Source organism: Cyrtonyx montezumae, unplaced genomic scaffold, assembly GCF_038088225.1.
Source record: "Cyrtonyx montezumae isolate F1298 unplaced genomic scaffold, pur_monq_1.0 scaffold_10, whole genome shotgun sequence".
NCBI classification, from domain to species: Eukaryota; Metazoa; Chordata; class Aves; order Galliformes; family Odontophoridae; genus Cyrtonyx; species Cyrtonyx montezumae.
In genome coordinates, this window is record NW_027071826.1 from 20,149,101 (window position 1) to 20,220,587 (window position 71,487).

Consider the following 71,487-nt stretch of genomic DNA (forward strand, 5'->3'; position numbering starts at 1 on the left):
TGTTGCTGTCAGCACTGCTGAAAGGCACCACTCACTGCCTCACAGTGCTCATGTCCCCTGTTTGATCTCAATAAAAGTTCAGCAAGCATCAGTGAATGTCAATGGGTGCAATTTTATTTTTTTTCCTTCTTGGAGGAATTCAGATACACACCTTTACTTCATAAGCACTTCCATGTCAGACACCATTTTGTCAGACTACACCTCAGCTGCCATCTGTCACACAGCAACAACATGTAATAGTGCTGGCGGGAAGATTCAACCTCTCTGTCGTGGGCCAATATAATAAAGCAGAATGCATTACTTTTGGAGCAGCCCTTGGAAGTGAAAAAAAGGAAGACATACAGAAAAGAAAAAATAGCATACAGGATGAGTGTAACTTTCATGTGTGTAACAGCACATGATTAATTGCTCTTAAGTGTCAGATCTAGCATTCTTTTTAGACACAAGAAGACTTCTCCTAGTTTTGCTTTGTTTAAAGTGCCACTTTTCTGGTCACTAGCCCACAGAGTGTTGTGCAAACTGGGGATCGTTGTGGCTGCCTGCATTGAACCAAAAGACAGCAAACAAACAGAAGAAAAATAGAGAAGCCCAGAAAATAATTTGTTGGAAAGCTAGGAGCACCAATGCTTTGGGGAAGAAAATAGTAGGAATCTGAAGTTCATATTCCAGATGTTAAAGATTCAACTAGATGTGGTTGAACAGATATCACACAGTGCCGTATCCTCACTCAACCACTTGTGTAGGCTTTTCAGAGACAACAAAATAAGCCTAAAGGAGAGACAATAGATGTTAAACTGGGTGGGAGAAGAGGGGCAGGAAGGCATAGCAACTCTTATGATGAAACTTGTTCCGTTCTCTGTTTCTTGAGTTGTTCAGTCGGACAATCTTCCGGTCTACAAACCTAAGAACATTGCCAAATAGCTGCAGAAAAAAAATTTCCAGAAAAGGGTGGCATCTGATTTATTTCCTACATCCTACCCTGACTTGCTGTGGTTTTGGCTGCAAGACTACAAGTCTAAAACTGAGAGAAGTGTCATCGGCCCCTAGAGACAATGTCCAAACAATTGAACATGTTTGGAGGAAAGGTTTATTCTTTGGCTCTCTCAATACTTGTGGCTGCCAATTATTGAGCAGTTATGGCCAGACACAGATGCTGTGTTGTTCATGGCTGGCTTTTGGGTTCAGAAGTATCTGGAATTGTTCAAGGAAGGCTAAGGAGGTGTCCAAACATTTCCTCAAGGTTCCTTTGATATTTTGTTCTGCTGACGGTCTTTAGGCATGATGGTTTCCCTGAGGAGAAATTATTGACTCATATCTCAGGGGCTGGACTAGTATAGGAACTCAAATAGAGAGACTGGAATTCCTTTTCTGGTCATCTGAGAAACCGGACTCACTGAGGTCTCATCAGCTCAAGGCAGACAAGGTTTTGGAGGAGCTGAAAGCCACAGAGTTCACAGGCAGTTTCCAGGGCTGGAATAAAACTCTGTTCTTGCAAGAACTCTTTGCAGTGCTGTAAGTGACACCAGTAGTAATCCTTTTTTAAGAATTGGCTACTTACAATGATCAGAAAAATCTGACAGTCTTCATCAAAGAAGAATGCAGAAAACATGTTTTTCTCCTTCAAAAATAAATCCAAATTATCAAGCCATTCAATAGTTTCTTCAAAAAGAAAACAAAATTGCACCTGAAATCCAAAATTAAAACCGAAGTTGAATCTAGAAATCAGTCATGAATATGGCTGAGAGATCTAAAGCCAAAGTGGAGATGCTTTTCTTTCTCTACTTGCCTTTTCTTTAGATCATAGGGTTCAAAAGAGTGGTGATTATTACGAGAAACATAACCAAAATCTCTAAGTTGTGTTCCCTTCTGTTCCAGTTATCTTGCTCATGAAAAAACTGTTGAAGGATATTACTTGGCCATGGAAAAGTGTAAATGATAGAAGATATTATCAGGAGGAAGAGGTTCAATTTCACACAGGCACTCACACTACTTTGTGGTTTTTGGTCTTGGCTATTTGGACAAGTACCTCAGAAAAAGGAAATTCTACATGCTTTGCTTGGAGACAGTAATCAATCTTTTCAACATTTGGGATGGATTTAGGTCTCTAGCCCTTTGGATTATTTCCATATAGATCTCAGTAAGACAAGAAAGTACATCATGTTCTTGGTTGGCTGTGACGATTGCCTTTCAAGTTGTTATCCTTCAGATTTTCAGTAGTCCTTAGGCTATCATTAAATGCTTGGCAATGGTTGTATCTTTTCTTTGTTGCTTATGTCTGCAGGTGCCTCAGTTATCTAGAGAACATACCCATTAGAGACCATTTTTACAGCACAGTAGTCCACCCCTTCTGAGAAATTCACTACTCTAAGAAGAGTACTCTGTCAAAATAGGACTTTCTTTTGCACAGTTTCAGGTTCTTTCCATGACAGAGACCACCTGGTATCTCAAATGGGATCTAGTCTTGGAAGAGTTTCTAGGATTTAATGTAGGCAGATGACCAAGTTACATCCATGACAGAATACCTGAGTTATATTATTTTGTTAATTTTATATAAAAGAGTTTTGATATGATCTTTAAAGTATAAAATATGCACCTGGAGCTTGGACTGGATGCATTTTCCATCATCACATGAAAGATTTGATCAAATATCAACCAAATACACTTTGGCAGAGGTGCCCTCTTAGTCTGCTCCAGAAATCATGATTGGTGATGAGTCTCCAATCAAAACAACAGAGCAATCCTTAAATGTTTCTTTGGAGGCAAATGCAAACACAGGGAACATTTTGCAGTCAGTACACTACAGTCTACCATTTACTTTTACTGGTTCTCTATTCTGGCAGCCATGCTATAATGCTCTTTTGTGCACGTGTCAAAGCTTCTTTACCGTATCAGTTTCAAAGTGAAATGTGCTCATTCTCACAAGGAGTTTTAACTTTAAAGAAGAGAATCTGTGATACATCCAATTCTGTCCATTAGGAATCAAGCATCATCAGAATAAGCTTATCCAGAACAGATCATGGTTCCAAAGCAGTCCACTTGCCAGATTCACCCTTAAGAAGAGCTCCTAGAAGTTGTGAGATCCACAGCACCTTTTCCAGCAGAGATAGGAGGAGGGTCCTACCTTAGGTCTGGTTTGTCAACAAAAGTAATGTATTTCTTCTGAATCTGAGGTAAATATTCCCATTAACAGAGCTTTCACATTCCTTGCCAAAAGCAAAAAAAAAAAAAAAAAAAGAAGTTCATCTTCTGCTTGCAAAACAGAGCAGGCTGAGCTTATTCTTCAAGAACAACCAACCAAGACCTGTCACCACTTTCTGAGGTTATAAAGAGTGAAACAAACTCGCTTGTGGAGAACAAAATTTGGGGGTAGTGCCTTACTTCTGCATGGCTGCATTCTTACTCTGCTCATCTGAACCTCCATCCTTGTCTTTCAGCGGCTGTGTCTGAGCTTCTTTGTACAGAAATCTCTCAGGATACACCAAGTTGCCTTACATTGTCAATCTTCCCATCAGCCCTCTTTTTCTCAAAGTATTGTGGAGTACTGTAGGGAAAAGGAGATGCATCTTCACTAAATCATTAGTCTCACAGGCAAAGCTTCAGAAAAAGCTATTAAATTTGCTAAAGTCACAGTTACGTGGTAATACTCATACGAATTAGACATTGATTAAAAGGCAGAGCTGTCAGATTTTCCACATGACAAAAGGTTAATTGTGGGGTGCCACAAGGTCCAGTACTATCATCTACTACTGAGTGTAATATATTGAGCAGTTATCTAAAAAAAATAGGTGAACAATCAAATGACAAATTTTGCAGATGACATGAAAGCAAATAAGTGTCTGGAATTCAGACCCGTACTCTGTGAAATCCCCCTGATGTGTTGCATTTCCTATCACAGCAAATTCTATTAGTCCTTTTCACTGTATTCATGAATGTAACTTGCACAATACAATATCCCAGCAACCTTATGTTTTGCATTCTGCTGAGTGAGGTTTATAGCTTTTCATTTTCAGCTCTGGGCTGACTTGAAAGACTGAATCCATGTCCCAGCCTGCAGACTGGAAATACTTCATTAGTATGCAGAGCAGGTACTGAGGGAGACTGTCTCTATGCGACAGCTCTCAATCCACTCTGATTATTACGGCTCGAGGAAGAGAGCGTCCAGGGGAACCTGAAGAGAGTGACATTAAAAAAATGTTTTACAGACTTCTCAAATTTAAAAAAATGTATTGGTATATAGTATCCGGAAACTTCAGCAAACATAATGTATTGGTGTCTGTATTAGCTGCCAGTCGTTCTATCAGTAAATTTAAAAGCAACTATCTCTAAAAGATTATGAGAAGGAAAGAAGCCAAGCTGCAAATACTAATTACCTGTTGAATTTATTATTTCTGGACTCTTTTGAGGACGAATTTATGACTTTAACACGAAAAGCATCACAGCATCAAGTAAGAATCCATTCTGCTACTAATTTTCTTGCTTTTTGCTTGGGCAGATGGCTCCCTATCAAGATCGTGAAGCTATGCCCATTGTAAATGTGTGCACTTGCTTTCAGGGGAAAGGACAAGGAAGACATTGAAATGTATGATATCATGATTTATCTGCTTTGTTTTAGTAAGGTATAAAACTCTCAGAAAAAATACTGTCTTTGTCTGTTGTTGTTCATCCCGAACGACTGAAAAATATTACATAGATCATCAGATCCTCTCCCTTTTTACAATTATATATATCCCAAGTGACTGCTCATTCATGGGTAAATAGCTAAATACAGCCACTTCTGTGTAGGAATATAGCAACTGCTTAGCAATGGATTGTTATACTACACAGAAGTTCGAGAACACAGAAAAAGCATATGGAAGCTTAAATATTTTTTTTCTTAAAATGAGAATATGGGTTTAGTTTCATTGAGGAGGTTCACTATGCCATTTTCTTCCTCCCTAGGAGGCTGTCCTAACAGTTAGCAAACTGGTTGAGGTAGGGGCAGCATTTTTCTTCCTGTTGGCTCTGTGCCTCTTAGCTGAAAGGAGCACAAGATTTATGGTTCCGGAAGAACAGCAGACAAGAAGGGGCACGATTTGCCAGCCTGGTACTCAGCAGTTCTCACCATGAAGATGGGATTCATGGGTTCAACAGTATATTTCAGTATATAACAGTCATATTTCTCTCCCTTTGTGCGTCTTTGCACAGCTCACCACTCATCTGCTTCAATTATGTGACTGGAGTATCTCATTTTCTTCTGACATGGCATAGAATGCAAAGGTGCCAATATTCTGTGGGGTCAGGCAACTAAAGTGAGCTGTTACAGCACCTACATATTTTATCAGCTGCCTGTGGTTTATTTCAAAGATTGCTCATTTTATCAGAAGCAGAACCCAGGGCTTTTATTTTGGAAAATTAACTGGGATATTCAGTGAACCACTAGTTCTTTTCCATAGAGTTAGATGAAAAGAACACTGAAGAAATGATGGAGTACAATTTCAAATGACCAATTAAGGATCAATGGTAATGTCACTAACAGAAAATTGCCAAAGTTCTGGAGGTGCTGGGTTTTCCTATTTGTTAGCCATATACAATCAAATATTATAAATTTAATTATTTGCATATGGACTTATGTGAAATCGTAGTCACTGCTGTAATTGAAAACTATAATTCCATCAAGAGATCTGACACCAAGAATGGTTGAAATGAAGCCCAGGTCGCTACACGTTGGAGCTGGGATTTCCTGGGATTAAGTTGCTCTTATTTATAACCCAGAATCTGTATTCTGTTCCATTGCAGATTTATAGTTTATTTCACAGTCGTTCTGGCTGAGGAGGGAGTTGATTATTTACATAATGCAGTAATTACGTATAACTCATTACTAACTTTGATGGGGTGAACCACACCTAGACACATAACCTTGTTTTCCATCTCTTTGAGATAGACACAGATAAGAAAGAGGCCTCTACTCTCCCACCACAAAGCACCTTTGGTGATGAGAAGATTTGAAACTTGAAACTAGGCTTATTTTTCCACATATTTACACAGTACATGAATGGCAGGTAAAATATAATTAATAAAACCTTATTGTCATTGTCCTCATTTTAGTCTGTAGGGTCTTCTTCAGCACAACAAGTATGAGCTCTCTGCTAAGCACAGGGTAATGCAGCTGATTTCCTGGGATCTGTTCACACCCACAGTTTTAACCATCTTGCTCATCATGTGTGCTGCAAGAAAAGAATGTACAAGAAAAGAATGAATTCAGGTTTCAGGACAATGTAAATGTTAGTATTTTAAATTTTGGAATGTTTGACTTTGCAACCGTAGTATTCTTTTAACGTAATCTCTTTATGTGTAAATTTCTGTGTTAATTCCATCATGTGGAACCACATTAACTCTCACGTGGATCATTAGTGGAGCTGGAACTTTGATATGCTTGTACAGACCTGTACTGTTTGAGCTGAGAGACCTTAACAACAGGCTGTTATCCTTTACGTGAACCAGCCTCTGAAGGCAAAATGAGACAAACACTTTGTGAAGGGATTTCACGGCTATATGCTGACAGTAGAGGAATGAGGGGGCTCAGGAAGCCTTGTCCTGGTACTGTACATGCAGTAATGACTAAAGATCTTTTGCTCTCACTCGCTTAAGTCTACCTTTTTCTGTATTTATAGAAAGAAACTCCCTGTCAGTTCAGCTCAGCCTGTAGTAGGATGTGCCCAATATGGGTAAAATAATAAACACATTTACCTACTAGCCTCTTATATGATGGAAGTGTACAAGCTAGCCATTGTAGACTTCGTAATTTCAGGTTGTTTTCCTCCTTACCACCATGAATTATGTATGGAATGAAAAAAAAACAAGTTTTTCTCTGCAGCCAGGGCTGCCCTGGCATTCTGTCTGCTGTGGTCCTGAAGCATTAGGTACTGAGCCTTCTGAAAATAAATGTAAGAATAGTATAGTTTTCTGTAAGTTAATCATCGGAAAAGACAGAGACGTTTATGCTGACCCTGTACAAAGAAAGTATCAGCCTTGGGCCCACAGCATAGAAAATTTCGATTCTAATGACTAAAGTTTGGCAGTTAGGAGTACCTAAAGCAAGGCATTCTAACGGAGAGTGCTATTTAACTTCCTTGTACTGTCTTGAGGAATGTAAAACTTTGCCAGCAGGATCTGAAACCATAGTATGGGGAGAACATGTAGATACATGGGACTCAGAAGGTGCAGCTGATTAGAAACAACACCAAAACAAGTCAGATTTGTTTACTTGCCAACATTTAGGGAAATCAATAAACAAACAAAACAGCCTAGTTGTTGAAAAGGGCTGTTGGATTCAGTATCATAGATTTTGTTAGGGAGATTCAAAACATGCAAAAAAAATTATATTGATCTTCTCCATTCAGCATTTTTAGTTAGTAAAAACTGTGAGAGTTATGAAGCCTTTGGTGTGAAGTATACTGCCATAACAAAACAATTTGCTTATTTGGGTTGTTGGCTGAAAGCAAAACCACATAGGCCAAATATAAAATTGAGCAATTTTATCTTGCCATTTCCATCAGTTTCTGTCTTCTGTCATTTAATAGTATTTGTGCAGTGCTTGAAATGATTTACTATCAGTGTATTTGAGGACATTTTATTATCTGAATTTAAAAATAGACACATTCTCAGCCCTTTTTTCTGTAAATAGCTAATTGGAATCACTGTTGCAATGCACAGTATTATTACCCATATTAGGTGGGATTTTAAAATATTCTAATTTGTTACCAGAAGAACTAACTTGTTTTGTTCTATCTTAGAACAGAAGTTCTAACTGTATGTAATTAGCTGACATTCCCACTAATATTAGGATTATGATACTTGATTTTCTGGTTGTATTATCTCTAGACTACTTTGATCTGAAATAGATGATCTGCCAATTAATGTGATAGTAGTCTGAAAAGGCAAATTTGGACATCTCTCAATATTTTTAAGGAGTACTGGGCTTAAACTGAGATCTTTCCATATAATTAGTGTGATTCACATAATAGCGTGGTTTACCTGACCTGTGCTAAACCAGAGCTGCCCCGCTCTGCTTTTTGTGTATCTGTACCATGCACCTGTTTCACATCAGGGTCCCCATTCCTCAGCTGTCTATGCAGAACACGGTCTTGATTTGTGCCTAGGCTTCACTAAAAGGGCAAACTAAACAGGTCTTAAGGTAGGAATAAAAGGGGTAGTCCATCCTCCCTTTGCAGAACATGAAGCAATCCTCCTGATGAATGCTTATCTCCCTCCCTCTGCCTACATTTGTTGAGGATTTCTGTTTCATAGACTCTGCTGTAGGAGTAAGCATAGGTGATGAGTGGCAAAATAACAACAATCACAGTTCTAGACAAAATAGTCTCACTTTATCTAGTGTTAAAGGAGAAGCTGGCAATCCAAGACTATCTCCTGGTCACTGAGAAGCATTGTGTTCCCATCTCATAGTGTCCAAATTAGTTCTTCAAAGTCAGATGACATTCCAAGACAGTAGCAGCAGCAGCAGCAGCTGAAACCACCTGTCCATGGACAAAGTTGCAAAGCAGAGGCTGCCAGATAGTGTCTCTCCAAAGCCCTGCTCACAGAGTCACAAGCTCTCTGGGACCCAGGAGTCAAAGTAGAATATATGCTGCAGGGATTTATGTTATTGGGGGACAGAAACACAGGCAAGCTCTTGGTCTGCTCTTCTCCCATGCTCAGTCAGTATGTGCTCAGGGAGGATGGGCACAGCCTGACTCTTCAAATGGTCCTCAGGTTTCATTAGTGAATGTAGCCCACATCACGTGAGCTAGTTAAAATACACTCTGACAGACCTACTAAAGATTTAATTAAATGTGTTTTTCCCAGTGTGGTCACTGGCAATGGAAGCAGAGATCAACAATTTCTAAGTTAAAGTAGTCTCTGTGAGGTATACATTTCTATTTCCTATTTCAAGGTGATACAGACACATAATTACAAGTGATGGAAATGTATTACTGCATATGTGCAACTCTGTGTGTGTTTGCTTGAGAGACAAACTGAAGCATATTCATCACCCAATTACTCAAATTCATTAATTTCATAGTAAGGTACAGCAATTTGTGTGAATTGAGCAAAAGGAAGAGCATGTTCTAAGGCTGTAGGATGTAATCTTGGCTGAGATGGATTAGGTGGCATTTTTTTCTCCCCTGGTCTGTGCTCGAGGCTTCATGCTGATCAAGGGAGATTTTCAGGGGAGGTCTTCCTTTATCTTAGCTGGTCACCTCTAATGCGTAGAATTGAAAACCATGTGGCAAAAAATACAAGAGCGAAAAGTATAGCCAAACAAAAAGCCAGCAATAAAAGCACACGTTTTACACATCTCAAATGCATTTCAGTAGGATAAGGGAGGAATTAATGTAGAATATTAATGAAGCTATTATAAAATATAATTTGTTTTTTATTTTATATGGTATGCACAAAAATTTGGAATGCATAATTTCAGGAAACTCCTTTTATCTCCAAAGACAGGCTTATTTTGGCTCAGATTCAGCAAAACATTTAAATACAGACTTGAAATTATTTATAAGATAACTGACCAGGATTTGATTGGGTCATAAAAGACCAAAATGGTCACCATACTGTTTATGGCGAGGACTTGTGAAACCATTACTTCCTGTATTGCATAAAATTCCTAATTAAAAAAAAAATCCTAGAAGCTGACAGGTTTGGCTCATATTCCTCCAGTATGCAAGCTCTGTTAATGCAGAGCAACTGGCAGTCAAATGGAGATGCACTATGGGGCCATTGTAACTGCTTCTGATATGAGTGCAGCAGGTAGGCGGATCCTGGAAGCAGGGTCTGCTCTGCTGGGGCTCCTGCAGCACAGGGGCAGCCTGAGGCTGGCCAGCCACGATTGTCTGAGCAGCGAGTGTTGGTTTGGCTGAAAAAACAGACATCCACATTCTGGAAAGTTCCCTCCCTACTGTTCTGTGAGCTCTGTGTAGCTTTGCCAGCAGGAGCTGTGCAGACTCAGAAATTCCTCCCCTTATTCTTTTGTTTAAATACAGGAAGGACTGAAGTAGATTCAAAAGGGACCAACCTGCAAAACTGTGAAATCAAAGTGCAACCTGCATCCTGGCAAACAACTGGCCATAGCTGTAGTTTCAGCAGATCCCACGGTGTGCTGTTTGAAGGCAAGTTATTAATTCTCACCATTTTGGCCAAAATCCAACCAACTTATTATTTTCTACCTCCTTGAAGCTCTTCTCTGCACTTTCAATAACATGTAGTTCTGTTCATCTACTAACATAGGCTTGTGCAGTGTTGCATGTGAGATGCCCCAGGAGATGATAAACTGATAGCAAGCAGTGTGAGTCAAATGTGCATACCTGTGGGTAAAACTTACACCCCTGAGTTCCTGCTCTGGGCGTAAATACAACTGCTGTGCTTCTACTCTGGGGAAGCAGAAGGAGGTGAATGAGATTGAAGCTGAAACAGTGTTACTCTCTGTACAAAAAAATAGGAAAAAAAGGATACTGTGCAAGCAGAAATTTCTTCTAACTCAGCCTATGGGTCTGGCACACCAACAAGCACATATTGCAGCATTTTAAGAAGTATGGCAAGACCCGCCACTGCATGCTTGGGCCCTTCTGCTAGGTCCAAAGGGCAAACTTGCTTCAGCATATCCTGTTGTTTGCTTTGGAATCTCAAAGATTAAAGGTGTCTATAAGTGTCAGTAATTCTCTTGCTTATTGTTAAATATTTCCTTTTATTACCTATGAGGAGCTAGAGATTAGAAAAAACAAGGTGAGCTCTCAAGTGCGCCCTCACGGTTTCCTGTCTGTGAGCACAAGAATGTTTTGTGCGTGAGGAGACTCCAACTCACACGTCCCAGGGGGGAGGCCTGACCACCAGACTACAGGCTGTTTTGAAGGCAGGCATTCCCCACCCTTCCTATTGAAGCCGTGCCATGTTGCAGAAAATAATTTAAGTTCATTGGGCCAGAGAAAGAGAGAATGGGAGACACAGAGCGCAGAGACAACGTAAGAGAAAGCATGACTGTACTAGTTAAGGCATCCATCTGGCAGAGAGATTCTTAGATTCCCTTCCCAGCTTTCACGACTGTTTCTTAAATATTTCATATAAATAGTCACTTGATAAAATACAGAAACAGATGTTTTGGATGCCATATTCAGAGGTGCTTAATTTTTCCCATGTTCTATATAAGAAATCTAGAAACAGAATGAGAGGTTCTGAATCTCCTTCTAGGAACCCAATACTTTTCACTTTGGCTCTGTGAGTCCTAAGTTCTGGATAACTGAGCCTTTCTTTGGACCTGATGCTCATGATGTCACCTAACAAACCTCTTAGAGACATACATTCTCCATCACATTTCCCTCCCCACTGTATTTGGTATAGACTTTTTTGTATCCCTTCTTATAAATGTTCCATTATTCCTTTGGCTCTTACAGGTACCTTTAAAATTAAAAGCTCCAAAAATCAGGTCTGATTCTATCTTTAACTGATTTTTCTATTTAATATTTTATTTACCCGAGAATACAGCCATTTTCCCACTACAAAAGCTTGACTGACTGAACTTATTCTCAGATAACTTGAACAAGCTAGATTGAAGTTGTTTTTCAGTCATTAAACAGGGATGTTTAATGGTGTATTTCCAGTACAAAATTTAAATTTAATTCAGTGTTCCTGATTTTCTCAGAGAGCGTTAGGGTGAGCTTTTGTTATGTTTCAGACATATCATGCCTGATATGGCTGAGTGTGTCCTGCCAGCCTGGAGCAGAGGCACTCTTCACTGACACGGAACTGTGGGGTGCCTGATGCCACTGTTGGACTGAATGGTTCCGATGCTGGTGACCGTATCTGGGGCTGGTGTCTCAAGGAGCATTTTTGGAGTTTTCTGTTTTCTGTACGAGTGTTCTGTTTTCTGTGGGGCACAAAGCGGGATCTCTTTTGGCCAGCCCACAGCTTCTCATCTGGCCTCCAGCCTTTCCAGGACACAGAGGAAAGAATTTGACTGCAGCAGCTCAGAAGTTGCATAGGTGCCAGTATGTTCTTTCCAGTTGCTGTTCTGGAAGCAGCTCCTCCATCTCCAGTTACATAGGAGCACTGTAACATGCTTTATTACTTTCTCAAGCTGCAGCTTATTTCCCAGGTTCATTTGTATCATTCTCCTGGATGAAAGGTGGTTCCAAACATAACAGTATGCTGGCTGTAACCCTGGTTAATTCAGCTTGAGAAGAAATTACAGGCACGGGCAGTAGAAGAGGACAAGATAGGACCCTGATCCAGGCAAACAACTGAGCAGTTTTCTAAATATTTGATCAATAAGAACTATGACAAGGCAACTCACAATAGGTGTGATTTTGGAGTTCTGAGATCCTGTTGTTGGGAAAGAGAGGAGAGAGATGTTTCCAGGTGCATTTTAAATCCTCAATTATCACACGTGTGATGAAACTTTCATTGGAGAGTTTAACATGCTTGGGGTCGCGAATAGCTATGTTTATTTTTCACTGTGTATAGGAATGCTGGAGAAGCAATATTTTTTACCAGGCAAACTTTTATGTTGTTTAATTCCAAAATGTTAAAAGAAATCATCATTAAGTAAACACAACTACTCCATAGGAATAAATGGTAGCTGTGCAACTGCACAACAGGCTAACTCCTCAAAACAGGGCAGAAACAGAAAAACTCCCCTTATTTTGTATGAACACAGTTAAAAAATAAAATATAGAATCATAAAATCCTCAGAGTTGGAAGGGGTCTTTAAAGGTCATCTAGTCCAACTACCCTGCCATGAACAGGGATATCCACAGCTAGATTAGGTTGCTCAGATCCTGATCCACCTTCACCTCAAAAGTCTCAGGGATGGGGCATTCACCATGTCTCTGGGCAACCTGTTTCAGTGCATCATTACCTTCAATGTAAGACTTTTTCCTTATATTCAACCTAAATCTACCCTCTTTAAGTTTGAAACCATTTCCCCTTGTTCTGTCACCACAGACACTGCTTAAGAGTCTGTGCCCTTCTTTCCTGTAGCTTCCCTTTAGATACTGAAAGGCAGCTCTCCGGTCACCTCGGAGCCTTCTCTTCTCCATGCTAAACAGCCCCAGCTCTTTCTGCCTGTCCTCATAGGAGGGGTGTTCCATTCCATGGATCATTTTTGTGGCCCTCCTCTGAATGAGCTCCAACAGCTCCGTGTCTCTCCTGTACTGAGGACTTCACATCTGGATGCAGTACTCTAGCTGAAGCCTCACCAGCACAGAGATCCAGGGGCAGGATCACCTCTCTCAGCTTGCTGGCAACACTTCTTTTGACGCAGCACAGGATACAGTTGGCTTTCTGGGCTGTGAGGACACATTGCTGGCTCATGTCCAGCTTCCCATCCACCAGTATTCCCAGGTCCTTTTCAGCAGGGCTGTGCTCAATCATTTCATCTCCTGGCTCATATTGGTAGTGGAGGTTGCCTCAATCCAGGTGCAAAGACCTTGTGCTTGGATTTACTGAATTTTGTGAGGTTCTCCTGGGCCCGCTGCTCAAGCCTGTCTAGGTCTCTCTGGATGGCATCCCATCCCTCTGTTGTGTTGACTGCACCCCACAGCTTGGTGTCATCAGCAAACTTGCTGAGAGTGCACTCGACCCCACTGTTGGTGTCACTGATGAAGATATTAAAGTGTATCAGTCCCAATGCTGACCCCTGTGGGACATCACTTGTCACTGATCTCTATCCAGACATGGAGCCATTGACAGCCATTCTCTGGACTCTATCCTACAGCCAGTTATTTGTCTATTGAAAAGTCCACCCATCAAATTCATACCTTTCCAATTTGGAGAGAAAGATGTTGTGGGGTACTGTGTCAAAGGCTTCATGAAGTCCAGATAGATGACATCAGTGGCTCTTCCTTTGTCCATTGATGCAGTGACACCATCACAGAAGGCCATTAGGTTGGTCAAGCAGGATTTGTCCTTGGTGGAGCCATGCTGGTTCTCTCCTATCACCTCCCTGTCTTCCATACACCTTAGCCTGGCACAGAGGTGAGACTGACAGGTAGGCAGTTCCTGGGCTCATTCTTCTTACTCTTCTTAAAAATGTGGGTGATGTTGCCTTTTTTCCAGTCACCATGAACTTTACCTAACTGCCATGACCTTTCAGATACCATTGAGAATGCCTTGGTAACTACTTCAGCCAATTTCCTCAGGACTCTCGGATGCATCTCATCACGATCTGTAGATTTAAGAGTGTTCAGGTTCCTCAGGTGGTCATGAACCTGATCTTTGCTCACGGTGGAGGGGACATTGCTTCGTCCAAACCAATTGTTTGGGGCTGTGTGACAAGCAGTTATCAAAGAAGACCAAAGCAAAAAATGGCTGAGCACCCCAGTCTTCCCCTTGTCTGTTTGTTACCAGCCTGCCTATGTCACTTGGTGGTGGGGGGGCTATGCCCTCCTGGACTTTCCTTTTCTGGTTGAGGTACCTGTATTCTTTCTTATTCTTCCGGGCACCCTTTGCCAAGTTTACTTCAGGTTTGCCCTTGGCTTTCTTGACCCCCTCCCTACACAGCCTGGCAGCTTCCTTATACTTTTCCCATGGTACCTGACCATTTCCACCGCCTGTGCATTTTCTTCTTGCTCTTCAGTTTGATCAGCAGGTCCTGGTTCAGCCATGCCAAGCTCTTGCTTTCCTTTCCTGATTTGCTACACCTGGGGATGGAGAGCTCTTGTGCCCTGAGGATCTACCTGCTCTGCTCTGCACCCTTGCCTATGAGGGCAGTTTCCCAGGGTTATTTTGTTGACTAATTCCCTGAAGAGCTGGAGGTTAGCTTTCCTAAAATTTGATGCCCTAATTTTACTCATTGACAGTCTTAATATAACTTCTGTATTTGTTGGAAATGCTGCGGGAACGCTAAGAAGGTCAGATATCCAAATCGTTACGTTTGTTTCTCATTCATAGGTGTCCACATGTAACAGCACAGGTCCAACTTTTAAGATTTTCATTGGAAGGGATGAATCTTAACAAGCCTATTGTACCCCAAGTTTTCCTTACTCTTTTATCAAGGAGCTGACCAGAGTTTATGCTACTTAGCCTGTGAACCATAATAATAATAATAAATGGGGAAGATAGTCAGGATTTATATAGTTTTATATTTAATATTTGGAGTTTCTGGAAAGAGTCTGTAAGTAGGGCGTGCTGCCCAGACCCCAGGCTTTGGCCAAGCAGTTCTTGGCAGGCCTCAAAGAGGGTGGTGAAAGTGCAGCTTTAAGCCGTCCTTGCATCATCCCAGGGCTGTCTCCCCGCCAGCATGGTCCCCAGTGTGAGCTCAACACTGTCAGCGCTACTGTACATTGCACAGGCTACCAGTGGGCTCAAGAAACTAGGCTGGTAGCTGGGGATCCATGAGAAATAGTTTCCTTTTAACCATTTCCAAGCCATATGTCTTTCACTGGTCCTGGGAAATTAAGAGCTGTTGCAGTCCTTACAGTGACCGCAACTAGCTGAGGCTTTTTTGTATCTGCACTGGTTGATCTGCAAGTACCTGGCTGAACTGTCTTGCAGGTTCCATTGCATTGATCATGTGGCAAAAATTAACAACCCAGAACATAGTGTCTGGAGAATCTGGCCTGAATGACGGCGTATGTATATGCAGATGTTTGTGATATCAGTGAATGTCCCCAGTTGCTGCAGAGCGCTTTGCCTGAGACTTTCCACTTGCTTCAGAATAAAGAAATCTGAAGAATATAATGAGGAGAATGAAGTCTGAAATTTGATTCCTAATATCCGTCAACTGCAGCACCAAGCTGGAGGGAAAGCATTCAAATCCCACTGCGCCCTCCTGGATGCGATTCCATTTGCAGCTCTGCAGTAATCAGCAGGCATCAGTGTCTGCTGCAGCTGAATATTTTTGGTATCTAATTGGGACTTAGATGCCAACATGATACCAGCTTTAGAAATAGCTGAGGCAGATAAATAGTGCTTCTTCTTTTCATGTATGTGTGTCTGTATCATCTGTGTGAAGCTGCGTGTTAATGTGAAAGATTCTCGGTTGATTTTGGTGGGATGCATGTCTGTGCAGAGGACCTGCTTCATTCAGAGCCGCAGTAACGTATAGAAGGGAGATTTTCTTTTCTTTGTGCTGTGAACATCTAGATTAAATTCCAAGTGTTATTTGTGCAAAAACTGTGAATGCTTCCAGCCTGCAAATGAAGTCGACCCCTTGTTCATGTTTACAGTAAAACAGCTGTTGTCAGCATTTCTCCCTGAGCCGCAGCTCCTTTAGCTCCACCATACTCACTCAGCCTTACATCATAGCAGCTGCAATAATAAGAGGCTGACAGAGGTCAGAAGCAGCCAGTCCAGCTAAACCACACCTTTGTTTAAAAGAGATTTGGGATTGTAAAGTGTCTTAACTGCTACATTTTTCAGCCTGACTGGACTCCATACATGGGCTGCGTCTTCAAAGACCCAGCTCACCAAATGCACACAGGCGCTGCCAGCACAGGGTAAAGCAGAACACAGGCTCTTTATACATTTTCCCAGGAAACATTCTATAGATCCAGACTGGGAAACGTTCCAAAGCTTCACAGAACTAAAGATAACAGTAATAAAAAAATGGACTAGAGCTCACTGACTTTTAAAAGAAATTGCTGAGCCTATTCTGTTTGCGTTGCAAAGTCCCGGTAATTTGCGTGGCACGACTTTGCTAATTTACACTGCTAGCAGCTAGATCACTACAGATTAGTGAATTTTGCCAATTAGCAGGTATGTAAACAATGTTCTAAGAAAGGAAAGAGGCATCAGTTGTGTAGGTTGCTTTCAGAACTGTAATTTCTGCGTAAACATTTATGATCACGCAAGTAATAAACACTACTGGATATATTTTGTAAAAATAATTAGGGGCTAGAAGAATGCAAAATGGAGTGCTCTGCTGCTCAGCTTTCTTTTGAGAGGAAAGAGGCCGTTGTTTTTGCACTAGTTATGAAACATAGGGTCTACTGAGGTTCTGCAGTGTCTGCATTGTAGAAATACACAAAAAGTAGTTTTGAATCAATTTAAGACCATTTTAACATTAGATGCCCTGTGTGTGATTTGCTGAAGCCTTTTCTTCTGCTGAGTAGTGGTGGGAGATATGTGGTTTATAGTGTGCAAGAGACAACGTGTTCATTGCCATTTTATTATGCTACCGAGGAACCGGATACAATTTGTCATTTTTATTTTACTGGAAATGAAAATTTGAAAATCAAAGTAGGAAGAAAGTGAGATTTGTAATGTTGAAAAGTTTCCAAATCAATTTGGGGTTCTTTCTTCTATGTACAAAGTGTTATTTGAGCAGATATGTCACAGTTAAAATCAAGTGTGAGCATTGCAGTCACATGCCACATGATGCCAGTGACACCTTTTAAATCTCCGGTGGCCTTCCTGGCCTGGGAGCACACAAGGCGTCGCCTCAGATGATGTCACAGATCTCCTGGGTTATGAGGGGGCTGGGGCACTGGAGGCTGTCACAGCTGGAGAGCTCTCTGAGCTTAGCAGATTCCACAGCATGACCGATTACATCAAAATGTGACTTAGAAAAATCCCCAATGTGCTTTCCATTAACAGAATGAGAAAGATGAAAGCAAGAGAGACCAAAGGAGAGGTGGTAGAATTTGTGGATTCCATGGATGCAGTTACTTCTGTAATGACAGTATGTAGTGGAAATTACGAGGTCTAAATTGGGAAAAAAATAAAAAATAAAAAATAAAGAGTTACATTACAAGCTTGCCTTGAAGGAATCCTTTGAGATCCTAATGATGTCAGGGTGTAGCTGTACGGGGTGCTGACCAGCACAGGGAAGTACATAACCCTTTGTTGAAAAGTGTGGAAGCCACATGTACGAGGACTAGGCAATGATGTGAAACTGAATACTCCAGCTATTTTTTTAAGGTAATCATACACGGGGTAGTTCTGTACTGCCATCACAAAAACAAAAACAAAGCAGAAAAAAACCCAAACAAACATAAAAGCAAGTTTATGTACTCTGATCTATCTATACCTATATAATGTGTATTTATATATATTGTGTGCATAGTTGATATACATAATCTGAGTGCTGGTAAAGATGCACATGTTGATGACGTAAACCCTTTGTAACAGCCCTCCCAAGATAAGCATACTACTTAGCAGCGTGCCTTTTTCTTAGGGTTTTACTGGTACATTCCAAGCATGATCACTTTGCTGCTTCTGGCATAAACTGTCACCTGAACCCCCAGATAAAAAATATTGCTTTTTCTCTGTCACACTGAGAGAATATATTCTTAGTCTCTCACTCCAGTTACAAACATGTCTGTCACGTTTGAAATGGTAACAGTTAAATGCATGCTTCTGCTGTCAGAAATGCAGCAGTTAAAGCCTAAATAATATCTACAGGATTAAGATCCAAGAAACCTTACAAGAAATCTATATGTAGTTATCTTTCCATATTTCCTCTCTATCCCTGTCACGGACCGTGAAAGAAAGCACCGGCAGCGCTCTGCTATGTGTGCTTATCTCATCATCTCCATTTTCGGGTGTGTGGAGAGAACGGTTTCACCTCAGTGGATTTGTAGCAAAATAATGCACATTCCTCCGTGCAGGAGGAATGAAAAAAGAAGCAGGACTGAGCCCAGAACGGGGGCCGGGGGGAGAGACGGGAAGGTTTTCTGAAAGAGTTTCCTGAATAATCAGGAAATCCAGTGAGACAAACAGAATGTGTGGAGAGCAAGCCAGAATTATCAAATTACCATGACAACCGTAGGCAAGAACCCAGAGAGAATCAGGTAAAGAAATTACAGTAGAATTACAGTTCGCTTCATCTGTATTTATTTATTTATTTTAAAAAGCCCAGGCAGCCAGGAAGAAATATTTCCTTTGGCCTGGCTGGGTTTGGTGCAGAGGCTTTCTGAAATGCAGCCTTGTGTGCAGCCCTGACGTTGCCTTGTACATGTGTGCAGGTCACTTTGATCTAGATTTGCATATGCAGATTGTTTTAGCCAGCGGGATTTGATGTCAGACAGAAAACTCCGAATCATAGATGCCTTAATTTGTTGGAGAACAGGAACTAGCAGAAAATTCAGAGAAGGTGAAGAGTGCGTGTGTGCATGCGCGTACACGTCTGCTGCGTGTTTGTGCTGCTTTGGACACAGTCTCCCCGGTACGTTCTGCAAGTGACTGCTTTCTTTCGCCTCGACTTAACGCATTCACAACCAAAAGCCTCCCAAACAATGTACCCACTAAAAAATAAGTGGAACTGGAATGAAACTGAAGGGTTTTGGCGCTCGTTTGATGGCTTTTACCATCAGCTGGTGAAGCAGATTATCTGTGCAATGTGTGCTGAAAGCGTGTGGGGTGGAGACTCACTTCGGTTTGTTCAGTTGCAGTGTGTCATTTCACATAATGTCATTCATGTATAGAGATAAAAGCATGCAATTTTGAAAGGCAGAGACCCACACTTAGAGAAGGAAGGGGGCGACGCGTTCATCTGCAGGGTTGTTGATTTTTCCCCTTTTTTAAACAAAGCCCTCAAAACCGGTAACATTCTGCTACATAAACAAAATCCCCCAACTGCTCCACTCTTCCTGTTTTGTGCCACTCACTGACTGCTCCTTGGCGCTCTCTGCCTTCTCTGGGAACACAGATGCGTGCCCATCTTGATCTCGTTAGAGGCTGCCCCGGAGCGCGCTGCGTGGCCGCGGCGCAGCAATGCAGTGCTGTGCCCATTGTTCCCGCTGTGATGTCACGCGCAGACTTCGCCCTGCTTAAACAGAATGCAGTTTACTCAACTGCAGCAAGGGGCTTCAGGGAACCCAAATTTATCACTGGGCAGAGACAGAAAGACATAACGTGTAAAAAAGGAGACAGAGGAAAACGGGTATGTATTGTGGCTGAAATATTTGCCACCTCTGTTTTTATCTGCGCTTGTTTAGAGGGAGGTATGCACACTCATTTCGATGCACAATCAGACTGTGCATAGCTCAAGGGTGTGTTTATTTTAATCTTGGGAACTAGAACAAGCCAAGATTCACTCCCAGGATGTGCATTGTCACTAAGCTCTTTTAAACATGCAGTTTTATATCACACTGCTCATTCTTTTTACTCACATTAACCACACATGGAGTCCGCATAATGGATCTAATCCCGCTAGCTGTCCTGTGATGGTAATGAGCACTAAAGGCACCAGGCATGTTATGAGTTCAGTGGTGAATTAATTCATTTCCACGAACATCTGAGAATTGTATGTGGTGATGCCGAGGGGAAGAAAGGGGACAGCCCTTTAATTACGCTGGGAGATCCTGAACTGGAGGGAATTCTGAAGAGACTGAGTGGGGAGAAGGTCTCTCCTCCTCCTCCTCCTCCTCCTCCTCCTCCCTCCCGGGCTTACACATCCCCGAGGGCAGCACTTCCCGCACAGGGGCAGTTGGCAGGTATGCGTTCATCTTGTTCCTAGCACCTTGGAGGAGGCTCACCCCCGTCCTTTCAAAGCAGCACTCCCTGTCCTTCAAGAGTTAACCTTTTCTAGAACATTTATTTCACCATCTCAGGGAAAAAGAAAAAAAAAAAAAAAAGCAAGAAAGAAAAAGGGAGAGAAAAAAAAAAAAAAAAAAAAAGCCCTGCAGAGGCAGAGCTGAGAGGCTGCAGATCACAAGGCCATTCTGATAGCCTCCTGTCCCCATGGCAACAGCAACGGCATTTATCAGTTCCTTATGAGAGCAGGCACAGCAAATCTGCAATGCACAAATGCACATGGCAGCCTTCCAGCCTTTCAAATGAAAGAGCACTTTGAACTGCTGCCAAGTGTGGAAGGAGCAGAGCTGTCAGGACTGCTTAATGCTGGCAGTTTGTACTTGGGAGCCTTTCTGTTCCCAGAATCCTTCAGCTGTGGCAGCCTGCCAGGTACTTAGCGGAAGCTAAAACTAACCCCCAGACCATTCACTGCAGTGCACTCAAAATTTTCCACATGCACTGTGTCACAAGTGCAGACTGTACAATGAAAGCAAACGCCTCCTGCTTGGGATTCTGATTTTATTAATAATCTAGGAAAAAGTGATCGGCGATTAGCTGGCTGACAGCAGTATACAGTATGGCCACTGTGCATAACTGTGTGTGCCTGTGTCAAATGTGTATTTCATCCTTCAAAAACAGAATTAGCTCTGACAACAGATTTGCGTGCAGTACCTGAGTGCTGGGCACAATCAGCGGGAGCGGGAGGAGGAGCGAGCTTATTTACAGTGGGGTATTTTTTAGAGGTTGTCATCAAATGCATAGCAATGAGGCACGGGATAGAAAAAGAAGGTGGTGTTGCTGGCTGGTAAATATTTTCTGCCCTTAGCCTCTGCATTTTGCTGACATTGTGAGAATCTCGGAAACTGGCTGATGAATGTAGCAGAAGTACATGGCTCTTGGTGGGTTTCCTTTCAATGGAGAGTTTGCATGTGAACTTTTTATTGTTTTGCATTACCCAAAGCACAAGGGCTTCTGTTGGCAGAGGAAACAAATTGGCACAGTTCTGCTTTTTTTTTTTTTTTTTTAATCTGCACTGAGATCAAGGGCAAGGGCTTCATTTTCCAGCACTAGTCATAAGCCTTTAGCACAAATAGAATGAAAATTGTCTGTCGCTCAGGCAGTTGGAAGGGGTTCAGGAAAACTATGTCTGGCACTAATTCCAAAGGGAAGGTTTGGTTCAATCCAGCATCATTAATTTCAGTAAACTGTTTTCACCAGTCTATATCCCACCGTTCAAGTGCTGTTTATTATTTTTTACTAAATAAAGCCTTTAGGAGTACAAGGTAATGAAAAATATCTTATAGGACATGTATGTGTGAGTACTCTGACATGTACGTATATGTATGTACAGACACAGTACACGTGGAAGCACGTACATCATTTTAAACTTTTCTTGTTTTTCTTAACAATAGCTTGTTTTTTACCTTACCTTCCCACTGCAAAGCACATTTATAATGCCAAATATAAAACAGTAAAAATAGCCCAGAAGGGAGAGAGACAGAGAAGAAAAACCCCTGGAGCAAAGACAATCTCCACAAATTTGTGAGTTTCACCACAAAACAAGGAAATGCATTGCCTCTTCTCAGCTTGCAGCTATCTTTGGCTGCTGCTTGAAGTCTTGACTTAATTCACCCAGGCAGTAGTGTCTAAAAGTAATATAGCAAGACAGTTAATTTTGGCACTTGGTGTCCCTTAGGAATTTTACCAACAGTCTTTGAAAAGAAAGTAAATGATCTTTTTTTTCCTCCGTTTCCCCCCAAAGCTGATCTTGATATGTCCTAATAACGGAAACTGCCTTCCCCCCCCACCCTTCCCCCCCCTTTCTCACCCTCATCCTGTGTCCATAACATCCTTCTTTCAATAACAATATTAATCAGCATTTACAACGTGGTCTTAGAGAAAAAGTGGTTCAGGTCTCTTCAGATGGAGAGGTTACAGAGGAAAAGTTACAGAGGAAAAGCAGCTCATGCCATGTGAAATAACTGAAGAGTGTGTGCTTTCTTTTCCTTCCTTCCTTCCTCTTTCTCAATTCCTTTTTCCTTTTTTTTTTTCTTTTCCTTTTTACTTTTTTTCCTCCCACTTTCTTGCTTGCTTTCTTCCTTTTCTTTTTCGTTCTCTCTCTCCTCCTCCCCCCCCCCTTTCCTTTTCCTTTTTAATTTGCCTCTCCTCTTCCCACCTCCCCCATTTTTGGAAAACACAGTGAAGTTTTGTTCAGTTCTCAAGTGTTATTAATCACTGGCGGAGGCCAAAAGCAGGGATATTTTTCTTGGCAGAACGTTTTGATAAACAATCTGTGTATGGGGTGAAGGGAGGGGGGCTGTCTTGCTGGTAACTAAGCTAATGTTTGGCAGATTCTTAGCTGTCACGAAAGTGCAAGTGGCTCTCAGTGGGAATAGCTTTAAAAAAATGTACCGATTCAGTTGATTCATTATTGTTGATTGTTTACTACGTCCACAGGATGTAAGATGAAAACAGTCCAGGGATAAAGTAAAAATAACAACAGTGGAGAGGACTCAGTCTCTACGTATCCAAGCATGAAATGCATTACCCAGTGTGGAGTCCCTTGCAGGGTTAGCAGAATTCATTATAGGTGTCTTATTTTGCACTGTAAGATTTGGCAAAGGTTAACATATGGAAATCTGGGCTCGCAGATGGGTTTAAAAAACATAAAGTCATCTGTATGAAAATCCATTTGGGCTGGGTCTCACGCTGTAACTGCTTTCCAGGGCAAAAATGGGACATTTGGGTGGCATGGGGCCACGAAAGTGCCTTGGTGTGGGCAGCGTCAGGGGCTGGCACAGAGCAGGGCAGCTGCGGGTGGTGTGAGCAGCACGGGGAGCAGAAATGTGGAAACGCACCACTAAACCAGGCAGCACTTTGGGCAGTGGCTGTTGGGATACATTTGAGTGCTACAGGCTGGAGAGAAAGAAAAAAACAGGAAGGATGAAAGGAAGGAGGGAGGGAGGAAGGAAGGGAGGAGGGAAGCAATAGGCTCTGTGTATGTCAACAAGGCTTGCTACCTGAAGGATGGTAGGAAAATACAGAATTATAATGAGATGAGAACTGGAATGATAAACAGAAACATGTAATTACACTCCTGTTCTTTGTAACCAGGTGTTTTGACACTTTGTGGCAGCTTCTAGTATAAGACAATGTTGTTCAACTTCGAATTTGACAAAACTCTACAACTTCTTCCTGAAGTGTTTGTGTTTTGATTTGCTGAACACGTTCCCTTTACCTGCAAGCACTGTTCATTGCTAATCTGTACATTGTTTTGAAGCCAGTAATTTGATTGTGACGGATTTTATTTTATTTGCTGTACTGAGGTAAATCCATGTAAATCACACTCTCGGGAGTCCTCTTTCCTTCTGGCCCCTGTACTTTTTCCAGCTATAGCTGCTGCTCTGACCACGGAGGGAAGAGCCCTTTCTGTGGCTGAGTGCCTCTGGCCTGAGCAGCTGCTGCAACTGCCACACCACTCAGTGCCAGAGCTTCACACCACGAGCAGCAAAGAGTTAAGTGCATTCCCAGGCTGGGAGCATTTAGAGCATTCTTTCCCAGACTGCTGAGATCATGGGCTCCTAATTATTGCTGCTTGCAAACGCTGGGGCTGTCCTATATTCCGCATAATTAACATTGGACTGCTGATCAATAATCAGCAATATTCCAGTGCCTAGATCAATAGTGATCCCAGTGCTTTGGTGGCACGAGAGTACAGCCTGGCAGAGCTGGGTCTCAGTCAGGCACATGAGATGTGTCCCTTCTTCCTTCATGGTGCAGTGCACCCTCTACTTCCTATCAGCTGCATTAAGAAAGGTGCTGGCCAGTTTGCACACCTCGTGTTTCTTACCATCGTTCTGATTCCTCCATTCAAATCCAAGGCTCACTTGCTGTTTTGGCGTTACACAGATGTGCGTGTGTGCATGTGTAGTATGGAATACAGTAGGTAACAGGAATAAAGGGGAAAGGATTCTTGGATGGCAGTGTTTATCCTAGCTCTGAAAGGAAGGAGTTAGACATCGCTTCTGACAGTGAGAGCTGTGTTCCTGTCCACAGGGACTGCTGATGGGCTGTGAGCGACAGGCGATGTGCAGGGTCCCAGCACTGCACCCAAAGTGCTGACTCGCGTTTCTGTGCAAAAAGCAATCGTGCAGCAGTTGTTCACGACTGCCGCACGGTCTCTCCTGGTGCTCCCTCCCTTTTATTAAACACATTACTGTCCTTTTTTCCCCCCCTGTACGCTATTTTTTGTTTGCTTGCGTCTTTTTTTCATTCAGCCAGACCGGGCACCTGAATGGCTCCATTGTTCGGGCTTCCTCTTTTCCTCCTCCAAACGCAATTTTAATTCCTGGATTATTTCAGAGCTAAACAAACACCGGCCACGTTCAGCACAAAGCCCGCCAGCCCCACGCTGCTGCCCCTGCCCCAGCGCCTGCGCTGCAGTGTGGAGGGCACCAGGTGAGCAGCACAGCCCGAGCAGGGACAGCGCTGCCATGCGCCACAGCTCTGTGACATTGCCACCGTTCAATCTATTCTCCCCTAACAGATTAGATCGATCGTGACAACTCGTTCCCCGTGAAGGTGCCACGGTGTGCCTTTTATTTGCATTTACATTGCGGCTCTCTTCATCAATCAGCTTTCAGAGATCGCCGCTGCTGCTGGCCATATTGTTGCTGCGCCGACACTTCATCCTGAAGTGCCGCTTGCGTAATGGTACAGTGCGTGCCCGTGACCAAAGTTTAAATCGGGGTTTAATCATTACGGAAAAACAAACATATTTCCACGACCGTGCATCCTGCAAGTAAAAGTAAAGGCAGTTTGCTCGGGTCACAGATGCTAATCTCTGCTCTTTTTCTGTTCGCAAACTATAGAGGGAGTTGACGGCACCTGCAAATGGTTTTCTGAGGCTAGATTATATCTAAGGCGATTATTATTTACACCCCCATAAAGGCAGCTCTCGTGAGCGGGGAGGGCGGGCTGCTCCTCGGAGGTGGGCGCTGCCAAATAAGGGCCCTTTCGCGGGTTCGGGGGAGGCTCCGCGCGGCGGGGCCCCGCTGCTAGCGAGGCCGTGCGAGGCACCAGCGGGCGGCCGGCCCGCAGCTCCGCGCGGCGATGGACGGCCTCGGCTCCGGCAACCTCCGCGGTCTAAGCGGGCCCGGCCTCCTCCCGCAGCTCCGCTCTGCTTCTCGCGCGAAGGTCGGCACGGAAGGATACGGAAGGGGCTGACCTCGCGTGAGCTGCAGCGAGCGGAGTTGACCTGTTCGGTCAGGTGAAGGCACGCGGGCGTGAGAGCCTGGCAGCTGGCCCTGAGCCCCCGCGGCTGGGAGCACGGCCTGCCCGTCTGCGCGCGCCGGGATGCGGGATGCGGGCGCCCAGCTCCCCGCGGATCGCCGCCTTCGAGCTGAGCTCCTCGCGGAACGCTGTCTGCGCCGCCAGCTCGGTGCGTGCGTCGTATTAAGCTTCTCCTTTAAAGCAGCTCCTCTCACGTATCAGATTCGTGTGCCAGCTTCATAGATTATAACCAGACGCATATAAAACGCTTTACACAACTAAAAATGGAAATGAGACGCACTAGCGATACGAAAGGAATTATTTAAAGGAACAACTTTTCGTCATTTGAGTTGTGGAACGTTATTAGCCGGGCACAAGGCAGCTTTGTGCTCGGCGCTCAGGCGCCAGTAAGCGGCCGCTCGCACGCATTCGCGTCCGGGTGTCCGCGCCCGCCCCGCCCGCGGCGCAGCACCGCGCCCCCAGCGCAGCCCTGCGGCGCGGCAGAGGCTCCCGGAGCGCGCTGACGCAGCGGGCGGCGCCGTGCCCCGCGCGAGCGCAGGGCGCGCCCGTGACGCAACGGTGCTCTCGGCACGAGCGGCGCCGCTCCGTGCGACGCCGGCGTCCGCCGTGCTGCTCCGCCCACGGAGCTCGGCGGGGAAGGGCCGGCTCTGTTTGCGTTTCGCTTTCCTCCCGCCAAAGCGGACGTTCCGCTTATTTGCGCGGAGCGGAGCTGTTGCGAGCGCTCTGCCCGGTGGCAGCGTTACCCGGGTGTCAGCGGGCGGTTAAAGGAGTAAACGGGAGAATAAGCCGGGCGTTCCTACGGCGCGCGGGGATCCCTCCTCCTCCCGCGCTCTCGGCGCTCCCTCGTCCACCGCCCCGCCCCGCCCCGCCCCGCCCCTCCCGGCACCGCGGGCACCCGGGTCGGGGACGCGCGGGAGCCCCCCGGCGGGGCGGCCTGGTGCCCGGCAAACGAGAGCGGAGAGAAGGCGCAGCCCGGCGGTGCGGCGGGAAGGGGCGCTTCCCGCCACTGTGCTCCGCGGCCGGGCAGGGCGCCGGGCATGCGTGCCGCGCGCAACAAGTGGACGCGTGACGCGGGCGGAGGAAGGCGGCGGGGGAGCAGGGTGCGGAGCCGGGTCGTGACGCGGGGCCCCGCCCGGGCGCGCCGCCCCGCCCCGCCCCGCGCCGAGCCGGGCAGGGCTGAGCCATGCTGAGCCGAGCCGGGCGCGCGGAGGAGGAGGGGCGGTGCGGGGGGAGCGCGGCGCGGCGCGGAGGAGGGGGCGCGCGGGCACGGCGGCGGCGCGCGGCAGCGCGCTCGGACTGCGAGACAGCGGCGAGGATGTGAGTGAGGAGCAGGCGGCGCCGCTCGCCACGCTGCTGTCGAGCGGCTCGGGGAAGTCGCGGCGCTCCGCCAGGGTGCACGTCGTCTGCGGGACGGATCGGATCGGTTCGGCTCGGATCAGCACGTAGGGAACGGAGCGCGAGCTCGGCAGGCAGCCGCGGCGGGTGGAAGGTGACCCCCCCCTCACACACACACCTCCCCTCCTTCCTCGTCTTCCTCCGAGCACCTCCGCCTCCTCCCGGAGGAGGAGCAGCGGCGGAGAGGCAGAGAGCGCCGGGAAACAGACGCGGCGAGAAGGCGACCCCCGCCCAGCCCCCCGCGGCAGCGGCAGACGCCGTTCCCCTCCCCGCCGGGGCAGCAGCGCCGGGAGCGGGCGGCGGCGGCCGTCCCCGGCTAGGAGCGGGCGAGCCCCGGCCGCGAGCGGCGCTCGGAGCAGATACGGACGCTCCTTCCAGCTCCGGCCCTCGGGGGAAGAGCGAAGCGGCCCCGACAGCGGCGGCGGCGGCGGCGGCTCCCCGGCCAGCGGCACCATGTCCGCCGCGCAGGTGTCGTCGTCACGGCGGCAGTCGTGCTACCTGTGCGACCTGCCCCGCATGCCCTGGGCCATGATCTGGGACTTCACGGAGCCCGTCTGCCGCGGCTGCGTCAACTACGAGGGCGCCGACCGCATCGAGTTCGTCATAGAGACGGCGCGGCAGCTGAAGCGGGCGCACGGCTGCTTCCAGGACGGCCGCTCCCCGGGCCCCCCGCCGCCCGTCGGCGTCAAGGCGGTGTCGCTCTCGGCCAAGGAGGCGGCCGCGGCGGCGGCGGCGGCCCAGCAGCAGCTCAACCATGTGGACGCATCCTCCAAGGCGGCCTCGGGGCTCGCCCAGTCCGGCCTGGAGCGCTACGGGCTGAGCGCGGCGGCGGCCGAGCAGCGCGGCCGCTTCGAGTACCCGCCGCCTCCGGGCAGCCTGGGCGGCGGCCACGGCGCCCGCCTGCCCAACGGGCTCGGGGGGCCCAACGGCTTCCCCAAGGCGCCCGAGGACGGCCCGCCGGAGCTCAACCGCCAGAGCCCCAACTCTTCGTCGTCGTCCTCCTCCTCGCGCCGAGGCGCACACGGCGGGCTGGTGTCCGGCCTGCCTCCGGGGGCGGCGGGCGCTCAGCTCAACGTGCCCCCCAACCTGCTGCCGCAGACCCTGCTCAACGGACCCGCCGCCTCCGGCGTGGCGCTGCCTCCGCCGCACGGGGGCCTGAGCGGCCGCGGCGGCGGCGGCCCCCCGGCGCCCTCCGCCTCCTCCCAGGGGGGTGCGTGCGGTGGCGGCGGCGGCGCCGGGGGAGGCGGCGGCTCGGCCCCGGAGGGCTGCGGCAAGCGGCCGGGCTCGGTGTCCAGCAGCGACCAGGAGCGCGAGCTGAAAGAGAAGCAGCGCAACGCCGAGGCGCTGGCTGAGCTGAGCGAGAGCCTGCGGAACCGGGCCGAGGAGTGGGCCAGTAAGCCCAAGATTGTGCGGGACACGCTGCTGACGCTGGCCGGCTGCACGCCCTACGAGGTGCGCTTCAAGAAGGATCACGCCCTGCTTGGCCGCGTCTTCGCCTTTGACGCCGTCTCCAAGCCGGGCATGGACTATGAGCTCAAGCTCTTCATCGAGTATCCCAGTGGATCTGGCACGGTCTTCTCCAGTGCCTCCGGCGTGGCCAAACAGATGTACCAGGACTGCATGAAGGACTTCGGCCGCGGACTCTCCTCGGGTTTCAAGTACCTGGAGTACGAGAAGAAGCACGGCTCTGGCGACTGGCGGTTGCTGGGGGATCTGCTGCCCGAGTCTGTGCGCTTTTTCAAGGAGCTGGTAGGCGCTGACATGCTGCCGCAGCCCTACCTGGACGCCAGCTGCCCCATGCTGCCCACAGCACTGGTGAGCCTCCCACGGCCGGGGGCCGGCGCTGGCGGGACGCAGGGTGCGGCCGCAGCCTCCCGGGGCCCGGGCGGCGGTGGTGGCAGCGGCAGTGGGGCCATGCGCAAGAGGAAGGCATCCCCTGAGCCTTCGGACTCGGCCGAAGGGGCCCTGAAGCTGAGCGATGAACAGCAGCGGCAGCAGTGGATGGCCAGTCAGAGCGAAGCGCTCAAGCTCACCATGTCGGCTGGGGGCTTCGGGGCAGTGCACGGTGGGGGCCCCCCACCGCCGCCACCACCGCCCCTTGGGCCCCACTCCAACCGGACCACGCCGCCCGAGTCCGCCCCCCAGAACGGACAGTCCCCCATGGCTGCGCTCATGTCGGTGGCTGACACGCTGGGTAATGCCCACTCGCCCAAGGACGGCAGCTCGGTGCACTCCACCACCTCTACCCGCAGAAACAGCAGCAGCCCCGTGTCACCGGCCTCCGTGCCAGGCCAGCGCCGCCTGGCCTCCCGCAATGGGGACATGAACCTGCAAGTGGCCCCTCCTCCCCCCAGCGCCCACCCCGCCATGGACCAAGTGCACCCCCAAAACATTCCGGACTCCCCCATGGCCAACAGCGGGCCCCTGTGCTGCACCATTTGCCACGAACGCTTGGAGGACACCCACTTTGTTCAGTGCCCCTCGGTGCCCAGCCACAAGTTCTGCTTCCCCTGTTCCAGAGAGAGCATCAAAGCCCAGGGGGCAACCGGCGAGGTCTACTGCCCCAGCGGAGAGAAATGCCCCCTCGTAGGTTCCAATGTGCCTTGGGCGTTTATGCAGGGCGAGATCGCTACCATCCTAGCTGGGGACGTTAAAGTGAAAAAGGAGAGAGACCCTTGAGTAGGAAATCCGATCCCTTCAGGCTCCTGAAGATGTAGAATTGTGAATATAACGAACTGCAAAAGTTAGTCTTATGTATAGACATTATTTTCGTCGTATGTTTCTATATTTTGAAACAAAGGTATGTACTCTTCTTCATTTGAAGGATAGAGCTGGTTTTTGTTAAACAGAATATAATATTGTTTGGTTACTACATAATACCTGTTCTCATTTCTTTGGCAGTGTGTTGGCTAGGTACCAAGTTAATAGCCCTTAGCGATTACCTGCTGCTGGTGTGTATTTTTGTAAATGTATGCACTTCTCTGACAGAAAGAAGAAAAAAATTTTTTTTTTTTTTGCCAAGGCCAGTGTTGATGCCTAAAAAATTGCTACGAAAAATGGTGACAGCTTCTGTTTTATGAGCCCTGAGTGTTAAGTCCTTCACTTTATTTTTTGTTTTTGTTTTTTGTTTGCAAACGGTGGGGTGGCTCTGGGGGGAGGGTTTTTTTGTTGCAAGTTTGTAAGGAAAATGTTTCAGTTTTGTTTCTATTGATCTGAACGTTTTTAATCTTCATGTGTTTTTCGTTTTTGCTTTTATTGATGCACGGATGCTTTTGAACAGTAGAGCAAAATGCTGTACATGAAAACATGCTCTGTTTGTCCTTTATACATTTCTGTAGTTAACAGAACACTGTAATGTGCCTTGGAGCTTAGTAAATTGTAATAAATTCAATTGATATTAATACTCCTCGAGTAGCAAGTGGTGTTCTTTGCAGAGCTCAGGCAGTGTGCACGTACCGTGTGTGCCCATTTAAAAAAGTCTCTATGATGGGAGAGCTGCAGGTCGCCACACTAATTGTGCTACTGTTCGCACACTTTCACATACACGTCGTGAGATGATGATGATGATGTTGATGTTGATGGCGTTATCGAATTCATCTAAATCTTGGCATTGCGCCTATTTACATTTCACCTTTAATGTTGCAGGAACAGTTGCTGACTAAGCATTTTCTGTTTACTGTTTCTGCATCTCATTTCCTCCTCCCTGCTCCCCCCGCCCCCAGCTCTCCAGCTGCAAGCCTTGTTTGCAGTACAGGATGCGTCCATTGCCCATGCAATTTAGGAAGGCGTCAGACTTGAGAGGAAGCTTTCTTTCACAAAAAAAGCGGCATCACGTGGTCGTTACTTCTGGCTGTTTTTAGAAGTCATCGCAGTTTGGCGGTAGCTGTGGGCTCTCAGTGGGGCAGGGCTGTGGCATGGCACCAAACGGGCAGTGGGTGGCTCCTGCAGCTGGTGCTGCAGCGGGGGGCTGCCACCCCCCTGGGCAATGGCTTTTGCTAATGGAATTGGTGACAGTGAGCTGTGCTGTGTTGTGTTTTCAGGTGAGGAAGCTTCCCTTAAAGTGCTGCATTGAACTGCTTTCCTTCTGGTAGGGATCACATGCAATTCTTGTATAATTAACTATTTTATGTGACATTGGCATTTTATGGAGACTGCAATACGTGCTAGGTGATCAACAGGCAAAGTAAATACACAGGCCTGCACACGAGCTAGAAAACGCAAACAAACCTAATGTGAACTTTGTCCTTTCCAGCGAGGCAAGTGGAGGAAAAAGCTGAACCAAAAGCTGATCAGCCCTGCAGAAACCCTTTGCAGTTTGACCAGTAGAGCACAGAGACCTTCCAATTGTAATAGTGTCAGAGGTGATGAGCTCTGAGTTTTATCAAATGTTAAGGATTCCTCTTCCTATGAAACAAAACAAAACAAACAAACAAACAAAAAAACAATTACGTGCAGAGATTGTTTTCAAATGTCCGGATGGCATTTGGTATCCAATTGCTCTTGATAGGAAGTATGTTCCTGGTGGAAAGCCTGACTAATGACAGAAGCCTTGAGAGACGCTGTGCTTAGGGAGCATGCACACAGATCTTTGCTCTCTCCTGTGGATATGTACTCCTGCTATTTTGTATATGAGGTGTTATGTCTTGAGATTCCTTCTTTCGCATCAGGGTATTTGTGACTTCAGGCAGTAACTGTATACATATATATATGATTATTTTTCTGCAGCTTGATACACTGATGCTTCTAAATCTCGAAACCTGAATGGCTTGAGTTAATCACTGGCTGCAGCTGGCACATTTTTAGAGTATGGAATTGTACTGATTTTATTTTGAATTATTTTACAACTTGCAGCTTTCACACGGCAGTTTATGTCCAAATCAAGAAATAGGGGAATTAAAATTGTGGATTAATTACTGACAGAGAAAAGAATCATGCACAGGGATGAAGCTGAAGTTAACTGGGAGAGAAGTAATATTCATGCATGAATTGCAGCTGCCAGTAAAAAGCTCCAGCTATCTGACACCTCGCTGTGTCCCAGAAGTACAGATCCCCAGATTTATAGAGAGACGCTCTTGTGATCTTGAAGTCAATCACTGGTAGTTAGGGTTGTGAAGAGCTTCATTCGGTGGATTTCTCTAACTGAAGAGCATCCTTGGAAAGCTTTTATCAGTCAAAATTTTTGAAATGTAAGACCATTTACAAGACCCAGGTAAGGGGCAGCAGACAGAGGTGGAAAATAAGCTTGAAGTGAATTGTAATACTGCAGTTAATTAAAGTTAACGATAGCTCCAGGCATTTGTTGTATGGAGGGTTTTTTGGAACCATGTGACCTTTTCCTTCACTCTGGCTCATTAAGCAGCCAGTCGTGGCATATTAGCCAGCGTTTCTTTGAACCCCGTCCACAGGTTTTTCACTTTCTGAAGATGCCCACAGCTGACAAACAGGCTGTAGCCATTTTTTGACGAGGGGAAAGGGGAGCTGCGGCATGGGGCCCGCGAGCAGTGCTTCAGCAGATGTCTGAGGTCTGAGTTTCACAGCAGTGCTTCCACCCCACCCCCGCCTTATTTTGCAGTTATTTAAGGTAAAGCTAAATGTTTGCTCGAATTCATCATGTATAAAATTTATTTGTCCAGGTGGTCATTTGTTGTGCTCTCATTCCTTCTCGCAATGGGAAGTATTTAAATGCTTTATTTTCACAAGGTGTTTTTTTTTTCCAGTGAGATTATTCTTGACATTACTTTTAATAGCCTCGTAGCCTTATTTTCTAAGAAATGGGCTAGAACACGTGTGTCACTGAATGTTTGTTTTGTAAGTGTTGGCAGCTCTGTGCGAGTTGGAGATAGAAGTGTTTGTGCAGCGAGGAGATGTTATGTCCTTACGGGGGAAATACTACACAGCTCCATCAGGAGCGTCCTTCACTACAAACCCTGTTATTTTTGCTGTTTGCTTAGCAGTGTTGTGCATCTAAGCATTGCTCTTCCTCTCCCCTCCTTCAGCATTTGAGCTCTGAACTGGTCAGGACTGACGTTGTTTTGAAACGGCAGTCTTTTCAAACAGGCTGGCTGCCAGCACAGCTTTGCAGTAGTCCTTGGAAAAAGGGCTGTCTTTGCTTCTTTATGTGTCTTGTGAACCGAGTTTTTCTTCCCCTCAAGGGAATGGGCTTTGTTTCCTCCTAGCTCTCAGGTTCCCAGCTTACTATGCAGTAGTTGCTTTGCAGCTTCCCTCTCCTCTGCTTCTTGCCATTTTCTTTTTTCTTTTTTTTTTTTTTTGTGGTATGCAGCCATTCTCCATTCATAGCAGGATGGCTTGTGTTGTGCATTAGCAGCCTCTTTCTCTGCCAAAGTGACACATCCTGTAGATTTGTAGCAGAGTACTGAACTGTCACACTGTAATGCTGACTCTTGTAGGGCTATTCTTGAAGCAGAACAGCTTCCCCCTTGGCATTCAGCCACCAGAATCCATTACAGCATGCGTTTTCTACCCAAAACACAGTTCTGTACCTACATAGCTGTTCTTACACCCATACCCTTGAAGATGCAGAGGGCATGTTTATACCTTCTTGTGTGGAAGGAGACACAGCATGAAACTGCTGTGTTTATTTTCAATAGTGTCTGCAAAGCGTGTACTGAGCTTTTGTTGTTTCGGTTCCTGCTTTAAAACCTGCAATACAGACTGGGAACAGCGAGGCTTTACTGAGGGCTGACACGGGAGGAGCAGCAGACGGGTGCGTGCCTTTAAAGAAGGATTAGGTGCTTGAGGAGGCTGCTGCGTGGCTGCTCGGGGGCCAGCCTGCCTGGGGACTGTGCCGGGCTCACTCTGCTCCCACAAACCACTCCCTGACTCTGCACCGCGTCCAGTTCCTGCCAGCAAACCCACTGTCTGTCAGCCATTCAGGGAATTGCGGAGGGAGAAGCAGAAGGGAGCTGGCAGCCACGTGGATGGAGGGAGGACGCTGGTCACGGCCCGCTGGCCAGCACGGTCCCCAACCGGTCAGACGTGCAGGGCCACTCGGGGCCGGGGGATTCATCCCCACTGCTGTGCCGGGCTGCGTCTTGCTGGCGGTGGTGGGGGCTGCTGGTAAGGCTGCCCAAAACACAGGGCCCCCCAGCACACAGCCGTGCACACAGCTGGCCGGGATTGCGTTTCCCTGCTGCTGAGCACACAGCCTTCCCATGCACCCTTGTAGGGTTATTTGGAGGAGGTGGGAGCAGGGGTGGAGGTGAGGAAGGTCAAGCTTCTTAGGTTTCAGCTGATTTGGCATCTGCTCAGGGCTCTTCCCCCTGGAGCCCGGCATAGCCATTATGTGCTCGCTGCTGCTTTTGTGACCCTTTGCAGAGAAATCTCAAAGATGCAAGCTGCTGCCGGTCGTGAAAAGCAACATAGTGTCTGGAAACAACCCCTTCCCACACCCGCTGACAACGTGGGCTCTCCCCCACGAAGAGCCATAACGGGGCCGGCAGAGCTCTCGCTCAGGCCGGCACTGCTCCCTCGGCAAGCACTGGCCGAGCGCTGCCCTGTGCCTCCTCTATTCGGGAGGGCTCTTGCCAGCGCGGAGGCCTCCCACCTCGCTCCACGCCCTGCGAGCAAGGGCTGGGGCTGGCAGCGTGACCGCAGCGCCGGCTGGAGCCGAACCCGGCTGTGCGGGGCCGGGAAGCGTGTGAGCGGCGATCCCCGCCCGGCCGCCTGCCTCCGCAACGGGGCTGGGAACGGGGACACGAAACATGTCTGTGCAGCTTCAAGGAGCCGAGCAGAATTCCCCGCTGTCATCATCCTCCTCCCCTCCCTCCCTGCGGGCTGCCAGCAGGGAGGGCTGATCGCAGACCCGCTATTGTTCAAGTAACCTACAAATGGATTTGCATGGAGGCAGGTTGGGAGGGGCGGAGGGGTGGGATTTATTAGCAGCAGCTAAATTCGTGGGGATTACTATTAGGCCGAGAGCTTCTCAATGAGCGTGATCCCTGGGTGAGCGGTACGGTGACGGGAGGCACTGGAAAGCTCCTTTTCTGCAGATGGGCAAAGGGGCATCCGGTGGGAGCCGGGGGAGGCGAGCAGGGCACAGCTGGCCGCGGGCGCTTCGCCTCGGCACAGGCTGTAGCCTCCATTCCGAGCACGCAGCTCCTGGCAGCGCCGCTCATACCAAAGCCTTGACTCAGGGTTATCTGCATGCTGGGTAATGAGCAGCGTCACCAGAGGAATGTGCAGAGAAAGCAGCCATGCTGCTGCAAGCCTCCGCTCGCTCCTCGGGCGATCTGCCGATTTAGTAGCCTGCCTCTGCGTGACCGGCTGGAGGTGGGGGCTTCGCTCTAGGGGGAGGACCTGAGTCTACTTTGAAACCAGAACAGAGTTTTGCCCTTCCACGAGTAAGTGCTTTGTACGCAAGGCCAGACAGGACTTTGCTAACCTTAATTGAGGACTGCGCCAAGTAAAGGGCGAAGTCACTCCTCCAGTCGCTGGGTGAGTTTATCCATGTTCCAGATGGGCAGGCTGCAGCGCTCAGCCAACTCACACAGCAGGCGCCTATCAGAGGGAGACCTTGCCTGTGCTTGACTGCTGCTCTCCCTTCCTCTGAGTTAAAAGCAAGTTGTAATAATGACCACGTATGGCTGAACTCAAAAGTGCTTGCACCACGCAGGCGTTTGGGAACAACAGCTTCCAGAGCCAGGCTGTAGCCTGTGTCCTTCACTGATAGCTCTTAAGGCCGTGGGCTGTTGCTGTTCTTGCTGATGCAACACAGCGAGGGCTGGGGTGAAGGAGAGTGCATACCTGTGTGTCAGAGGTAGGAGCTCCCCTTTGGCGATGATGAAAAGCACAGCAAATTCAAATCAAAGATGAGAGGGGGTTGTTTGGAATTGCTGTATTCCAGACATATCTGAGGCAATCTCACTCTTTGCTGCGCATATCGCGGTAGCAAAAGCAAAGATCACAGCGTAGCCCAGGTTTTCATTTGAACATGTCCAGGCTGGCACACAGTTGAGGTAAGGACAATGTGCTTTTGTAGATTTGATTTGTGTCAGAGCTAGGGGCAGAACCAGGGAGGGGGTGAGAAGCCTGAATATCTGGTCTGCTGCTGAAAAGTACAGGCCTCTGAATAAAATGGTGCAGCACATTTGAGTTTGCTGGATGTGCTAGACATTTTCTCCTAGAACTCCCTTCTCCAGCATCTGTAATTTATTCCTGGAAGAGGAAAAAAAAAAAGAAGGCATAAAATATCCAGGATTAAAGCAACTGAAAAAGTTCTCACCTCACTGCAGGAGTAAATTTTTGAATATTTTCTATAACTTGCTCAGCGTTGTTGATGTGTTTTGACTCTGCTACATGCAAAGATAATTCCTCCACAAAGAACTCAGACTGCACTGATAAGAAGGGCCAGTTGGTGCATCTATTTTATCCCACCTCCTTCAGTGAAAGATGATTCCTTGTATCTTATCGGAAGGAAGCAGCCTTTCAAAAGCTGTACCTTGGTTAAGTATACATCCTCCATTTTGGCAAACATTTGTTGTGGTTTTGAGAGGTTGTTCTCCCCTCCTCCTCCTGCTTGCTTTCAGCTCTTCTCCAGCTCATCCAAACACGCTCTCTCAGCTGTGCTCATTGCGTCACTTGTGCTGGAAGGGAGGCAGTAAGAGGTGGAACTGTCAGGATGGCTTCAGCTGGGGATCCATGAACAGAGTCACGCTGTGCTAACATGGACCTGCGACCTGTGATAGATTCACGAGTCAGCATCCTTGATAGGTGCCTAGTGGTTTGTGGGACAGTTAAGTATCAGGAAACAGTGCAGAAATTCTCATGCTTTTGTGCCCGTTTTTCCTCATGCTAGAAGAGACAACAGCATTTCTTGAGAACTGCACTGCTCACGCTTAACACAAAGAGCAGCTCCTTTTGGCTTTTTTGCATGATTACTTGCAGCTCTCTGCCTAGATCTTCCTTGTTCTGTTGATATGATTTTCACAGCAGTGCGTTGTGCATATTTTGCAAGTTCCAGCTTGAAACTTCCTCCTAGCAGAGGGCTGTGTCATTTAAAGAAACCCCACCCTGCTCTCCCTTGAAGATGTGCAATCCCAGGCTATGTCTGAGCATGCCTGGGGAGGCAGGTGCAGCCTGGCTGGATCCTCAAGATGACCTACAAATAAACACTGCTTAAACAAATTGGACTAATAAGAATGTTCGAGATGCAAGTAATAATCAAGACAGTTTCTGCTCTGTAGTCTTTACTTTATGCTTCTCCCGTTCCTTCTCCCTCTGATTTATAACACAGGATGTATGCCATAGCCACGTTGCTATGGAAATTAATTACAATACAACTTTATAGAACTGGTTAGCAATAACATTAGATAATATGTAGCACCTTTATTGAAAGCACACATCAGATTAATGTTGCTTTTATAAAAGCCATTCTCACCTCCCATCCCCTCACTGCTATAAATAAAGAGTTACAAACAAATATTTATTTTATAAATTTTTGGTGGGGGGAATCTTCCAGCACACAGCCTACAACACACATTTGTACAGCCATTAAATCTTTCCCCTAGCCCAGAGCAGATGACAAGTGCTTAAAGCCAGTGAGAGTCCCTCAACCATAGAACCAAATGACCAAACCAGAGCGGGGCTGTTGCTCTGCTCGAAACGCGTCCTTTGCGCTCATCTCAGTCCCACTCAGTGGGAACTGCAATGTGTCACCTGCTTCATGCAGTTTCCTTCTCAGATGAGCTCCTTGTAGACTCACCTGATTCCTTCCTACCACAGAGAGTCACCATAATGTTTGCTGCAAGCACTGAACGGATCAGTACCCAGCAGTGCACACACAGGTACCCTTAGGGTCTTCTCTGGATGGGCTCTGCCATTTGATGACACCTATGTTGTGACCACACAAATCTCTCTGGGATGTTCTGTTTCAGGACTGTCACATCTGCAGACCTATCCGCAGCTTTCCTTTATGTCTAAGAATGGCTGGACCTGGAGTAGCTATTTCTGCTAAGCTTCTTAAGCCTTTTTGGCTGTTGTTCCTTAAGGAAACCTGGCACCAGACTCCTCTTGATTTTTCATTGAAGTAAAGGTAGAGTTCCTGTGCAGTTGGAGACCATTTGGTCTCAGTTTGAGCTTCTACCCCTTGGTCTCCCCTCAGGGCTTTCTGTGGCCACCTGATCCAGAAAGCTGTTGTGTTGAACAGAGACCTCCGCCCATGGCTCAACTGGCACACGACAGGGATATGCTCCAGTGAACAATCCCTTCATGTGCACAACTTCGCGTGCCAGCTACATATTGCTAAAATTTCCCTGCTCTCAAGAAGACCTTCTGCAAACTGATGCAGGACTAGAGTGTTCTGAAGTTTTTTTTGTCAAGCTACAAAAATTCCCTGCTTTTTGGAGCAGAATGCTCCTAATGGTCACACAAATTAATTCCCTCCACCTCTGTTTCTTCCATCACTACTTGCAGAAGAATGCCCAGAATGGTGATCAGTTCCAGCCCCAGCAGCAGATCCTGTGGATGTTCCTCCATCTCATCTCTGAGAAGAGAGTGATGTTTCCTCGCTGTTTGGTTGCTATAAATGAGCACATTCCCCCTGAATGCAGCTCAGTCCAGATGCACTGCCTGTGCCTCTGGAGTCAATTTCAGCATGACCAGAATGAGAGCCAAACAGCTCCACGATTTGTGCTGCATACATTGGCCCCTCTCACTGGGGAGGTGTTCTGCACTGTGATTCTCATCCTCAGCACTGGCAGCACTAGTATCCAGACTTGCAGACAGACATTTGAGGGCGATTTTTTTGCTCCATCAGCTCAGGGCTAAGCCTGCCCAAGCTGCCTTCTACCAGCCCAGCAACAGTTCCAGCCCCACGTGTCAGCAAATGCTGTAGGAATCTCTTCTGCTGAGGTGTAGGCTGCAGTTCCTGGTGCTTCTGTTGACTCTGCAGGAGGAGTGTCCAGACTGCTGCTGTGAGTTTTTTTCTGTATTTTTTTTTAGCAGCAGACAAACAGCATCTCCACCTTTCCTCCTCACAGCAGAAGAATCCATTGAGATATATCAAACTATTGGTTTTGCCATTATCTTTTATGTAGCTGCCCCAGTTTTCTCTTAGAAATTCAATCCATTTGCCTGTCACTGTGCCACATGGTGCACAAGCTTCTGGTTTGCTTTTGCCAAGGATTATTCTGTTTCAGCATTGCTAATTATTTGAGACAGCAGTTCCTACTCCTTGGAGCACCTAGCTAGAGGGGGACGAGCTGAAGGGTCCTGTCTGCTATAGCAAGACAAACCATGCAAGCTCACCTATTTCATTTGCTGCCACTACTGAGTCCTTTCTGTAATTCATCTGACTCTCTCCCTGCTGTGCCTGATGATCTCACAGAGCTGGTTTACTCCATGTCCACAGGTCCTTAAAGGGGCAGATTAGACTTACCACTGTTTGCAAATACATTAAGGAAAATTTGTATATGGTATTTAAGTGTACAAAAACACTTTTTTCCTGTTTGGGAATTTGTGAGTTTAAACTAGTTACGTGTGAAGAACAAACTCTGAAAGGATCTGAGCATTCTCCAAATGTAATTGTTGAAGATGTTGGGATTAGCGTGAAGTACACCATACCTGGGACAGAGGAACCACTGTGATGTTTTACTTCTGCAGCTTGAAATACATATCACTTACAGATGTTCTTACATTCTTGGCCCTTATGCCTTTTCAGTGCCTCTTAATGAATTCCTGAGCTTACAGAGGTGGTGCTGACTATGACTAGCTACAGTATTTCTTTTCCTACATGAGTGAAGTTGTGGACTATGGCAAGTAGTTCCTGTCAGGAGAGATCAAGAAATGGGAATGTTCTTCTTCTGGGATGTGTGTCAAGGTGTTCCGGAGACCCTTAGCCTAAAATAGAGAATGAAGTAAGAACAAATGCCAGAGGCAAAGGCGAGAAAGGAAAAGTAGGCAAGTTCAATCCTTCAGCAGGTGGGCAGGAAAATGGGTGAAACATGCAGACTTTTTCTGGTTTCAAATGCTTGAGAGCTGCTCAGAAACTGTTGTGATGGGGTCACTTTTAAACCTGGGCAGGCAAATAAGAATCAAATGGTCATGTAGTTACAAGCAGCAAAACTTTTCAGAGCAGCAAAGTCTGGAAATAACATAAATAGGGCAGTTGGGCAATAGGTCATGGGGTGAGGAGTCCCTCGAATCCAGTTCGTGAGTAAGAAATAATGAGAAGTTCTTAAGTGAGAGGCAGCAGATAATCAAAGGCAAAGTCATCACCAGACTATAGCTCTTGAATGTTGGCTTTGCAGGTACCTCAGTGGTCTTTGTTGTTATTTTCCTTATCAGCCCAAGATGTGCAATGTGGTAGGTAGTCTTCTTCAAAATGCTTACAATTAAAAATAGCAAAGGAGGAAGAATGATAGAAGATATAGAAAAGTTGGAAAGTGCAGTTTGAGCAAGAAAAACCAAAACAGTAGGTCTTGACACATGGCTGGTGAGGTGTGAAGGAGCCAGGGAGTAGCAGGTGAAATTTATGGCGCATGCATTTCTCACACTGAGAAAACCATTTTGCTCACTGTTTTGCCTAGTTTGAAATGAAACATGTCCATATATTTGGGGGAAGACCTGGTTGTTGCTGGGTAGCTTACTGGAAGCTACCTCTGTAAAAAACAGCATTTTGTGTCAGAAAGCCCACTCCAGGATGCATAACTAGTGGAAGCACCTTGAGCGCAATGTGAAGCTTTCTAACACGGTTACAGGAACTGAAGGAATGCCTGTCTCAGAAACGGTAATGATCCGAATAAAGGGGTTTGGAGATAAAGCCCATGAGAACAGTTAGAGAGGTGCAAAAATGTCTCTGCACCGCAGCAGAAGTGCAGTTACTGTTTATTTATTCCGCAGCCAGAGCACCTTAGTATGCATAAGGCTTTGTAGACAGATGGGACAGGTCTGTGCCTGAGGAGTTTGCATTCTGAGCAAGACAGAGCACAACAAAGGGAGGCACAGCGAGGAAGTGTGTTGGTTCATGTGTGAGCAGCTCGTCCATGAGTCAGCGGCCACCACCAGCAGAGGTCAGAGACAAAGGTGTCACCGCGGCCTCCCCGTGGCTGTCACCTTCCCGTGAGCCAGGCCCCGCGGTGCTGCCACTGTGCAGAGGGAAGCTCTCACTCCATTCCCGCAGAGTGTGACCCTGGAGGAGTAACCTCCAGTCTCTACAGGCCACGTTCCCACTGGCTTCTTTTACTATAGTAGCAGCCACTTTTGTGAGCAAACTTCTTGCTTGTATGCACAGAGAAGCAGCTGCACTGCACAAGCAGCAGCAGCGAAAAATTAGTAAGTATTTGAATCTAGAAGCAAATTTGCAGGGCCTCTGTGCTGCAGTGCTTTAATACTCATACACTGAATTCTAAACATAAAAAAAGGTGGAATTGCACATTTTTTTGCAAAATTCAGTTAGCTACCAAACATGGTACCAACCCAGTGTCACCCATGTGTGTGATTAACCAGTACCTCAGTACAACTGAAAATATTCATCAGGCAGACTCGACATTTTGAGTGATGAAAACCTTCATATTTCCTAATCCAGTTGCAGATAATTTCAGAAGAAAATAATATTAATAGAATATGTTTTTGTTGCATATTACTTGCTTGATTCAAGCATTATGTATGCAAATCAGGTAATTTTGTACCTAATTGCCTGATTTGCATGCATAAATGTAGGTTGCACATGTGCAAATGATTTTATTCAAATTCAGTTTATGCCTAATATGTAGAGTGGCTGGAAATGTGAATCTGTGTCTGCTGGTTGCAGCACTTGTAATTTTCACATAATGAAAAACCAGAATTGGTCACTGGTTTTGGAGGTCAGATGAAACACGGTGAGCTCCGGGGGATGGCTTTGCAGGGCAGGAACCCTGGAGCTGTGCACCTCTGTCGAGAAATTAGCAATGATGCAAATGCCCAGAGAGATAAGTAAGTAAGAATTGCTTTAAATGCCAGCAGAAAATCACAGGAAAATGTGGCACTTGTCAAGTGGAAGAAGACAGAATCACTCTGAAAGAAATGCGAGTTTTGAAGCCTGAGGTGGTTTCGCAGAGAATGAAACCTAAGATGAAAAGTGTAAAAATATTGTACTAAAATCTAAGTGCGTTAAAAATTCAGACAATTTCGTGGCTAGGAAAGGAATGGGACTGACAGTTCTTGTGAATGAAGTTGTTTAACTTAGGCAAAGGACATAAAAGCTTCGCTTGTTCCACCGTGTCACGTGCCTCACCTCTGATCAGGAAGGGATGGAAGAGATGCATCTAGAGGGTTATTAGGAACACTTGGGCTACAGGGCCCACTTTGATATGGGCCTCCTGTGCTGTACCCAGCATGGGGTCAGCGGTGCCATCCTCATAGCGATGTGGAAGGATGGGACACGTCCTTGAGGAAGGAACCCAAATCTCCCAGCAGCACTTTTCACCAAGGTGTCAGCTGTAGGCTAATAACAGTGGCAAACTGTTTTCTCCCCATTGCTCAGAACTCCCCTGCAAATGTTATTTGCATGCAGATGGGTGACAAATCCTCCTAAAATAAGTGTGTAGAAAAACTGGAAGCAATTTGGATGCAGCTATGGACATACGGTTCCAAATTCCCCTTTACATTGATGTGAAGCACACGCAAGGTCAAGCTCCTTCCACACCCCATTCACGCTGGCACGCCTCGTGGTGAGCTGTGAGTGTAAGTCAGAATTTGGCACAGAATGCTGTCTGTCCACCCAAGAGCAGGTTGGTTACAGCTCTGCTGACATGGCTTTGGTATCAGATGGTCTCTAACCAACATAGCTTCACTAGTAAGAATTTCTAGCATGGTTGTGTTTATGATGGCGAGCCAGTGCTTGTCTTGGAGTAGGTTCTTGCACTTGAGAAAGGGAGAAAAGCTGGAGTAAATGTTGCTCTCCATGGGAAGGTGCAGCTTCCAGCTGCAGGAAGGGAAGGTGAGGAGAGCCGCATGCCCAGCCCTGCACAGAGAATGGCGGCAGGGACTATGGCTCTGTTGCTCTGCACCTGAGAGCCCACCCTGCTGCTCTGCTCTGCAAGCTCTGCTGCATCTGCAGTGCTCTGCTGCTTACCTGCCCTGCGGCACTGCTCCCCAGCGTGGATTTGACTCTGAGCTTGTTTTGCTCCCAGGAGTACACAGCGGTTTTCATGTAAATGTGAATTAAACTCACCTTGTTTTTTTTTTTTTTTTATTACTGGGAGAGAACGCGACCTACACCAAGTCTTGCTTCTTTGTTTGCATGCTAACCTCATCAGAGCAGTTACACTCTGTGCAAAAAAAATAAACCCAAACGCTGGGCTCACTCCCAACTCGCTATCTAAGTGTTTAGCTAAAGCACAACTTCTGTTACATTGGAGAGACGCTGTGTTATTTGACTAAGTACTGTTATTTCTACTTACTTTTATTCCATCACAGAGTAAAGACACTTCTTATTTTCCAATTTTCCAGTAGGAGTGAAAAACGCTGCCTGATAGCTGTGGAGATTGAAGGTTTCTGGTTTTTCACAGAATGTGTGTCGCTCGGGCAGTATTAACTTCCTGCTCTACAGCTTCCCATTCCTCCCTGGCTTAGCGTGCCGGATTGATTCCATTCCTGATATCTTCTTAGAGCCCTTTACTTTGGCTGTTCTCTGCAACTGGGGCAATCACTGCACCCAGTGCAGAGGGCAGCAGCTCTGTGAGCAGAGTGGGAGCCACAAGCCCATCTCGGTGGCACAGAGTGCTGCAGGCTGCAGCGCCCATCAGCACAGAACTGTCAGGGTCTGCGGGACAGGGAGAATCTGTGTGTCATGTGGGGTGACGGGCACTATTGCTGTCCTCGCAGCCACAGCTCCAGGGAGGGAGGGCACTGTGACTGCACCAGGGCCAGACACTCCTGCCAGAATCCCAGAAGGGGGAAAGCATTTGCATTGTTCATCCTATTAACACTTTGGAGGTTACCTTCATTTCTTGACACAGATCCATACCGTATTTTTGCAGAGAAATAGTTTTCTCCCGGTTGCCCTTTTTCCTCCTTTTCTAATCCCTGGTTGGCAGTGAGAGTGGCCTGACAGATCTGTGTGACTGATAAGAGAAATGACTGCCTAAGCGAGAATTGTTTCTTGTTCTTTCCCTCCCCTTGGGTTAAATATAGGTTGCAGCATCCCATCATAATGAAAAGATCGGAAGGCATTTACACACTGGTATAGTTTATGCCTTGTAATAACTGAGTGAAACATTCACACTTGTGAAAATCATACCTGTAAAGACAAGCTTAGTCACCTTCCGGTTAATGAGTCTGTATTTTCAGTCAGCATCTCCCTTACTGTATTCAGCACATGCACTAAAACATATCCCAAATTAACCCAGTCCTTCAGCCTTTGTGTTTTATTGCCTTGCAATTTGCTGTTGGCTGCAGCATCCTGGTTTATTATCTTACCATGTGCACTGCAGTACTCGCATAGTGTAGTGCTGCAGGATTGCTCAGCACGCTGGAGCAGGGACGTACAATCCTTTTGATTATAAAAAATGAAAGCAAATCTGGAGAGGTTTTAGCACTGTGAAAAAACAGACCTGCATTGTAGCGTTGTCACAAAGAGACACAATTCAGAACACATCGACAGTTGCCGTGAACTCCTCACTTTGTAACCTGAAATCATCTGCAGTGCTAGGATGGAAATCTTCAGGTTCGGGAAGTGGTTGAAATTTGAGCTGTAAAAATAAAGCCTGTGGAACATTTCTGATTCCAACACAGTCTCCTTCTCTTTCCTACACGTGCACATGTATGCACACGCATTCCCAACCTGGCATGGAAGTTCACGAGCTCACACGTCCGCGAGCTCACACGCACGTTTGCAGGCTCCCTCACGCAGGGCGTGTTCTGCAGTACGGATGGCACACAGGGTATTTCTGATCAGAAACAGACTTCAGAACAAGAAGCCTGCACATCGACACTTCCACCCACTAATGAAAAAAAAAAAAAGCCAAGAAAACCTCAGCAGAGATTGAGTTTTATAATTAATGCTGAACAATTTTCATTGACAAAGCAAAAAGAAGCAAGTGGAAGGCTGATTTAAATGCTGAATGATTAATGCGTGGCGAGGCGGCTGAGGAAAGAGACAAATTCAGGAGCAGCTATGGAAATTTATGTATGAGAGAGTCAGCACCATATTCTGATCTCAGTTACACAGTTGTAAATCTGTTATCTTAATGGAAGTATTCAGCTTTTATATTTGCATACCGTAAGTGAAAATAGAATTTAACCCAGAATGTGTTCGCAATTGTGTATTTGCGGGACCGAAAGGGGAGAGATGTGTATGTTTGCCCGCGATAAGCTGCAAACGCACCAGAGTTTTTCTATCTGTCGGTGAGGAGCGGGGGGACCGCAGCGCGTGTGTGTGCGCGTGTACGTGCGTGCCAGCTGCGGGGCTGCCTGCCAGCGAGTGGGAGGGTGCGAACGCGTTTGTTCCTCGACTCCCCGGCCGAGTGAAAATGGCTCCTGGAAATGCCGCTTCAGATTAGAGAGCGGCGGCTGGAGAGGTGGAGATTTCATTACCTTCCTCTTTGTGTGATGTTTTGGACTCGGTAATGTAAAAGCGGAGCTATAAATAATCCAGTCACAGCTGCGGCGTCCTAGAGATTTATAGTGGCCGCTAACGCCAGAACCTTTGGGGTGTTTCGCTACGCACAGCTAAATGAGGAACAATCACCCCTCAGACTGCCGGGTGCTTCAGCCCCCACCTGTCCTCCCCCACGTGCTGGGCACAAATCCTCCCTCCTTCGTCCGTCCCTCCGTCCGCTCTGCTCTGCTCTGCCCTCGGCTTGCGCAGTGCCCGGGGCGGCTCTCCCCTTTGCCCTCGGGGCTCGGGCCGACGTCCCCGCCCTCGCCGCCTGTGCCGGAGAGGAGGCGGTGGAGGTCACGGTGTGCTGCGTGCGGGCTTTTTCAGAAGCAGGCGCCGTATTTTTAGCTGCTCCAGATTCTCTCGTGGCTGGGTTATGAAGCTGAGCGGTGTTCTGCCCTAAGGATGTGCCTAGAATACCAGGCAGCCTCCAAAACGTATTGTGCCGCAGAGCCCTGACTCAGTGTAGCTTTCCCGTGTAGCTTCCAGGCTAGGAAGAGGGGAAAAAACGGCTCCTCGTGCTGCCGTGATGTACGAGGAGCCCCGCTGCAGGCAAGGGAAGGCAGCAGCTCCAGGGCTGGCCAGGCTGAAGCCCCAGCAGTGAAGCTGCCCTCGAATTTCTTCTCGGATACTACTCTCCGGCTTTGTCTAAGTGTCAGGAATCGGCACATGCTGCAAGTCATGAGCGTGCTGCCCATGTCATGAGCGTGCTGCTGCCCAAGCACGTTTGCAGCGCCCCTTCAGCAGCGCTTGGCAGCGATGCTCCGCGCTTCCCCAGCGCCGGGCCACGGCGCGGGGCGGCATCGGGCGCAGGGCGCGGGCCGAGCGGGAAGCCGCGCCCTGTCGGAGGGGGATGGAGTGGGGAACACTGAGGACGATCCCTCCGCCAATTCATAGAATTGAAGTGACACTGGTGTGGGTCCTCGCCCGGCCGTGCGGGTGCACCTGCAGTGGTGCTTTCTGCTTTCGCTTGAATTATGAGAGTCAGCATATTTGCGAAATAAATTTACACGCGGAAGCTGCGGTTGACCTGACAACCGAAATCCCGAAAAGTGGAGCATCACGGGGCTGTAAAGGGAAAGAGCAGAAGTGGCAGCTGGTGAGAGGTGGAACGCGCCGCACGATTTTGTAGAAGGGGATACGGGATGGACTGGGGGTGGGGGGGCACTGCCCGGCGGCTCGAGGGGAGCTGCGGACGCCGAGTGCTCTCTCGGGCTCCGGATGCATCGGATTCCCGGAGGAAAGGGCTTTCTTCCGCCGGTGCCCAGGGGAGAAGCCCGGGGGCAGCCCCTGCCCGCCCGAGCGCCGAGCGAGGCTCCGCGCTGCCCTCTTGCTGCTGCAAGAGACAGTGGAAGCAGCGCGGGCTGCCGGGCGCTCCTTGGGATGGGAGCTTGACTAATATCCTCTCGTTTGGGGGAAAGTCGGAGACCTCGCGCAGGAATGTCTGTCTCATTGCTGTGGTATCCGGAATAATAAATACAGCGATTACAGCTGTAATGCCGAGCATTTGTCTGAGCTGTGGCGTTCTCGGAAGTGCACACCAACAAGAAGCAAGCTCTGGAGGCGAGGTTTGCAGGCAGAGGCAATCTCTGCCTTTGGCTTTTAATTCTTGCACAATACAAAGAGCTTTTACACAAGCTCTCCCTTGCAAGCTTACTCTCCTTGCACGCTTAGGTCACTGTAGGTTCAAAGCCGTGCTGGTTTAGCAATGCTAGCGAGTGAGGCTGTAACAGCAACAATATTTCTGTTCCAAAGTGGCTGTGCAGAATGCAGCACACACACAGCTTGGAGAAGCTCTGCGGTACAGGATGTGCCACATTTCAGTTTTGTGTTATTCACTGTAAGCTTTCCTTGGATCAGCCACGCTCGCAAGCTGCTGCTGTAGAGGAAACCTACTTGAAATTATGTCAGTGGATCACAGCTCAGCTCCTGCTTGGTTTGCTGGTTGGTTTCTCTTCTGAAAGAAATAATCAAATCAGATTTTGAATCCCTCCTTGTTTGCAAAGGCAAAGGACTATGAATGGGATACAGAGAACGAGCTCTTCTCCGTCCAGCCATGAATGGTCGCCAGGTCAGGCCTGAGCCGTGCTGGCAGGAGGCGGCGGTGTGGGAAGCCTGCCCTGCCATTATCTGTTCAGTAGACAAGCAGCATATTTAATTCTCTGAGGATCTCAAGCCTATAATAACATCTCAATGGGAATGAAAGCTCTGACCCAGAAGGCAGTGCACGTTCTGTTTGTGCTCCGTTGCTGTGACTGAGCGTAGGTGTACGCTGCAGGGGCCCTGGCTCTGTTGAAGCCCCGCTGGCACACCGACCTCCCTAGTTCTGCTGCAGCCCCGGGCGGTGTGGGACATTCTGCTAGGGGAGAGCAGAAGAGCCAGCTGGGCCTCTCTGGCACACGTTATCTGCAGGAATAAATACATGTTTTCAGAGAGTCACAGAATTACACAATCAAGTCTGCTCAATCATGTCTGAAGGGAGCTTTCCTCTGTGCATTGAGGCAGGGGGCTACCCTGACCTGGTGGCACTGCCATCTCATGCCAGACCCGGCCCCCACCTCAGTGTGAAGCCCTTCCACTGGTGGCCATCCTGGGGTCCATGGGCTGCATGTCCCACTCCTGTCCCTCTGTCTGGTGGAGTTGAGTGGCAGAGACCTCCTTGCCTTCACCCTCAGGGCCACTGAGTGAGCATCTCACGTTTCTACACATGCAGCTCTGCCTAAGTGCCAGGAGAGAGATTTAAATGGCAGCAGGGGCCTGGGGCTGGCAAGCTACGGCTGAAGCTTCACACTGTGTGAAGAACTTACATCTGGGAAGTGAGGCTTCTCCTGTCCTGGTCACCAGTCCTGGGTGGGCATCACCATCTCCCCATGGCTGTGCACAGTGAACCATCCCAGCACCACATGCCTTCAGCTCTCCTGCTTTGGCTCTCCTTCAAGGGAGAGGGGTTGTGAGTGGTTGCAGGGCCGGGAGGGGGGGTGCTGGCAGGGGCCTGGGGCTCAGCCCTGTAGAAATGGGGCCGGAGGTGGAGGAGGGGCTGCAGAGCGTGCTGCTGACCTGCTGAATTATGACTTCAATGCAGTCACTTTAATAACTCGCTGTAGCTCCAACCACCAGATGCAATTTATGGCAAAGCAGGCGCCCAAGCATTTTTCTTTCTATGAAGACTAAGCAGATCTCTGATTACCACCCCCTCCCCCAGCCCATTACCTTCCCCCGCTTGCTCTGCTAATGGAAAAATGTTATGTGTCTGTGTGCTTTTTCCCCAAGCCCAGTTTTCAGGAAATGGTAGAGAATGAGAAACTAACACGCATGCACACACGCTTGTACGAAAGATGGCTTTTATTCTCCCTTCCACAACCACGCAGAATTCTTCCTGCTAGCAGAGCCTTTTCTCTTCCTAAAACCTTACAATCTCAGCCAGAAGAAAGGCAATTTCCTTGACTTATTTGTAGGGAAAAAGAAAGCTCCCTCCCCCTAACATCTGACCCGAACCATCTGAAGTCTGACTGTTCTCCCTGCAGAATGCAGACCCACTGCCTCACAGAAATCCCCTAGCTGTACCAAAGGTTTACACACAAACCCTGCACAAATGAGCAGATAGCAGAACCTGGGAATGATGGAAAGACAAACTGAACTCAAATTTGAATTTTGTATTTGATGCTTATATACAGTGGGGATGAGTTTATTGAAGAGCAACGCACAGATCTTCTGACGGTGCTCCTATTTTAAAGACCCATTCATTTTGCACCTGAAGGATGAATTCTTCCTCCCACTCTCCTCCTTTCTCTCATTTTCTATAATTTGCACGATCATTTGCTACGTATATTACAAATGACTGTTCATCTTAGTCCAGGGCTTCAAAGCAATTTCCCAAATAGATAAGATCACCAGATCGATAAATCCAGATTCTGTTTTCTTTCCTAAACTGAGGGAAAGGGTAAAAAAAAAAAAGAAAAAGAGAAAAAGTGAATGTTTTCTCTTTAGCCAAATGGAGCAGAAAGCTGAGTTTAACAGATGTACCCATTTTGGAGTTCTGAGGGCTCACACAGAAGCCCTGTAATTCATCTGGTTTGTATTTTCATTTTGCTTTCCCTTTCTGAAAAAGTACACATTCAGAACCCTGAAAAATGGCTTGTACTGTTTTGAACCCCTTGAAAGGTACCTGCACAAGGCATCGCAGAACTGTCCTTCGTGACTGTTAAATATTTATCAGCAAGGCAAATTCCTCCAAGGTTACAGCAAGTACGGTCTGCAGTGACCTACCTCTGTGCTTTCACAATTAAGCAGCAGACTCCTTCAACATGCTCAGCATATCATTCAGCTGCAAGAGTTTTGTCCTCTGGAGCCCTAAGATGGCTCCATTAGTACGTAGCAACACTGCAGGTTTCTTTACAAAGAAGGAGCAACATATGGGAGCTTGAAGTTCTGGAGAGAAGAGGATAAATTGGCCGCTTCCACGTGAACTCAGCGTGATGTGCCTGTCTGCCCTGCTTACCATGAGCTGTCCTCAGCCTGTACCTGGATCACGTTACTGGCTTCAGCACTGCACCTGCATGCGGGCAGGTATTTCTTTTAGGTGTGGTGGACTGTCTTCAAGCAATTGAATTTATCTCTGCTGACTACAGAGGGAGCTGAGACCAGATTCTTGGCTTTCCGAGGATTAGAGTTAGGTGGAATGAATCTTTGTTCAAGCATTCAACCACAGCTCCTTGGCTTGTGCCGTTAGCTTCCTGAATTCCCAGATGAGCTCCCCACACCGTTTAGCCAGGCCTGGAACTGCTTATTTTCTCAGAACTGATGGGATGAGATGCAGCGAATTCAGCAAAGCCATTGGCATTTCAAAATTATATACGAACACACGAATTTGCTGTCTTGTTTTTCAGACGATACCGTGAATATGCCTCATCCTTAAAGCACCCCCTGTAATCATGATCACTTAAAAAAATCCAACTCAGTTTTGTCTAGTGTCATAATCAAATGCATCCAGCCCACGATCTGTACAGCAGGAGCGTGCCCGTCCTAGCGAGCAGGCTGGTGGGGTGGCGGGGCAGTGGGTGGTGGGTTGTTGGGGATTGGGCTGCTGGGAGCCTCTCTGGTTTGCTCAGCATGGCCGTCAAGGAGCTAAGGTCTGAGAGGAAGAACCCAGGGAGCTGTTGGAAAGCCGAGGAGCCGGAGGAGGCCGTTAATGGCGGCAGCAGGGAACATGGGTACGCTTCGTGATGATATAGCTCATTCTGAAGGCTCCTCTGATCTTGCTATGTTTTTCTTTTTTGAACCGGCCCTTTGATTAAAAACGTCTTGCTTCCAGCTCACATTGCCTTTTAAATGGCTCTGCAAAGCCCTCTCGCGGTTCCCAGCTCACATCAGAAGCGAGAGCTGGAAGTGTTTCACTGCAGAATAAACATATGGGCTGTAAATCCTGTGATTCAGTAGATTCGCCTGCAATATTCCACTCTGCTGTTGCCATAGGTAACAGGCTCTGCAAAACACCATTTACCCTGGAATGCGGGGAGCCAGGGAGCTCAGCAAGGGCACTCTGCTTAACCCCTTCCTGGCAACAATCCCCCTGGTGACTCCAGCAGGAGCAAAACATGCTGCTCCTCACTGCCAGCCACGTATATTCACACACAGTTAAACCCACGGCCATACAAATTAATGCGGGCTACCCAAAGCCTCTCATACGCCTCAGGCATGTGCAGAGTCGGTCTGTAGAGTGGTGGGTTTCCTCTCGGACCCCCAGAGCCAGCAGGACAGGGAAGGCAGCAGGGGGCCGAGCTGTGGAGCTGCTGACTCCGTGGGGCCGAGTGGCTGTGGCCCAGCACCCGGGAAGGGGTTAAACTCCTCTGCTGTAAGCAGATAAAAGAAGGAACAGAATCCGGCTGGCCTGGTCTGCACTCCATACCGAGGTTTGTGGAGCAGTATTTGTCACATTACTTTTTGTTCATAAGACAGGAGCTTTCAGAGGAAGGTTTCTGATTTCTTAGCCACCACAGGGGTTTTGTTGTAGCTGACGGGGGATGCCTAAGGGTTACGCAGATTTGCCAGTGCCACATAATGGAAACCAATCGAGCTGTACAGTGAATGTAATACTAGCACTGTCGTTTCTGTCTTGTGCTGTTTTGCAGCAAAGCCACTCGTGATGTCTCTGCGTGGCCCTTCTGCCACCACAGCACCGGGGCTCTGGGAGCCACCATGGTGGCCGTATGGTGCCGTGCCTGGGGCAGAGGTGTGTGGCTGGGGGGCTCCTGCCAGGGAGTGCCTGTGGGGCACGGCCCTGGTCCTGGGCACTGCCCCTCTGTCATGAGCCATCAGAGATGCTGGGAGCACTGTTAGTTGAATAACCACAGCCATGCTTCATGCACATGTATGTCCTATGTGGAAATACCCGTGCATGTACAACTGTGACACCAAACGGAGTGTTGCAAAGCACGCTGGATTCATTCAATAGATACAGTATAAATGCCACAGTAGATACATATAAATGCCACTCTACAAGAAATTAAACAGATGGGAACAGAGTTCAAAATGAGCCACATTTGCATTTGCGGCAGCTTAGGATAATGGCAAGAATTGGCTTCCCATTTCCTTTCTTATTTCTCTGATTCTGCCCTGCCTGTAACTGCACAGACCCCAGCAGAACACAGGGAGCCAGAGTGAGGCACCCCCTGGGCAGCAATTGCTGCTGGAGGGTGAGCAGCAGCAGCACAGGCTCTGTCTGTGCCCTTCTCCCCACATGGAACTGTGGAGGATGAGCACAAGGAATCAGCGACCCAAGCTCAGGCAGCAGCTTACTTATGCTGCAGAGGAGCTGCAGGTGAGACTGAGGATCTGTCTCCTTTCCCATTTTCACGAATCTTGCTACAAAAATCTCAAAGATGTATTTCAAACCACTGCTGTCTTCCTCTTCATACCCACCTCTGCAGATCAGTGCGCACATACATACAAACCACCAAATTATTAATTCTTTTATAATACAGTATTGCTCTAGGGTCATCGACAGACAGGGAAAAATTACAGGCAGAGTTTCTGCCCCAAAGAGTTAACTGTGTCAGCTGCTTTTACATCAAAGGTCTGACAGGAATGCAGAAAAGTCAGGAAATGGGGATAAGGCTGAAATTGCATTCATAAAAGGTCTTGCAGTGGTTGGGAATCACAGCCCATGCATGGACAAGCCTGCATTGAGACTGCTGTAATCCCTGGGTGAAATGGGGGGAGCGGAGGAGAGGTCAGTGCTCTTTGTGGGATTCTATGGCATTATGGGGGCATGGGGAGTCAGTCCCTCTGTTATTTGAACAGTGAACAAGTATTTTTTTCAGATTTTTTTTTAGTGTTGCCAGAATTAAAAGGAATAGGTGAGAAAAAATTACCCCAAATCATTTTGGGATTGTTGAATATGGAAAAGTGCAAATACAGCATCAGATTGTTTTCCTGCAAAATCCTTTTTTTTTTTTCCTCCAAGGCTTGTTTCCATGCCAGCATGGAGAAGAATGGTAAAGGGCTGATGAACATGCAAAAGGGGCTTTCAGAGATTCCCAAGAACTACTGAATTGCTGCTGCCCGTTCAAATGCTCCAAATCTCTGTTACATCAGCCTGGGTTGTGCACATACACTGTCACAGAGCCTGAAAGCTGCTGAGCAATGTGTGGAAGTGCAGCAGTGTTTGTATGTCCCTGTAGTTGGGGGTGTATTATGGATGTTGGCTGAACCCCACGCCTGGTGCTCTGTTCCCTGCTCCTGGAGCACCTCCCTGGGCTGACTCCCACTCCTCCACCCGCTGGCTGCAGTCGTGGGGCCAGTGCTGTGACTTCGGAACTGTGGCTGATGGGCTGGGGGTGAACACCACTGGGAGCCCTGCAGGTACAGGAGCTGGGGCTTTCCCTTTCCTGAGGCTATGGAAAGAGAAGTATTTAAATGTCACATTTTATGTGGTTCCTACAATTCCTTACATTTGAGTGTTTATAGCAGAAGGTTTGTGTCCTTGTGCGCTCCTATCTGTGTATTTGCATGAGAAATGCCAAGGTTTTCACTCGGGGCTGGTGTTTTTCCACAGCTGAAGTGACACTCTCACATGTCTTTTAACCTCCTCCTGCCATAGCCGATACAGTTTATTCCTTTTGGAAGGAAATAGTCAGGCGGCCGGAAGCCATTCTCTTTGAGGGCTGCATGCGCTGGGCTGCAGGACAGTGCCAGAGGCACAGCTGTGGCTGAGCTGCCCAGCGAGGGGGAGGCAGGAAGGGGTCACGGCCACGAAGCACACCGCAGGCCGGGACAGGAGGGAGCCGTGATGTCAGCCGCCCCCAGCTCTCAGCCTGCCTGGCAGCTCGGGCAGCCCCACAAATTCCCATCTGCCACAAGAAGGGCTTTCGTGCTCCTCTTTCCTGACCTCTTAGGATTAAAATGTGGAGTTATATATACATCCAGCATGATGCTCAGGCACTTGCATTGCACCAGAAATAGACTTATGGGAAACTGTCTGCAGCTTTCGCCACTCGATACTCAGGATCTGTGTCAGCATTGTCACTGAGAAGAACACATGTTGAGAGAATGTTCAGTCATGTACGCAGATCTGCAGCGCAGCTCACTGCGTCCCGCTGTCCTGTGTGTAACCAGCGCACATCAGAAGGGCTGGGGGAAGGGAAGCTCACATATACTGCAGAGATTAGACAGATCCCAGCCCTGCAACTGCAGGGAGCTCCGGGGCAGCAGAGAAATTTGCAGAGCAGGGGCCATGCTGGGCCTGGGCAATGGGGGCTGAGGGGTGGCCTTCAGGCCTCAGCTGGAGAGAGGCCATTTGCTGTGGGGTAAGGGGAGAGCTGGCAGGAGGCACTGGGAGCTGCTTTGACTCGTGGTGCTGGGGGCTGCTGCACATGTGTGCTTCATGGCATTCCTCTGCCCGTGTGTGAGAATTGTGTGGCTGTGCGCTCATGTGTCTTTATCTCTCCAAGTGTATCTGTCAGTCTGTGTCTGTATTGCTGAGTATTTTCCTTGTAAATGTATGGGTTGCATTTCTTTCTGTGCACAGATCAATCTTCTTTTATGATACACTAAGTGGAAAAAAAAATGTAAGGAGAGCAGACATCTTGCTCATCAAGAGGCTTCACTATTTATAAGTATGAATGATGAAGAAAATGAGGATACAGCTTGTTCTTCCTCTGTTTTGTCTACAGTGTTATCATGCCTTCTCTGCCACTCTTTTCCTACCTTTTTCCCCATCACACTGAAATCTCTTGCTCAAACAATAAATGTTTTGAATGGAATCTAATCTGCCTGTACATACCTACATTCAGCCCCCTGTTCATAGCAGTTTCTTGCAGTCTTCTCATTCTTTTCTGTCTTTCCTCCTGCTCACAGTAAACCTCAGCACTGCAAAGTTTTGTGGGCTATTTGGTTGAATGTCTCCTCCTTCATTTGGCCCCTGCCTCTAGCGCTCAGAATCCCAGAGAACCAAGTGCAGGGCAGCAGAACAAAACTAAGCCCCCCAAAATCAGTAGCTCACAGGGGCCTCAGAGGAAGGGTTAGCCAGGAAAATCCTTATCGGGTGCTCGAAGGGGCGAGGCCAAATGGTTAATGTAGGATAAAAACTGCAAACCTCTTAATTCTCTTAGTGTTTGGCTTAACCTTGCCTTGACTCTGAAGAGATGGCAGTAAGTAAGGATGAGCTTGTATTAGAAATAGGATTCTCTCTTTGTGCCCAGCTCTGGCCGCACCAGTTCCAGTATTACAGAGCAGCAACAGTACAGACTTCTATCAATTTCTGTTGGTTTGGAACTGCCTTACTTCTCAATTAGTATAATCAAGGCCAAGACCTTGGCATATTTCCTGAAAGTTTTTCTTCCTTTCTTTTTTTTTTTTTTTTTGTGTGTGTGTGTGTGCTAAGTTGACTTTGTGCCGGCTCTGATACGCAGCCATTCAGCCCCAGGGAGACAGAAAGCAGTCACTGTGATCCAGCATCAGCACGGACTGCGTTCAGTGATGGCACACAAGGAGGCTGCTGTGGTGTCAGCCACTTCGCGTGAGCCATAGAGACCAGCTGGAGTGGTGCTATGTGTGATGTCAGTCATCCAGATATTTCAGAGCATATAATAAGCAGTAATTAAATCATTAAGCTAAAGAACTTCAAAGGGGTCTGTCCGTACCGACAGAGGATCTACATGCAAGAATTCTCCAGTCCTTTTCCACCTTGGTACTTGATTTGCCACTGGTGTATCTACTTTAAACCGGTCGCTTCACACTGTTCCTTAATTTCCCATCAGTAACGCCAGAGGTTAATAATACTTAAGCGCCTCTTACTGAGTTGTTTTGAAGGAAATGGAGACTTTACTGAAGGAGTCTCTGTGTGAAGACTCATTTAGTAGGAACTTGCCTCCCATTTGAGGTTCTTCAGGAGCAAAGTGGAGGAAGCGTGTTCACAGTGAGATCAACACCGAGCTCCTCACATGCATAATGCCTGAGGGTATGCAAGCGCCTGGGGAGCACAACATTAAAAACAAGAGCCCTGCATAGTGTCTAGGGACACTAAGTTAGGGTCACTGAACATCAGCTCTGGGGCAGAGTTGTGCATCATGCTGATGGTACAACCTTACAATCAGTGAATCACAGAATGGCTTGGGTTGATGGGCACCAAAGGTGCTTGATGCTTGATGAGTCTGTTCTTGTTATTTGCTCTAGCTTTACATAAAAAGCCATTTAAACAGGTGAGAGCAGAATCTCTGTGCCCCATCTCTTTCAGGGAACATCAGAGCAGGCACCAAAAATGTGAGAATATGTCCCAGGTTCTGCTGCTTTGCTTAGGAGCAGTATTTGGATGAGAAACTGTATTTTTACAAAAGAAATCAAGGAGTTTCTCTGTGTTTATGGCTATCCATATATCCAATGTGGCTCTTACTCCAGACATGAGCAGACCTGTGAGAAGTGCTCAGCAACTGCTTTGGGAGCAGAGGAAGTGAAAAAGCCTGCGAGTCACATCCTGCTGAACTCCTTCCCCTCCTCTGGTGCCCAGACACTGCCCAGAGCAGCCGTTCTGGGAGCTCTGTGAACATGCTGAGCATTTTCGTTTATGATGGAGATAAGCAAGATCGTCAGCTGAAGCAGAGCTGCTGAGGTGTTCTGTGCATTTCAGTGCTAGGCAGCAGTGCTGCTGCTTAGGAGATGGATTTATTAAGATTATTCATAAGTATTATTTGGAGGTGACTGAAATCGCTGGGTGAACTCCGGAGGATTAGCTTTCCAAAGATAGTAAATGCAAAAAAAAAAAAGAAAGCAACCCCAAACAAACAAGGCACCAGTGCCGGTTGTGTATATTTAATGAAGTTTCTGCACAGAATTAGCTCCTGAGCATTTGCCTGTTTTAATGCCTGGAGACAGGGGGAGGGGAAGGAGGAACCATCTTAGTGTGTAATTCCCGTGCAAAGCAAAGCCACAGCTCAGTGCCAGGCCCGGGTCACAGAGGAGGTGACAGGGCAGGCAGAGGAGGAATCTCTTTCTGGATTGCAGCGGATTTAGGGAGCCTAGCTGCAACAACTGTGATGCAAAAATAACATGCGTGAGAAGGCTCTGCTCAGCTCCCTGCATAAAGGGCACTAGAGTCTTAGGGCACTGCTGTCCTGAGCCAGAGCTGTGTGCTGGGGAAGGACAGCAGCAATTCAAATGGGAATCTCCTTTTTTTTTCTAGCAAGCCTCCAGCAGTATCTCAGAACATTCACAACCATGACCTTCTCAAACATTGCCGCACAGCCCACCCTGTGGCACTGAGGTTGGTGTCAGTGACCCCAGTTGGCAGACCAAAGGCAATGGGAGGCTGTCCCAATAGGCATGCAGGAGGGTTGAGGGCAGGGGTAGGTAAGATAAGAGGAAAAAGCCACCCTCAGAGAAAGCTGAGCTGAGAGAAAAGAAGAGCTTTAAGGAGCCCTGTACCCCATGTTTTAATGTTGCTTCAGTGCCTAGATACTGTTGGCAAATGAGTTCTCCCAGACTGTTGCCACTCCATGGCACAGAGATGAGCCAGGTCTGCAGCGCAGCTTCATCGCTGCCTCCCACCATGGGGCCACGTGGGAGCAACATGCTGAGCCCAGCAATCCCCAGGGCTGCACTACCAGAGGCAGTAACCCAAAGGAGAAGTGGCTTGAAGTGATTCATTTGGACCGCCTTGGGAAGTGGCAGGAGAGGCCAAGGGACTCTCTGTTCAAGCCAAGGTAAAGAGAGAGTGGGTAAGAGAAGGAAGAAGAGAGCATGAAAGCCTGTGTCCTTGCAGTTTCCAGTGACATCACCTGTTTTCTTTGATGAGTATCTTCTTTATTGTCTCCTAAATCCACAGGATTTGCACTGGTTCTTTTTCCCTCCTTCAAAAAAGTTCTTTACACAGAGGTAGGACCTTGTTTCTCAGCCAGGGGAAGGGAACAATGCACTGCTTAACTCCTCTGGGATAAACTCAAGTTGAAGAAAAGGGGTGGGAAGGCAGTGGTGCAGTTTTATACTGACTGGACAGAGCCGTCTGGGAACTTGTATGCATAATCCTGTGTAGAGATTGACAGATATGTGAGCAATAACTAAAATAGAAGCTAAGTGGGAGGCATAGAGCCCTTGATCTAAAAAGCCAGCTTTTACAGGGATGTCTTCAGTGCTGAAGTGGGTACTACTGAAATGCTTGATTCTTGCTAAAGAGTCCGAAGAGGATGTTAGACTAAAAGCAAAAAAGAATGTGAAAAAAAGAAAAAAGAGATGGAGAAGGAAGGAGAGATTACAGAACTTCAGGATTGTATCCTCATCTCTTCCTGTTGGGTTCATCATGCCTGTCAGTGTTCATTAAACAGAACAGTGTCCTCAGCAATGTGCTTTAACTTTTGGTCAGCCCTGAAGTGGTTAGTTAGTCAGATTTGATATCTTTGTAGATCCCTTTCATCTCCCCTCCCCTCCCCTCCAGAAGAGGGAAACAGGTAAAGGGCTTTGATTTTGTGTCTCTGTATTTGAGAGATTCACAACATCTCTAGCAAGAATTTACCCCATCGGTGAGTCACTGGGGAGCTTTAATTTGTAGCAGAGAACCCAATGCCCCATGCCTGGTGACACCAAAGGATGTTTAAGGCCACCTCTGTCCTCTGTCCTTGGACTCAATGCATACATACGGTACAGCCAAGATTAAGGGTCTGTCTCGCTCTATGATAAATATCCACTTCTCTGAGACCACAGCCATGAGTCCAATTTAACATTATAAAGTAATTTTCTGTGACAATTCGTACTCCAGCATCATTACTCTCATCTTCCTCTCTATCTGATATTTTTTACTGTTTGGTATCATGCTTAATATAGAGAGATTGCAGCGAACTGGACGAGACATTTAATAAAGGAGAGGTCTGGAAAATGAGGAGGTTTTTATCTTTGAAAAAGTCTTCCAGTGATTTGTTGGAACATCCTATTTCAAAATGAATTTGACTTAGAAGGGCCACAGTTGTATGATTTGTCCTCAATAGAAATTAGAGCCTCTCAGTATTTTTATGAGGCCGAATGATTAGTTTTTGAGTTATTCATTATGGACTGCCGAACCTCTCAGGAATCCAGGAGCTCTTTATGAGCCATATAAAAGGAGGCAGACTCACTAGCAGAGCCAAGAAATTCCCAGGAGAAGAGAGATTCAGAACAAAAGTGAGATGGACAGAAAGATGGAGAAGGTAAGCTTCAGAAGGCCTGGAATAAAAGCAGATTCTCTAACAGCCTAACAGCTATCCAGTCTCCTGCAAGTCAGAAGCAGAGCAGGCTGTGCTGATGATGTTTAGAAGAAAGCACGGGATTATCCTGCAAAGTTTTATTTCATAGCCAAATGGTAAGACTTTAAGTCACCAGGAGAGGATGGGAAGGTTGGTTTTCTAGCGTTTTCTTCAAGCAGTGACCCTGAAAGAAACACGCCTGCTGTCTCTGGAGGACCCACTTGTGTTATTAACATGCAGGATACTGTCCAAAAGGAGAGTCATCTGTACAAAACAGCAGGGCTTACAGATCAAAGGTAATGATAAAAAAAAGCAAAAGCACACTGTCAGTGAACAAGCTGCAAAACAACAAATTTAAACAAAACACACAGACAGGAACTGTACGTACTGTAAATACCTGACTCTGTCAGTAAACACCTTTGCAATTCCCAGGCTGGTTAGAAAAGCCATTGCAAAGCAAAGGTCTTTCTCACAAAAAGGCAGTTTCCTAAATGCCACCTGCTGCTGGGGGAACTGGCTGCAGCTTGCTGGGATTCACGTGCCTCACCGATGCAGCTTGTTTTCCTACCTGGTAGTAAAGTCTGATCGAGCTGCACATTAAATTGAATGGGACAGAGCCAAAGCTGGCTAAATAATGGAAATGTATTTATTCAGTGAAAATATTGCCAAAATTCACAATATTATTGATAATGAATTATTTAATTGGCTCCAGACTAAACTCCAACAGAATCCTCGGCTGTGCCATTCTGCCAGCAAGCATTATGTGCACAGCAGCACTCCCTTCGCAGCGAGGGCAGAAACCCACGCTGCTCGCTGGCATCTTTGCAGGGACCTGGGATGTTGACAACACAGGTGCACAGTGCCATCGTGCCCAGAAGCCCCACGTATGGGTACATGAGTGAGTGGGGGAACCTGTTTGCCCTCAGTGTAGGTGTGTGCTCTGCAGACATTTGCCTGGGCTCACACGGTAATTTCAGCAGCTGCATGCTGAAGCAGAGGTGTGTGTGCTGTCGCACTCGCACTGGGAATGCAGAGCTCCTCCATCTGGGACACTGTGAGTTCCAGGGGGCTCTAGGTGGGGTCTCTTCTCTCTCTGCCTCTTGTTTTAAGGCAACCGTTCCACAAACATACATTCATCCCCCTCAATGCTGACATCCACAATTTCTCAGCTCCAGCTCTTGGTGTCACTGGGTGGGTACCCCCAGCAGCACACGCAGCAGGACATGTGCGTGGCTGTGTGATGGGCTGCAGGTGTCTGTGCCTCCTCCCTGTGCAGCTCTCAGCAGTGCTTTCTCCCTTTGGCTGGAGGACTTCTGCCTGGGCTCACACTCAGACCTGCTCTTCAAGCAAAGGGCAGAGGCAGCGCTAAGTGAGGAAGTGCTGCATATTTCAGGCAGGGTTCAGGACGTTTGTTCCAGAAGGAGCCTGCTTGCTGATCTCACACGTCTCTGTTCCACACAACACGCATAACTCAGCTCTCTCCTCTCTGCACTGCTCCCTCACAGGCTGCTTCCAGCCCAGCTCTCGAGTCCCCCCCCCCCCCCCCTCCTACCACTGCCGAGCCTGTTCCTTCCATTAGAGTTTAATGAGGCCCACAGGAGCTGGCGATTGAACCCCTTCAGTCACTGCTGAAGCCAAGGTCAAGCCTAGGGCAGGAATTGTCCGCAAATACAGACACCAGAGTGAAGGAAAGGAAAGAACAATAAGAGCCATTTACTTCCAATGCACTTGAGTGCTTGAGAGAAACTGTCCCCCAGATTGCTGAGTCAGCAGCTGCTGACAAATTAGTCAACAGGATGACTGGGCCTCAGCTCCTGGCAATTAGTATTGACAAAGCTTTGTGTGTGCCTGTGTGTTTTCCCATTAGCTGTGGCTTGCACGCCTGCGGAGGGAGGAGGGACTGGGGAAGGAAATGTCTTGCTTTGACTTCGCAAACACATGGAATTTGCATTCCCAAGGTCGTGCAGCAGTCATTTGGCTTCCTGTTTCAGCATCTTTGCAGGCTGTGGCTGTTATGAATAGAGTATGCTGAGAGCCTCTTAGGAGGGAGGTGCGTCAACACAGCTGGAGGAAGGGTGAGCCCTGAGCGGTGGGGGCAGAGGCACTTCAGATTAGGAAGGGTGTAGTTTAACTCAACTGTGGGGCCAGCAAAACCAGCCAGTGTCAGCAATGGGCAGACAGGATTTTTCTGCTGAGAATGGTGTATCTAATACAAATATTCAGCGTTAGAATGAGAAAGGTATCACAGATCCAGAGTGGATTTGGCAGAGCTGTGATGAAACGATGGAAGGAGATAGAGGGGGATCAGAACTGGAATAAAAGGGGATTCTACAGGTCAGGAGTTCAGTGTCTTGTCAAAGCAATTTGGGAAGCTGGAGGCTAAAAGGTGGAGTTGCAGGTCAGGATTAAGCTGAACCTAAGAGCTGAATTCTGTCACTGCTTGGCAGAGGTCACTGCCTCCAGTGATGGCTTCAGGGATCACAGCCCCCACTGTGAACAATGACATTTCCTGGATTCAGCTCCACTGGAACTACACACACACTCCGTTGTTAAAATCCTGTGAATCTCCTTTTGCCTTTCCAATCTTCCACATCGGGCTACCAGTGCTTTCTGACAGCATGTGAGTTAAAAGCATGCAGGAGACCCTGGAAGAGAGGTCAAGTGCATCAGCTTTTTTCACCTCCCTTCATCCACTGCATCTTTCTCTCCCTGGAGATCAGATTGCCACATCATCATCCTCATTCTGATGGGCTGGTCTGTGGTTTAGACAAAGCTCAGCTGTGCCTTGGCTCTTGTTAAGGCCCAGCTCTGACCGAACATAAGTTACTGGGCTTTGTTCGGGGTGCAGGGGGACTGCCTGTCTGTATGTAGGCCCTCACAGAAGCTGAACTCAGCAGAGAGCAGCAGTAGCAACCTTCTAGTTCTTGGGGCTCCTGTCTGAGAGTGTGGGGAAAGGCTGTCTTTGTATCCACAGCACGCTGCTGGACTGGGTGCAACTGGAATCCAGGACTGCAACCTGTGAATGGCTCTGCTTAAGCTTTTAAGGAAAGCAACCTGTGAATGGCTCTGCTTAAGCTTTTAAGGAAAGAGTAGGTTAATGGAGATGAAAGTAGGTCAGAATGTTTTATTTTCCCAGTTTGTTGGGCTTCTTTCTAGGAACTGTAATGCTCAGTAAGTCTTCTTTGTGCCAGAGCCAAGCAGAGCCATAACCATTTACACTCCCATATGCCATGCAGAACCAGAGATGGTTCTCTCCTGTTTTGTTAGCGGACGTTCCTCTTCCATTAGCCTCAGAGTGCCTCATGTTTGCCAACAGTGAGGAGCAGACAGTGAGATGTTCCCATGAAGCAGCTGACACAGGGCCATTGCTGCTCCCTGGGTCGCTTGTCTGCATCCACCCTGCAGGTTTTCTGCTTGGATGTAGGAAGATGTAGAGCAGACTTGTGCTGGTCTCCTAGCTGCCTAAACAGTGCTTTCTGGAACTACCAGCTGGCATCTTACTGCATCATTAGGTGTCTAAATAGCTTTTGAATCTGGGTCTCTCTTCCTCCATGCTCCAATTCTTCCTCAATAGGAGGGTCTGGCTGGTGTTTGAGTCAGCATGAGTCCTGCTGAAGGCCTGCACATGTGCCAGTCATGAACATGGCTGCTAAGGAGCTCATGTGCTGCTGCTGAGGAACGGGACCAGGGCCTTCCTTCTGGCTCCTCTGGTACGGTGATCATAGACACCACTGGGCTGTGCCTGCCATTGCTGCTGTGTCCAAGCTTTAAAACTTTGATCTGTGTTTTTTGCCACCCCACAGGAAGTAAATCCAGTTAGTCCAGGACTCACAGCACTGCAGATGCAAGGAGGAGACAATTAGACCTGAAGTGCTTGGCTTTGGAGTGCTGCAGTACCAGGGAACAGCTGTTTTTGTGGCCTCACATCTTGCAGAAAAAAAGCAGGGCTGTCTAACCGTTTTACCGTGACATTTGTGAGATACAGGTGCCATAAGGAATTATGCACAAAAACCATCTGAGTTTGTCTCTCTCTGTTCACTTACATAACCTTCCTAGTGAATGTCAGAAAGTGGATTATCACTTCATTACAAGTGGTAAGAGTTCAGGGCAGCTTCAATGCAAATTCAGGCCCATAGTTTTTGTTATACTTCATGTAACATGTTACTTGTGGTCTTTCAGTAACAGATCTCAGTAGTGGCTTTTTCTGATGTTAGAGTATGATAGGAAAAAAAAAAGGCCGATGCTTCCAAGATGTGCCACTATTTGCTTTCTTAGAGCTGGTTAATGGGAAGTCTGCTCACCTCAAGCTGTCACAGCCAACTCCACCTGAGTGAGAAGTATCCAGAAATACTGCTTTTCATTGTTCTGAGCAGGTCCTGCATTTTCATCAGAAACAAAAATGATGCACCCAATGATAACTCTGTTCTTTGAAATACTATACTTCACGTAGGCCTTGTGACCATGTTGCCAGAACCCCAGCTACACAGCCACCAAACTATAAGGGAATTGAAAGTTCCGGAAGTACCAGAATTGACCATTCTTGAACAGTCCTCCCTATGACAATTATTTAAAACACCCAGATTTGTCCACAGGAGGTACACATGTAACTGCAGCAAGATCCAGAGTGACTGCAGCATTTGAGAGAATGGCAGGGTTGCCTCATCAGGACATCACAAGGAAAAATATATCAAGGACCAGTGGTGCTCAGGTGCCATAGTAAGGACCAGGGTATCTAAGATACTAAGGGAGTTCTGCTTCCACTGTCTAGCTGTGTTTTATTTCAAACAAGCTATGACTCATGCAGAGAAGAAAATGTGGATGAATACAGTGGCAAGGTACAGAAGAATTTTAGTAATGCTGAGTTATGACAGATATTTACTAGCAGTAATTCACATTTCTGTCCTGAGGCACACTCCCAAAGGCAGCTGCTTTCAGGAAACGGCCTGCAAATAATGCTCTCCCTGTCTGGCTGATACCGTCTCTCTTCTGCTCTTTAAAAGGGATAGTTTTCTGATGGAAGGCACTAAGTTAATTTTGGAGTCTAAAAGGTAAAAGGAGGACAGGGCAAGTTTCTTTAATGTAGGCCTAACGTTATGCCTCCTGCCCTCCTGGAAGTCACGCGACTGAGGAATGCAATGGCCTCTTCTCTGAGCTGGCAAGCGGTGCCATTTGTAGCGTTGATACTTGTCCCAGTGGGACTCAGGCTGAGATTTTTCCATCCTTCCCTTGCCCAGTTCATTTTGTGTAGAGTGCCAAAAAGCTGTCAAATGGCATTTTTGCAACTATCAATCTAGACTGGGCTGGACCTGGTGACACAGAGGTGAAAGGATCTGGAGTCTGTTTTCCTGTACTGCTAAGCTAACCAGTCTCTCCTTATGCTTATTCAGGGGGTCAGCTCTGATAATGTCACTATGAATGTTTTCTGCCATTTAGATAATAAGCTACATTTTCTCTTGCAAAATAACGTTAGGAGAAATTAGGGAAAAAGAACTGTGGAAGGAGACAAAGACAAATTCTGTGCCTGTTTTTAAGGTGTGCTTGTGCTGTAGCCTGGCTCCTGTTTAACGACAGGTCTGACATAAGGTTTTCTGACTGCATCGAGCACATATGTCCCTGAAAAGATGCTTTTATGTTTTTACAAATCAAATCCTTGAGGTTATCATTTCACCATTTTTCTCCAGCTGTACTTCGGTCTCAGTTGCCATGTGCAAAGCAGATCCAAGTAAAAAAAGTATGAAAGGACTATAGTACCTCAGTAAGAAGCAGTTAACCCGCCCCTAATATCAGTGATAAAAATAATTAAGTCTTTCTGCTTCTCTAGTGTGTTCCATCTGAGGGTCTCAAAGCATTTTAACAGGCATTAATTAATTACACTTTTCATCTCCTCCCTGAGGCTTTTTCTGTGCTGGAGGTGGTTCAGTCCAGTTTGGTAGATGTGGCTGTGGAAATCACAGCTGATTCTCTAACCAGCAGTTAAAAAACGCCTCCAGAAATCCTCATTTCTTACTACTGCTATCCTTTCATCCCACTGCTGTACTTCCCAATGTTCGTTTGGTGGATGGTTTCTCTTCCCATGGTCTATGCAGGCACAGGTCTGCAGGTCCCATCTCCTCAATCTGCCCTGTCCTGGGTGAGCTTTGGCAGTAGCACAGCGCTCAGCAGCTGAGTTGGCAGTAGCCCCAGAATTACTGAACTGATAGAGGTGCTTGCAGCCACTTTTGGTTTCTGTAGTCTTCCCAAGCCTGGTTAGAATGGGGAATCTGGGCTAGAAAGAAAAGGAAAGAGAAGGGATAAGGATCTCTAAGTGCAAGTGCTTGAAAAGTAAGTCTTTGGGGAAGCATCTTATTTGGAAATAAACAGAGTTTCTATGAACAAAATACAGAAACTGCTTGTCCCATTGCTGAAATTGAGTTATTCTTAGTGTTGAATATAGCAAATGTTTAATGATACAGGGCAGCACTTGTGCCATCTTTTAGTGAAGGGAGGAATGAGATTATATCAGGCTGAAATGAAGGAAATTGAAGAAATCAGAAATGAGCTGCCCAAACTGGATGTGGTCATTGGAGTTCATTTCTCTATTTAAAGGAAATACAACAAGGAGTCTTCAATCATAATTAATATGTTTTATTTGACTTCAAAAACAGTCACAATAGAAATAGTAAAAGTAATAAATAAACAACTGTGTTAAGTATGCAGCAAGCCTTGGGGCTCTAGTTGGCAAGAAAAACTGTTGAAATACTTTTGAACTGATATTTATGTAACATCTTTTGTCTCAGGGATCCCAAGCCATATCACCAACTGCAGCTTTGAAAAGCCTGTGAACAAGGCAAGCCATATGTTGTTTTGTTAACAATATCATTTTCAAACTCATCTGTAGCATTTCTAATTAGAAGTATGTAGTGTAAAGGATTTGATTTCATTAATTACTGTTCAATACTGTGCATTCCTCACATAGAAACCAAAGTGACTGGCACATTGTAAGTATGCTGGCATACAGAATAATAGAATGAATTACTAATTTAATAACGTGTACTGCTAACTGTGGATCATATGTTTCTTCCAGAGCAGTCAAGGTACTTTACAAAGCTTGTGGTAATAAAGAATGATCCTTTCAGTTAATTAAAAATGTATACTTTGTTCCTGAGATAACAATTATCATTCAGTGAATCCTATGGCTTCCTTGTGTTTAAGGCATCTTACTGGCTGTGTATTACAGGTAAAGTAACAGAAGAGATAAATTCATCTGTACACAGTCTGTGGCAATTTAGGGACAAATTCAAGTCTTTTGATCCTTTCTCTCGGCACTGAAAACATTGCTCCTCTCTGTTTTGCTGGGCAAAGAACACAGGAGTGAAGAAAGGCTTATATAGGATGACCTTCAGGGTCACCCTCTCCTGTCCCCTGCCATCAGAGGCACCATGTCTTGTCGTTGCTTTTGTGACTGTGACAAAGAAAGAATGAGTCACACTTCCCTGCTGGACACCAGACTGCTCATTGATACAGTTCAGGTTGCTTTTTCTTAAAAAGGAAAGGGTGGTATCTGAATGGAGTTTGCAGTGGAAAAAGGCTGGTCTGGTTTGTGCTCTGGGACTAGAGCAGAATGGCAGCCTTCCAGGCTCAGGTGCTGGGAGTTTAAAATCATATTGCTATTGAGTAGAGTTTTGCTCACAGACTTGGCTTCAGCTCTGAAATTCTCTGGCTGTGTTGAACAGTACTTTCTGAAGGCTAGAAGACTCCCTTTAAAGAAAAAGAAAGTAATCAGGAAGCATCTTGTAATAGCATCTGCAGCTCAGATTTTAAACTGATGCCTGAATTTAGTTTGTGCGATGACAGGATGGGAAGGTAGGACTGGAAGATCATCCACTCAATCCTTTGTTCCCAGAGAGGAGAGCACTCCTGACAGATGTTAGCTGAAATGTTCCTGAGGCTTTCAGTTGAGAGATTCTATATCCTTCGTCAGAATAGCTAATTGTCCTCCCTCCTAGCTGTGATTTTGGCACATCGTGTCCTATTGCTGTGCTTTCTGTGAGCTAGCCCTGCCAGAAGAGATGGGTTATGTGTCTCCTGGTCCAGAGTGCCACACCTGTGTAGCGCAGCAGTGAATGGGCACAGGCATCAGCAAGGCTGTTAGGGAAGAGGTCGGGCAATGCCCTCACTTGGAGCACTGGGCAGGCTCATCAGCCTGTATGAAATCCCCATGTGAGCTGCTTTCCTTCATGACTGCGCAGTGCTCAACAGCCAGACAGGCAGCACACTGAGAGTAACCAATTCTGCAGACGCTTTTAGTCCTCAGTATTTTACTGTCAAGGGGATGGAAATACACAGAAATTGTGAGGATCTCACCCCCTACTCACTGCCCACTGCAGAGCTGCTATCCCTCTGATCTATTTTCTCTTCGTAGTATAAATAGTTACAGAAATAAAGCTCCCCAAAGCTTGAAATGAATCACAGCATGTAGCAGCAGCCGTGATCGTGCTTCTCGTCCCTGTTGTTTCTATCCTCCCCACCTGGTTACTGTCCCTCGATTCCTGTCTGTAAGCTTTTGCAGCATGGGAGATGCTGAAACCGGACAGCAGGGACAGGCAAGAAGAGGGTGCACAAGGTAGCAGCAGTGATGGGGAAGCAGCTGAGTGACACAAAAAGGACCACGGGAACACTGGTGAAGCTGAGAGAAGCACATGCAATCACAGAAGGACTCTCCTCTGGAACCTGGATCAAAATCATTATTTCTACATGCAGACATTTCTCAGCTGTCAGATTACAGCTGTGAAACCCACTGGAAAGCTGTATATCACCGTTTGTCTTTAGTAATACATGCATCTGGAAAAACATCAAGACTAAGATGGCGCTTAATTCTCTGTCTGTAGTCTTAGGCTGTAGGAAGGGCGGAGAGGGAAGTGAGGTGCTGAAATCTGAGCTGGCCCAGCACAGGCTGAAAGAAGGGCTGGTGCTGTCCTCATTCGCCCAACAGCGCACACCGGAGTAGTGGGGGCCTGATGTGAGAAATGGGAGTGAAAGTCTGTAGTGCTGCACATGCATTTTTCACATCTTTATTTTGGAGCGCTGGCCTCTGCAATCTTTACACTTAAATGTCGGTTTTTTAAATGCTATTTATAACGGGTGTTGGAATTAGTCATTTCCCCAGTCATGTTAGAAACACCTACCTTTGCTCTGTGTTCCCTAATACAAGCTGGTGAAACCACTACTCACAAGTCAGGGATTAGGACAATCAGAGTTTATCGAGCCTTTCCTGCTATGTTCTTAGTTAGATCTTATCAAACATCAGTGCTTTGCAGTCACCATATCCACGTGTTGCTCCTTGTCCCTGCTCCTCTGCTCAGAGCTGCACTGCTGAGAGCTGTTTCTGTCTGTTGGGGCTAAAGAGAATTTCCTCTCTGAAGACACTTGTTTGAAGGAGGCTGGAGAGGATAATCTGGCACTAACCTATTCCTCCCCCACCCCCCTCCGCAGACAGCCATGGGAACTAATAGGCCTTTTCCTGCCTGACATCTCCGATTCACAAAATTTTCTGTGGCGGATGCGGTGCCAGGAGGCGGAGGGGTTATTTTGGGGCAGATTCCTTTTCATTTGTTTTGTTTGCCTCTTTCTATAGCAGTGTGGCAATCCCGGTCCTGGCAGCAGCGGAGCTGAGGGGTGGGAGTGGAGCTGCTGAGGCCACAGAGGCCCTGCGGCCCGTTGTCCTCTGGCCGCCCGCACCAGCTGGGGCTGCAGCCGGGGGGGAGCAGGGCCTCTGGCTCATTCAGAGTTCACCCACGGTTATTTTTAGCTCCTTAATGCTCTTCCCAAGCCCCCTCAGAGCTTATTTCTCTCCTAGCAATGACACTTTGTGAGCCACTCAGCAATGGGTTAGAAGGCGCTGAAAAAAGCCAAAGGGCAGTCAAAGGGGGTCATCTGCAGAGAGGGGCACTGGGGGGATCAGGAAATGCCTGAGCCTCTCCTGCATAGTTCTGCTTGCTGAGTGAAGTAGGGGAACATATGAAGGAGGCAGAGGAGGAAGGAAGGCAGGGCAAAGGAAGGACAGAAAAAAGAATCAGGAGAAAGGATAATAAGAGTTGTGGTATACAGAAGGAGCTAAGTGAGGTGAAGGGGGATGTGCGCTGCTGGAGCTTGGCTGAGAGAACAAGAAAACAAGAAGAGCACTTATTACTGATGCTGTTACTTGGAGGAAGGCAGTTGTGAGCTTTAAGAAGACAAGTTGTAAGGGCAGCCACTGCAGAGAGGCTTCTGCTTGAGAGAGCTGCCTGCAGCCCGTGCTGGCTCCTGACTGGGAGAGCTCTGGGCAGGTCTTAAGATGGGACCAGATTCTACATGTGGTCAAAACAGGAGTGCAGTATCTAAAACCCACCTGCACCTCTGCAGGTGCAAAGCTCTGCAACCACCACTCAGGTAGTAAATAATAACAGCTAAGGTGCTCACCTGCTGAGGACCTGAGAGTGAGGACTGAGGGCTCCTGCCATAGCTACCTTCATGTTCCAGTGCGTGCCTGTCTCTTTGTGGTTTTGGCACTCACACATGCAGGAATTCAGCTTTCCAAGCAGTAGGGAATGTATTCTCACCGTGCTCCAGGAGGGGTTACTCTGCACTGTCCTCCTCCTTCCTCAGCTGGAAAACTGCTGCCTTATAGGCACAGCAAGCCTTACCCTTGTGAGCCTTCCCTTCCCTTTCTATGTGAGGCTGAGGAACGTGCTCTGTTGGTAGGAGCTAGATAGGAATAGTTGGGTAGCTCCATTGGTTACTGTAGCCTGCCTGTGTGCTACACTGATACCAAGCAAAAAATCTGCTCAAAATAACATGGCTCCCTCCCTGCACCATCCCTACCTCCTCCCTGTAGCTGTGCTTTACAGTGGCTTCTCGGTTTTCCAAGTCCCAGCTGCATGTGCTTATCTCAGGCAAGGGAAGTGGGTTGCCTGGATACAGTCCCTCTGACAAACAGTGCATTCCTGCTGAAAATCAGGCTGCAGCCCTTCCCTCTCCTCCTTCCCCAGAACCACTGTTGGGTGTGGAAGGTAGATTTGGGTCCCCTGAGGGATTTCAGGTGCAAAAAAGGAAAAGAGAGAATGAAGATGGAGCGTTACGGATGTCAGTGTTCACTCCTCACCAAAAAGAAAGAGAAGGGTGTAGGGATGGCAGACAGGTAGGGCCAGGATATTGCTCTGCCCTTGCTGGAGGCCATCATGAAGCTGGTCCGACTCCATGTGAATGGATCCGACACCTTGGCTGAGCCAAGAAGTCACTCAGAAATGTGTCATGCAGTGAGATTGAAAAAGTCTAGCAAGGGCAAGCCCAAGTGAGCTTATCCAGCTGTCAGGATAATCAGTGCTCTGAAAATGAAGTTGCACGGAAAGGGGCAGAGTTGGGAAGGGATTAAATGATTTCCATTCCTCTTGGCGGGTCTTGCTTCACAGTTTTGCAATTACAGAGCTTCCTCTGCACCAGACAGCCTCCTTTGGCTGATGCTGCTAGAAAAGCTGGCTGATGGGGAAGAGCACCATGATGTGTCTACAGGTGTCTAAGCCACAAAGACCATAGGGAAGTGTTCAGACTGTTTCAGAAGTGTCTAATCGGGATAAATATGAGAAAGATGGAAGAAAATTTACTATCAGAAAAATATATTTTCCTGTTTCCTTTATTCCCTGATTTTTTTTTCAGCACAAAAGGACACATTTTAGTACAAATACTGAAAATCCTTACAAAGGATCATTTCTCAGCAACATTACAAAGTCACTACAAAACAAAATTCGGTAACTGAAAATTGTATTACCAAACATATTCTCATTCTCAACCCATCTGTCTTCAGCAGCGTGTTCATCTTCCCCATAAGCATCTGATAGGAGCCAATTTCAGAAAAAAGGCAACAGAATAATTGGGCTAAACTGATGGGTCCAGCAGGAGCGCTCCCGTTCCAGAAGTCAGGTGGCTTTTGTGGCACAGCCTAGAACACAGCAGATGAAATGTGAAATACAAATGTTATTTCAGATCCAAGAGGAGAAAGCC

At 47.2% G+C, this 71,487-nt stretch overlaps 1 protein-coding gene across 1 annotated transcript; it reads left to right on the top strand.

Moving 5' to 3' along the window:
* Window positions 1-26,396: 26,396 nt before the first annotated feature.
* Window positions 26,397-30,580, top strand: IRF2BPL (interferon regulatory factor 2 binding protein like). Its single transcript, XM_065751841.1, has one exon. It carries the CDS (start codon window positions 27,628-27,630, stop codon window positions 29,851-29,853), a length of 2,226 nt encoding a protein of 741 aa, XP_065607913.1. The 5' UTR covers window positions 26,397-27,627; the 3' UTR covers window positions 29,854-30,580.
* The last annotated feature ends 40,907 nt before the right edge of the window (window positions 30,581-71,487 follow it).

Bases quoted from the DNA above. Each gene is read 5' to 3' on its own strand.
- IRF2BPL (XM_065751841.1), top strand. From the start codon at position 27,628: ATGTCCGCCGCGCAGGTGTCGTCGTCACGGCGGCAGTCGTGCTACCTG.